The sequence below is a fragment of the Molothrus aeneus genome, chromosome 23 (assembly GCF_037042795.1).
Source record: "Molothrus aeneus isolate 106 chromosome 23, BPBGC_Maene_1.0, whole genome shotgun sequence".
Classification (NCBI taxonomy): domain Eukaryota; kingdom Metazoa; phylum Chordata; class Aves; order Passeriformes; family Icteridae; genus Molothrus; species Molothrus aeneus.
In genome coordinates, this window is record NC_089668.1 from 7,360,715 (window position 1) to 7,430,778 (window position 70,064).

A 70,064-nucleotide genomic window follows, 5' to 3' on the forward strand; every position below is an offset into this window, starting at 1 on the left:
GAAATCCAGCAAAGATTTCAAATTTCTTGCTGGGCACCACCCGGTTGGTCAGGGTGAGAGGCCAGAAATGGAGGCCATTTTCCGTGGGGAAAATGAATCTGATACCCAGACCCTGGGCCAATTTCTCACTGGCACTGCCCTGTTGGCCAAGGTACATGGCTGCAAATGAAATTGGCCGAGGTTCTCGGTATCAGATGAAAGGTGGCATCTGGGGCTCTAAGGACTTGCAGCGTCCTAGTTGCGGGCAGCTTTTGTTTTTGAAGAATCCAGTACAGTTTGTAAATTTCTCGCTTGGCACTGCCCTGCCTGCCAGGCCAAGTGGCCAGAAATGAAGGCCATTTTGCATGGGAAAAATGTCCTTTTCCCAGGGTCTCAGTAATATGTTCAAGGTGCCCTTTGAGGCTCTAAGTACTTCCAGGGTTCTAGTTGCTGCCAGCTTTTGTTTTGGAAAAATGCGGCAACGATTTGGTAATTCTCGCTTGGCTCCCAAATTTCTGCCAGGGCGAGTGGCTGCAAACGGAGGCCATTTCCCATGGGGAAAAAAAGTCCTTTCCCCAGGGTCTGGGTGTCAGATGAAAGGTGGCCTTTGGGGCTCTAAGGACTTGCAGGGTACTACTTACTGGCAGCTTTAGATTTGGAGAAATCCTGCAAAGATTGCAAATTTCTTGCTGGGCACCACGCTATTGGTCAGGGTGAGAGGCCAGAAATGGAGGCCATTTTCCATGGGGAAAATGAAGTCATTGGCCCAGGGTCTGGGTATCAGATGAAAGGTGGCATCTGGGGCTCTAAGGACTTGCAGCGTCCTAGTTGCGGGCAGCTTTCGTTTTTGAAGAATCCAGAACAGTTTGTAAATTTCTCGCTTGGCACTGCCCTGCCTGCCAGGCCAAGTGGCCAGAAATGAAGGCCATTTTGCATGGGAAAAATGTCCTTTACCCAGGGTCTCAGTAATATGTTCAAGGTGGCCTTTGAGGCTCTAAGTACTTCCAGGGTTCTAGATGCTGCCAGCTTTTGTTTTGGAAAAATGCGGCAAAGATTTGGTAATTCTCGCTTGGCTCCCCACTTTCTGCCAGGGCGAGTGGCTTCAAACTGACGCCATTTTCCATGGGGAAAATGAAGTGATGTCTCCCGGGTCTGGGTATTAATGACAGGTGGCTTTTGGGGCTCTAAGGACTTGCTAGCTCCTAGATGCTGGCAGCTTTAGTTGTGGAGGAATCCAGCAAAATTTACAAATTTCACAAGGGAACAATGCAGATGGCCAGGGCGAGTGTCCTCAAACTGACCCCATTTTCCATGGGGAAAATGAAGTCATTGGCCCAGGGTCTGGGTATCAGATGAAAGGTGGCATCTGGGGCTCTAAGGACTTGCAGGGTCCGAGTTGCTGCCAGCTTTCTCTTTTGAGGAGTCCAGCACACATTGTAAGTTTCTCGCTTGGCACTGCCCTGCCTGCCAGGCTAAGTGGCCAGAAATGGAGGCCATTTTGCATGGGAAAAATGTCCTTTACCCAGGGTCTCAGTAATATGTTTAAGGTGGCCTTTGAGGCTCTAAGTACCTCCAGGGTTCTAGTTGCTGCCAGCTTTTCTTTTGGAAAAATCCAGGAAAGATTTGGTAATTCTAGCTTGGCTCCCAAATTTCTGCCAGGGTGAGTGGCTGCAAACGGAGGCCATTTCCCATGGGGAAAAAAAGTCCTTTCCCCAGGGTCTGGGTGTCAGATGAAAGGTGGCCTTTGGGGCTCTAAGGACTTGCAGGGTACTACTTACTGGCAGCTTTAGATTTGGAGAAATCCAGCAAAGATTGCAAATTTCTTGCTGGGCACCACCCTATTGGTCAGGGTGAGAGGCCAGAAATGGAGGCCATTTTCCATGGGGAAAATGAAGTCTTTGGCCCAGGGTCTGGGTATCAGATGAAAGGTGGCATCTGGGGCTGTAAGGACTTGCACCGTCCTAGTTGCGGGCAGATTTCGATTTGAAGAATCCAGAACAGTTTGTAAATTTCTCGCTTGGCACTGCCCTGCCTGCCAGGCCAAGTGGCCAGAAATGAAGGCCATTTTGCATGGGAAAAATGTCCTTTTCCCAGGGTCTCAGTAATATGTTCAAGGTGGCCTTTGAGGCTCTAAGTACTTCCAGGGTTCTAGTTGCTGCCAGCTTTTGTTTTGGAAAAATGCGGCAAAGATTTGGTAATTCTCGCTTGGCTCCCCACTTTCTGCCAGGGCGAGTGGCTTCAAACTGACGCCATTTTCCATGGGGAAAATGAAGTGATGTCTCCCGGGTCTGGGTATTAATGACAGGTGGCTTTTGGGGCTCTAAGGACTTGCTAGCTCCTAGATGCTGGCAGCTTTAGTTGTGGAGGAATCCAGCAAAATTTACAAATTTCACAAGGGAACAATGCAGATGGCCAGGGCGAGTGTCCTCAAACTGACCCCATTTTCCATGGGGAAAATGAAGTCATTGGCCCAGGGTCTGGGTATCAGATGAAAGGTGGCATCTGGGGCTCTAAGGACTTGCAGGCTCCGAGTTGCTGCCAGCTTTCTCTTTTGAGGAGTCCAGCACACATTGTAAGTTTCTCGCTTGGCACTGCCCTGCCTGCCAGGCTAAGTGGCCAGAAATGGAGGCCATTTTGCATGGGAAAAATGTCCTTTACCCAGGGTCTCAGTAATATGTTTAAGGTGGCCTTTGAGGCTCTAAGTACCTCCAGGGTTCTAGTTGCTGCCAGCTTTTCTTTTGGAAAAATCCAGGAAAGATTTGGTAATTCTAGCTTGGCTCCCAAATTTCTGCCAGGGTGAGTGGGTACAAACGGAGGCCATTTCCCTTGGGGGAAAAGAAGTCCTTTCTCCAGGGTCTGGGTGTCAGATGAAAGGTGGCCTTTGGGGCTCTAAGGACTTGCAGGGTACTACTTACTGGCAGCTTTAGATTTGGAGAAATCCAGCAAAGATTGCAAATTTCTTGCTGGGCACCACCCTATTGGTCAGGGTGAGAGGCCAGAAATGGAGGCCATTTTCCATGGGGAAAATGAAGTCATTGGCCCAGGGTCTGGGTATCAGATGAAAGGTGGCATCTGGGGCTCTAAGTACTTGCAGCGTCCTAGTTGCGGGCAGCTTTCGTTTTTGAAGAATCCAGAACAGTTTGTAAATGTCTCGCTTGGCACTGCCTTGCCTGCCAGGCCAAGTGGCCAGAAATGGAGGCCATTTTGCATGGGAAAAATGTCCCTTAGCTAGGGTCTCAGTAATATGTTCAAGGTGGCCTTTGAGGCTCTAAGTACTTCCAGGGTTCTAGTTGCTGCCAGCTTTTCTTTTGGAAAAATGCAGCAAAGATTTGGTAATTCTCGCTTGGCTCCCCACTTTCTGCCAGGGCGAGTGGCTTCAAACTGACGCCATTTTCCATGGGGAAAATGAAGTGATGTCTCCCGGGTCTGGGTATTAATGACAGGTGGCTTTTGGGGCTCTAAGGACTTGCTAGCTCCTAGATGGTGGCAGCTTTAGTTGTGGAGGAATCCAGCAAAATTTACAAATTTCACAAGGGAACAATGCAGATGGCCAGGGCGAGTGGCCTCAAACTGACCCCATATTCCATGGGGAAAAGAAGTCATGTCCCCAGGGTCTGGCTATCAATTATAGGTGACCTTTGGGGCTCTAAGGACTTGCAAGCTCCTAGTCGCCGGCATCTTTAGTTGTGGAAGAATCCAGCAACGCTTAAAAATTTCTGATTGGGCACTGCCCTGTTAGCAAGGGCAAATGGCTGCAAAGAGAAGCCATTTTCCATGGGAAAAGAAGTCCTTTCCCCAGGCTCTGGGTGTCAGAAGAAAGGTGACTTTTGGGGCACCAAGGACTTGCAGGGTACTTCTTACTGGCAGCTTTAGATTTGGAGAAATCCAGCAAAGATTTCAAATTTCTTGCTGGGCACCACCCGGTTGGTCAGGGTGAGAGGCCAGAAATGGAGGCCATTTTCCGTGGGGAAAATGAATCTGATACCCAGACCCTGGGCCAATTTCTCACTGGCACTGCCCTGTTGGCCAAGGTACATGGCTGCAAATGAAATTGGCCGAGGTTCTCGGTATCAGATGAAAGGTGGCATCTGGGGCTCTAAGGACTTGCAGCGTCCTAGTTGCGGGCAGCTTTTGTTTTTGAAGAATCCAGTACAGTTTGTAAATTTCTCGCTTGGCACTGCCCTGCCTGCCAGGCCAAGTGGCCAGAAATGAAGGCCATTTTGCATGGGAAAAATGTCCTTTTCCCAGGGTCTCAGTAATATGTTCAAGGTGCCCTTTGAGGCTCTAAGTACTTCCAGGGTTCTAGTTGCTGCCAGCTTTTGTTTTGGAAAAATGCGGCAACGATTTGGTAATTCTCGCTTGGCTCCCAAATTTCTGCCAGGGCGAGTGGCTGCAAACGGAGGCCATTTCCCATGGGGAAAAAAAGTCCTTTCCCCAGGGTCTGGGTGTCAGATGAAAGGTGGCCTTTGGGGCTCTAAGGACTTGCAGGGTACTACTTACTGGCAGCTTTAGATTTGGAGAAATCCTGCAAAGATTGCAAATTTCTTGCTGGGCACCACGCTATTGGTCAGGGTGAGAGGCCAGAAATGGAGGCCATTTTCCATGGGGAAAATGAAGTCATTGGCCCAGGGTCTGGGTATCAGATGAAAGGTGGCATCTGGGGCTCTAAGGACTTGCAGCGTCCTAGTTGCGGGCAGCTTTCGTTTTTGAAGAATCCAGAACAGTTTGTAAATTTCTCGCTTGGCACTGCCCTGCCTGCCAGGCCAAGTGGCCAGAAATGAAGGCCATTTTGCATGGGAAAAATGTCCTTTACCCAGGGTCTCAGTAATATGTTCAAGGTGGCCTTTGAGGCTCTAAGTACTTCCAGGGTTCTAGATGCTGCCAGCTTTTGTTTTGGAAAAATGCGGCAAAGATTTGGTAATTCTCGCTTGGCTCCCCACTTTCTGCCAGGGCGAGTGGCTTCAAACTGACGCCATTTTCCATGGGGAAAATGAAGTGATGTCTCCCGGGTCTGGGTATTAATGACAGGTGGCTTTTGGGGCTCTAAGGACTTGCTAGCTCCTAGATGCTGGCAGCTTTAGTTGTGGAGGAATCCAGCAAAATTTACAAATTTCACAAGGGAACAATGCAGATGGCCAGGGCGAGTGTCCTCAAACTGACCCCATTTTCCATGGGGAAAATGAAGTCATTGGCCCAGGGTCTGGGTATCAGATGAAAGGTGGCATCTGGGGCTCTAAGGACTTGCAGGGTCCGAGTTGCTGCCAGCTTTCTCTTTTGAGGAGTCCAGCACACATTGTAAGTTTCTCGCTTGGCACTGCCCTGCCTGCCAGGCTAAGTGGCCAGAAATGGAGGCCATTTTGCATGGGAAAAATGTCCTTTACCCAGGGTCTCAGTAATATGTTTAAGGTGGCCTTTGAGGCTCTAAGTACCTCCAGGGTTCTAGTTGCTGCCAGCTTTTCTTTTGGAAAAATCCAGGAAAGATTTGGTAATTCTAGCTTGGCTCCCAAATTTCTGCCAGGGTGAGTGGCTGCAAACGGAGGCCATTTCCCATGGGGAAAAAAAGTCCTTTCCCCAGGGTCTGGGTGTCAGATGAAAGGTGGCCTTTGGGGCTCTAAGGACTTGCAGGGTACTACTTACTGGCAGCTTTAGATTTGGAGAAATCCAGCAAAGATTGCAAATTTCTTGCTGGGCACCACCCTATTGGTCAGGGTGAGAGGCCAGAAATGGAGGCCATTTTCCATGGGGAAAATGAAGTCTTTGGCCCAGGGTCTGGGTATCAGATGAAAGGTGGCATCTGGGGCTGTAAGGACTTGCACCGTCCTAGTTGCGGGCAGATTTCGATTTGAAGAATCCAGAACAGTTTGTAAATTTCTCGCTTGGCACTGCCCTGCCTGCCAGGCCAAGTGGCCAGAAATGAAGGCCATTTTGCATGGGAAAAATGTCCTTTTCCCAGGGTCTCAGTAATATGTTCAAGGTGGCCTTTGAGGCTCTAAGTACTTCCAGGGTTCTAGTTGCTGCCAGCTTTTGTTTTGGAAAAATGCGGCAAAGATTTGGTAATTCTCGCTTGGCTCCCCACTTTCTGCCAGGGCGAGTGGCTTCAAACTGACGCCATTTTCCATGGGGAAAATGAAGTGATGTCTCCCGGGTCTGGGTATTAATGACAGGTGGCTTTTGGGGCTCTAAGGACTTGCTAGCTCCTAGATGCTGGCAGCTTTAGTTGTGGAGGAATCCAGCAAAATTTACAAATTTCACAAGGGAACAATGCAGATGGCCAGGGCGAGTGTCCTCAAACTGACCCCATTTTCCATGGGGAAAATGAAGTCATTGGCCCAGGGTCTGGGTATCAGATGAAAGGTGGCATCTGGGGCTCTAAGGACTTGCAGGGTCCGAGTTGCTGCCAGCTTTCTCTTTTGAGGAGTCCAGCACACATTGTAAGTTTCTCGCTTGGCACTGCCCTGCCTGCCAGGCTAAGTGGCCAGAAATGGAGGCCATTTTGCATGGGAAAAATGTCCTTTACCCAGGGTCTCAGTAATATGTTTAAGGTGGCCTTTGAGGCTCTAAGTACCTCCAGGGTTCTAGTTGCTGCCAGCTTTTCTTTTGGAAAAATCCAGGAAAGATTTGGTAATTCTAGCTTGGCTCCCAAATTTCTGCCAGGGTGAGTGGGTACAAACGGAGGCCATTTCCCTTGGGGAAAAGAAGTCCTTTCCCCAGGGTCTGGGTGTCAGATGAAAGGTGGCCTTTGGGGCTCTAAGGACTTGCAGGGTACTACTTACTGGCAGCTTTAGATTTGGAGAAATCCAGCAAAGATTGCAAATTTCTTGCTGGGCACCACCCTATTGGTCAGGGTGAGAGGCCAGAAATGGAGGCCATTTTCCATGGGGAAAATGAAGTCATTGGCCAAGGGTCTGGGTATCAGATGAAAGGTGGCATCTGGGGCTCTAAGGACTTGCAGGGTCCGAGTTGATGGCAGCTTTCGTTTTTGAGGAGTCCAGCACAGTTTGTAAATTTCTCGCTTGGCACTGCCTTGCCTGCCAGGCCAAGTGGCCAGAAATGGAGGCCATTTTGCATGGGAAAAATGTCCCTTAGCTAGGGTCTCAGTAATATGTTCAAGGTGGCCTTTGAGGCTCTAAGTACTTCCAGGGTTCTAGTTGCTGCCAGCTTTTCTTTTGGAAAAATGCAGCAAAGATTTGGTAATTCTCGCTTGGCTCCCCACTTTCTGCCAGGGCGAGTGGCTTCAAACTGACGCCATTTTCCATGGGGAAAATGAAGTGATGTCTCCCGGGTCTGGGTATTAATGACAGGTGGCTTTTGGGGCTCTAAGGACTTGCTAGCTCCTAGATGCTGGCAGCTTTAGTTGTGGAGGAATCCAGCAAAATTTACAAATTTCACAAGGGAACAATGCAGATGGCCAGGGCGAGTGTCCTCAAACTGACCCCATATTCCATGGGGAAAAGAAGTCATGTCCCCAGGGTCTGGCTATCAATTATAGGTGACCTTTGGGGCTCTAAGGACTTGCAAGCTCCTAGTCGCCGGCATCTTTAGTTGTGGAAGAATCCAGCAACGCTTAAAAATTTCTGATTCGGCACTGCCCTGTTAGCAAGGGCAAATGGCTGCAAAGAGAAGCCTTTTTCCATGGGAAAAAAAGTCCTTTCCCCAGGCTCTGGGTGTCAGATGAAAGGTGACTTTTGGGGCTCTAAGGACATGCAGGGTACTTCTTACTGGCAGCTTTAGATTTGGAGAAATCCAGCAAAGATTTCAAATTTCTTGCTGGGCACCACCCTATTGGTCAGGGTGAGAGGCCAGAAATGGAGGCCATTTTCCGTGGGGAAAATGAATCTGATACCCAGACCCTGGGCCAATTTCTCACTGGCACTGCCCTGTTGGCCAAGGTACATGGCTGCAAATGAAATTGGCCGAGGTTCTCGGTATCAGATGAAAGGTGGCATCTGGGGCTCTAAGGACTTGCAGCGTCCTAGTTGCGGGCAGCTTTTGTTTTTGAAGAATCCAGTACAGTTTGTAAATTTCTCGCTTGGCACTGCCCTGCCTGCCAGGCCAAGTGGCCAGAAATGAAGGCCATTTTGCATGGGAAAAATGTCCTTTTCCCAGGGTCTCAGTAATATGTTCAAGGTGCCCTTTGAGGCTCTAAGTACTTCCAGGGTTCTAGTTGCTGCCAGCTTTTGTTTTGGAAAAATGCGGCAACGATTTGGTAATTCTCGCTTGGCTCCCAAATTTCTGCCAGGGCGAGTGGCTGCAAACGGAGGCCATTTCCCATGGGGAAAAAAAGTCCTTTCCCCAGGGTCTGGGTGTCAGATGAAAGGTGGCCTTTGGGGCTCTAAGGACTTGCAGGGTACTACTTACTGGCAGCTTTAGATTTGGAGAAATCCTGCAAAGATTGCAAATTTCTTGCTGGGCACCACGCTATTGGTCAGGGTGAGAGGCCAGAAATGGAGGCCATTTTCCATGGGGAAAATGAAGTCATTGGCCCAGGGTCTGGGTATCAGATGAAAGGTGGCATCTGGGGCTCTAAGGACTTGCAGCGTCCTAGTTGCGGGCAGCTTTCGTTTTTGAAGAATCCAGAACAGTTTGTAAATTTCTCGCTTGGCACTGCCCTGCCTGCCAGGCCAAGTGGCCAGAAATGAAGGCCATTTTGCATGGGAAAAATGTCCCTTAGCTAGGGTCTCAGTAATATGTTCAAGGTGGCCTTTGAGGCTCTAAGTACTTCCAGGGTTCTAGATGCTGCCAGCTTTTGTTTTGGAAAAATGCGGCAAAGATTTGGTAATTCTCGCTTGGCTCCCCACTTTCTGCCAGGGCGAGTGGCTTCAAACTGACGCCATTTTCCATGGGGAAAATGAAGTGATGTCTCCCGGGTCTGGGTATTAATGACAGGTGGCTTTTGGGGCTCTAAGGACTTGCTAGCTCCTAGATGGTGGCAGCTTTAGTTGTGGAGGAATCCAGCAAAATTTACAAATTTCACAAGGGAACAATGCAGATGGCCAGGGCGAGTGTCCTCAAACTGACCCCATTTTCCATGGGGAAAATGAAGTCATTGGCCCAGGGTCTGGGTATCAGATGAAAGGTGGCATCTGGGGCTCTAAGGACTTGCAGGGTCCGAGTTGCTGCCAGCTTTCTCTTTTGAGGAGTCCAGCACACATTGTAAGTTTCTCGCTTGGCACTGCCCTGCCTGCCAGGCTAAGTGGCCAGAAATGGAGGCCATTTTGCATGGGAAAAATGTCCTTTACCCAGGGTCTCAGTAATATGTTTAAGGTGGCCTTTGAGGCTCTAAGTACCTCCAGGGTTCTAGTTGCTGCCAGCTTTTCTTTTGGAAAAATCCAGGAAAGATTTGGTAATTCTAGCTTGGCTCCCAAATTTCTGCCAGGGTGAGTGGCTGCAAACGGAGGCCATTTCCCATGGGGAAAAAAAGTCCTTTCCCCAGGGTCTGGGTGTCAGATGAAAGGTGGCCTTTGGGGCTCTAAGGACTTGCAGGGTACTACTTACTGGCAGCTTTAGATTTGGAGAAATCCAGCAAAGATTGCAAATTTCTTGCTGGGCACCACCCTATTGGTCAGGGTGAGAGGCCAGAAATGGAGGCCATTTTCCATGGGGAAAATGAAGTCTTTGGCCCAGGGTCTGGGTATCAGATGAAAGGTGGCATCTGGGGCTGTAAGGACTTGCACCGTCCTAGTTGCGGGCAGATTTCGATTTGAAGAATCCAGAACAGTTTGTAAATTTCTCGCTTGGCACTGCCCTGCCTGCCAGGCCAAGTGGCCAGAAATGAAGGCCATTTTGCATGGGAAAAATGTCCTTTTCCCAGGGTCTCAGTAATATGTTCAAGGTGGCCTTTGAGGCTCTAAGTACTTCCAGGGTTCTAGTTGCTGCCAGCTTTTGTTTTGGAAAAATGCGGCAAAGATTTGGTAATTCTCGCTTGGCTCCCCACTTTCTGCCAGGGCGAGTGGCTTCAAACTGACGCCATTTTCCATGGGGAAAATGAAGTGATGTCTCCCGGGTCTGGGTATTAATGACAGGTGGCTTTTGGGGCTCTAAGGACTTGCTAGCTCCTAGATGCTGGCAGCTTTAGTTGTGGAGGAATCCAGCAAAATTTACAAATTTCACAAGGGAACAATGCAGATGGCCAGGGCGAGTGTCCTCAAACTGACCCCATTTTCCATGGGGAAAATGAAGTCATTGGCCCAGGGTCTGGGTATCAGATGAAAGGTGGCATCTGGGGCTCTAAGGACTTGCAGGGTCCGAGTTGCTGCCAGCTTTCTCTTTTGAGGAGTCCAGCACACATTGTAAGTTTCTCGCTTGGCACTGCCCTGCCTGCCAGGCTAAGTGGCCAGAAATGGAGGCCATTTTGCATGGGAAAAATGTCCTTTACCCAGGGTCTCAGTAATATGTTTAAGGTGGCCTTTGAGGCTCTAAGTACCTCCAGGGTTCTAGTTGCTGCCAGCTTTTCTTTTGGAAAAATCCAGGAAAGATTTGGTAATTCTAGCTTGGCTCCCAAATTTCTGCCAGGGTGAGTGGGTACAAACGGAGGCCATTTCCCTTGGGGAAAAAGAAGACCTTTCCCCAGGGTCTGGGTGTCAGATGAAAGGTGGCCTTTGGGGCTCTAAGGACTTGCAGGGTACTACTTACTGGCAGCTTTAGATTTGGAGAAATCCTGCAAAGATTGCAAATTTCTTGCTGAGCAGCACCCTATTGGTCAGGGTGAGAGGCCAGAAATGGAGGCCATTTTCCATGGGGAAAATGAAGTCATTGGCCAAGGGTCTGGGTATCAGATGAAAGGTGGCATCTGGGGCTCTAAGGACTTGCAGGGTCCGAGTTGATGGCAGCTTTCGTTTTTGAGGAGTCCAGCACAGTTTGTAAATTTCTCGCTTGGCACTCTCCTGCCTGCCAGGCCAAGTGGCCAGAAATGGAGGCCATTTTGCATGGGAAAAATGTCCTTTACCCAGGGTCTCAGTAATATGTTCAAGGTGGCCTTGACTCTCTAAGTACTTCCAGGGTTACAGATGCTGCCAGCTTTTCTTTTGGAAAAATGTAGTAAAGATTTGGTAATTCTCGCTTGGCTCCCCACTTTCTGCCAGGGCGAGTGGCTTCAAACTGACGCCATTTTCCATGGGGAAAATGAAGTGATGTCTCCCGGGTCTGGGTATTAATGACAGGTGGCTTTTGGGGCTCTAAGGACTTGCTAGCTCCTAGATGCTGGCAGCTTTAGTTGTGGAGGAATCCAGCAAAATTTACAAATTTCACAAGGGAACAATGCAGATGGCCAGGGCGAGTGTCCTCAAACTGACCCCATTTTCCATGGGGAAAAGAAGTCATGTCCCCAGGGTCTGGCTATCAATTATAGGTGACCTTTGGGGCTCTAAGGACTTGCAAGCTCCTAGTTGCCGGCATCTTTAGTTGTGGAAGAATCCAGCAACGCTTAAAAATTTCTGATTGGGCACTGCCCTGTTAGCCAGGGCAAATGGCTGCAAAGAGAAGCCATTTTCCATGGGAAAAGAAGTCCTTTCCCCAGGGTCTGGGTGTCAGATGAAAGGTGACTTTTGGGGCTCCAAGGACTTGCAGGGTACGTCTTACTGGCAGCTTTAGATTTGGAGAAATCCAGCAAAGATTGCAAATTTCTTGCTGGGCACCACCCTATTGGTCAGGGTGAGAGGCCAGAAATGGAGGCCATTTTCCGTGGGGAAAATGAATCTGATACCCAGACCCTGGGCCAATTTCTCACTGGCACTGCCCTGTTGGCCAAGGTACATGGCTGCAAATGAAATTGGCCGAGGTTCTCGGTATCAGATGAAAGGTGGCATCTGGGGCTCTAAGGACTTGCAGCGTCCTAGTTGCGGGCAGCTTTTGTTTTTGAAGAATCCAGTACAGTTTGTAAATTTCTCGCTTGGCACTGCCCTGCCTGCCAGGCCAAGTGGCCAGAAATGAAGGCCATTTTGCATGGGAAAAATGTCCTTTTCCCAGGGTCTCAGTAATATGTTCAAGGTGGCCTTTGAGGCTCTAAGTACTTCCAGGGTTCTAGTTGCTGCCAGCTTTTCTTTTGGAAAAATGCGGCAACGATTTGGTAATTCTCGCTTGGCTCCCCACTTTCTGCCAGGGCGAGTGGCTGCAAACGGAGGCCATTTCCCATGGGGAAAAAAAGTCCTTTCCCCAGGGTCTGGGTGTCAGATGAAAGGTGGCCTTTGGGGCTCTAAGGACTTGCAGGGTACTACTTACTGGCAGCTTTAGATTTGGAGAAATCCTGCAAAGATTGCAAATTTCTTGCTGGGCACCACCCTATTGGTCAGGGTGAGAGGCCAGTAATGGAGGCCATTTTCCATGGGGAAAATGAAGTCTTTGGCCCAGGGTCTGGGTATCAGATGAAAGGTGGCATCTGGGGCTCTAAGGACTAGCAGCGTCCTAGTTGCGGGCAGCTTTCGTTTTTGAAGAATCCAGAACACTTTGTAAATTTCTCGCTTGGCACTGCCCTGCCTGCCAGGCCAAGTGGCCAGAAATGAAGGCCATTTTGCATGGGAAAAATGTCCTTTACCCAGGGTCTCAGTAATATGTTCAAGGTGGCCTTTGAGGCTCTAAGTACTTCCAGGGTTCTAGATGCTGCCAGCTTTTGTTTTGGAAAAATGCGGCAAAGATTTGGTAATTCTCGCTTGGCTCCCCACTTTCTGCCAGGGCGAGTGGCTTCAAACTGACGCCATTTTCCATGGGGAAAATGAAGTGATGTCTCCCGGGTCTGGGTATTAATGACAGGTGGCTTTTGGGGCTCTAAGGACTTGCTAGCTCCTAGATGGTGGCAGCTTTAGTTGTGGAGGAATCCAGCAAAATTTACAAATTTCACAAGGGAACAATGCAGATGGCCAGGGCGAGTGTCCTCAAACTGATCCCATTTTCCATGGGGAAAATGAAGTCATTGGCCCAGGGTCTGGGTATCAGATGAAAGGTGGCATCTGGGGCTCTAAGGACTTGCAGGGTCCGAGTTGCTGCCAGCTTTCTCTTTTGAGGAGTCCAGCACACATTGTAAGTTTCTCGCGTGGCACTGCCCTGCCTGCCAGGCCAAGTGGCCAGAAATGGAGGCCATTTTGCATGGGAAAAATGTCCTTTACCCAGGGTCTCAGTAATATGTTTAAGGTGGCCTTTGAGGCTCTAAGTACCTCCAGGGTTCTAGTTGCTGCCAGCTTTTCTTTTGGAAAAATCCAGGAAAGATTTGGTAATTCTAGCTTGGCTCCCAAATTTCTGCCAGGATGAGTGGGTACAAACGGAGGCCATTTCCCTTGGGGAAAAAGAAGTCCTTTCCCCAGGGTCTGGGTGTCAGATGAAAGGTGGCCTTTGGGGCTCTAAGGACTTGCAGGGTACTACTTACTGGCAGCTTTAGATTTGGAGAAATCCAGCAAAGATTGCAAATTTCTTGCTGGGCACCACCCTATTGGTCAGGGTGAGAGGCCAGAAATGGAGGCCATTTTCCATGGGGAAAATGAAGTCATTGGCCAAGGGTCTGGGTATCAGATGAAAGGTGGCATCTGGGGCTCTAAGGACTTGCAGGGTCCGAGTTGATGGCAGCTTTCGTTTTTGAGGAGTCCAGCACAGTTTGTAAATTTCTCGCTTGGCACTGCCTTGCCTGCCAGGCCAAGTGGCCAGAAATGGAGGCCATTTTGCATGGGAAAAATGTCCCTTAGCTAGGGTCTCAGTAATATGTTCAAGGTGGCCTTTGAGGCTCTAAGTACTTCCAGGGTTACAGTTGCTGCCAGCTTTTCTTTTGGAAAAATGCAGCAAAGATTTGGTAATTCTCGCTTGGCTCCCCACTTTCTGCCAGGGCGAGTGGCTTCAAACTGACGCCATTTTCCATGGGGAAAATGAAGTGATGTCTCCCGGGTCTGGGTATTAATGACAGGTGGCTTTTGGGGCTCTAAGGACTTGCTAGCTCCTAGATGCTGGCAGCTTTAGTTGTGGAGGAATCCAGCAAAATTTACAAATTTCACAAGGGAACAATGCAGATGGCCAGGGCGAGTGGCCTCAAACTGACCCCATTTTCCATGGGGAAAAGAAGTCATGTCCCCAGGGTCTGGCTATCAATTATAGGTGACCTTTGGGGCTCTAAGGACTTGCAAGCTCCTAGTTGCCGGCATCTTTAGTTGTGGAAGAATCCAGCAACGCTTAAAAATTTCTGATTGGGCACTGCCCTGTTAGCCAGGGCAAATGGCTGCAAAGAGAAGCCATTTTCCATGGGAAAAGAAGTCCTTTCCCCAGGGTCTGGGTGTCAGATGAAAGGTGACTTTTGGGGCTCCAAGGACTTGCAGGGTACGTCTTACTGGCAGCTTTAGATTTGGAGAAATCCAGCAAAGATTTCAAATTTCTTGCTGGGCACCACCCGGTTGGTCAGGGTGAGAGGCCAGAAATGGAGGCCATTTTCCGTGGGGAAAATGAATCTGATACCCAGACCCTGGGCCAATTTCTCACTGGCACTGCCCTGTTGGCCAAGGTACATGGCTGCACATGAAATTGGCCAAGGGTCTCGGTATCAGATGAAAGGTGGCATCTGGGGCTCTAAGGACTTGCAGCGTCCTAGTTGCGGGCAGCTTTTGTTTTTGAAGAATCCAGCACAGTTTGTAAATTTCTCGCTTGGCACTGCCCTGCCTGCCAGGCCAAGTGGCCAGAAATGAAGGCCATTTTGCATGGGAAAAATGTCCTTTTCCCAGGGTCTCAGTAATATGTTCAAGGTGCCCTTTGAGGCTCTAAGTACTTCCAGGGTTCTAGTTGCTGCCAGCTTTTCTTTTGGAAAAATGCGGCAACGATTTGGTAATTCTCGCTTGGCTCCCCACTTTCTGCCAGGGCGAGTGGCTGCAAACGGAGGCCATTTCCCATGGGGAAAAAAAGTCCTTTCCCCAGGGTCTGGGTGTCAGATGAAAGGTGGCCTTTGGGGCTCTAAGGACTTGCAGGGTACTACTTACTGGCAGCTTTAGATTTGGAGAAATCCTGCAAAGATTGCAAATTTCTTGCTGGGCACCACGCTATTGGTTAGGGTGAGAGGCCAGAAATGGAGGCCATTTTCCATGGGGAAAATGAAGTCTTTGGCCCAGGGTCTGGGTATCAGATGAAAGGTGGCATCTGGGGCTCTAAGGACTTGCAGCGTCCTAGTTGCGGGCAGCTTTCGTTTTTGAAGAATCCAGAACACTTTGTAAATTTCTCGCTTGGCACTGCCCTGCCTGCCAGGCCAAGTGGCCAGAAATGAAGGCCATTTTGCATGGGAAAAATGTCCTTTACCCAGGGTCTCAGTAATATGTTCAAGGTGGCCTTTGAGGCTCTAAGTACTTCCAGGGTTCTAGATGCTGCCAGCTTTTGTTTTGGAAAAATGCGGCAAAGATTTGGTAATTCTCGCTTGGCTCCCCACTTTCTGCCAGGGCGAGTGGCTTCAAACTGACGCCATTTTCCATGGGGAAAATGAAGTGATGTCTCCCGGGTCTGGGTATTAATGACAGGTGGCTTTTGGGGCTCTAAGGACTTGCTAGCTCCTAGATGCTGGCAGCTTTAGTTGTGGAGGAATCCAGCAAAATTTACAAATTTCACAAGGGAACAATGCAGATGGCCAGGGCGAGTGTCCTCAAACTGACCCCATTTTCCATGGGGAAAATGAAGTCATTGGCCCAGGGTCTGGGTATCAGATGAAAGGTGGCATCTGGGGCTCTAAGGACTTGCAGGGTCCGAGTTGCTGCCAGCTTTCTCTTTTGAGGAGTCCAGCACACATTGTAAGTTTCTCGCGTGGCACTGCCCTGCCTGCCAGGCTAAGTGGCCAGAAATGGAGGCCATTTTGCATGGGAAAAATGTCCTTTACCCAGGGTCTCAGTAATATGTTTAAGGTGGCCTTTGAGGCTCTAAGTACCTCCAGGGTTCTAGTTGCTGCCAGCTTTTCTTTTGGAAAAATCCAGGAAAGATTTGGTAATTCTAGCTTGGCTCCCAAATTTCTGCCAGGGTGAGTGGGTACAAACGGAGGCCATTTCCCTTGGGGAAAAAGAAGTCCTTTCCCCAGGGTCTGGGTGTCAGATGAAAGGTGGCCTTTGGGGCTCTAAGGACTTGCAGGGTACTACTTACTGGCAGCTTTAGATTTGGAGAAATCCAGCAAAGATTGCAATTTTCTTGCTGAGCAGCACCCTATTGGTCAGGGTGAGAGGCCAGAAATGGAGGCCATTTTCCATGGGGAAAATGAAGTCATTGGCCAAGGTTCTGGGTATCAGATGAAAGGTGGCATCTGGGGGTCTAAGGACTTGCAGGGTCCGAGTTGATGGCAGCTTTTGTTTTTGAGGAGTCCAGCACAGTTTGTAAATTTCTCGCTTGGCACTGCCTTGCCTGCCAGGCCAAGTGGCCAGAAATGGAGGCCATTTTGCATGGGAAAAATGTCCCTTAGCTAGGGTCTCAGTAATATGTTCAAGGTGGCCTTTGAGGCTCTAAGTACTTCCAGGGTTACAGTTGCTGCCAGCTTTTCTTTTGGAAAAATGCAGTAAAGATTTGGTAATTCTCGCTTGGCTCCCCACTTTCTGCCAGGGCGAGTGGCTTCAAACTGACGCCATTTTCCATGGGGAAAATGAAGTGATGTCTCCCGGGTCTGGGTATTAATGACAGGTGGCTTTTGGGGCTCTAAGGACTTGCTAGCTCCTAGATGCTGGCAGCTTTAGTTGTGGAGGAATCCAGCAAAATTTACAAATTTCACAAGGGAACAATGCAGATGGCCAGGGCGAGTGGCCTCAAACTGACCCCATTTTCCATGGGGAAAAGAAGTCATGTCCCCAGGGTCTGGCTATCAATTATAGGTGACCTTTGGGGCTCTAAGGACTTGCAAGCTCCTAGTTGCCGGCATCTTTAGTTGTGGAAGAATCCAGCAACGCTTAAAAATTTCTGATTGGGCACTGCCCTGTTAGCCAGGGCAAATGGCTGCAAAGAGAAGCCATTTTCCATGGGAAAAGAAGTCCTTTCCCCAGGGTCTGGGTGTCAGATGAAAGGTGACTTTTGGGGCTCCAAGGACTTGCAGGGTACGTCTTACTGGCAGCTTTAGATTTGGAGAAATCCAGCAAAGATTGCAAATTTCTTGCTGGGCACCACCTGGTTGGTCAGGGTGAGAGGCCAGAAATGGAGGCCATTTTCCGTGGGGAAAATGAATCTGATACCCAGACCCTGGGCCAATTTCTCACTGGCACTGCCCTGTTGGCCAAGGTACATGGCTGCAAATGAAATTGGCCGAGGGTCTGGGTATCAGATGAAAGGTGGCATCTGGGGCTCTAAGGACTTGCAGCGTCCTAGTTGCGGGCAGCTTTTGTTTTTGAAGAATCCAGTACAGTTTGTAAATTTCTCGCTTGGCACTGCCCTGCCTGCCAGGCCAAGTGGCCAGAAATGAAGGCCATTTTGCATGGGAAAAATGTCCTTTTCCCAGGGTCTCAGTAATATGTTCAAGGTGCCCTTTGAGGCTCTAAGTACTTCCAGGGTTCTAGTTGCTGCCAGCTTTTCTTTTGGAAAAATGCGGCAACGATTTGGTAATTCTCGCTTGGCTCCCCACTTTCTGCCAGGGTGAGTGGCTGCAAACGGAGGCCATTTCCCATGGGGAAAAAAAGTCCTTTCCCCAGGGTCTGGGTGTCAGATGAAAGGTGGCCTTTGGGGCTCTAAGGACTTGCAGGGTACTACTTACTGGCAGCTTTAGATTTGGAGAAATCCTGCAAAGATTGCAAATTTCTTGCTGGGCACCACGCTATTGGTCAGGGTGAGAGGCCAGAAATGGAGGCCATTTTCCATGGGGAAAATGAAGTCATTGGCCCAGGGTCTGGGTATCAGATGAAAGGTGGCATCTGGGGCTCTAAGGACTAGCAGCGTCCTAGTTGCGGGCAGCTTTCGTTTTTGAAGAATCCAGAACATTTTGTAAATTTCTCGCTTGGTACTTCCCTGCCTGCCAGGCCAAGTGGCCAGAAATGAAGGCCATTTTGCATGGGAAAAATGTCCTTTACCCAGGGTCTCAGTAATATGTTCAAGGTGGCCTTTGAGGCTCTAAGTACTTCCAGGGTTCTAGATGCTGCCAGCTTTTGTTTTGGAAAAATGCGGCAAAGATTTGGTAATTCTCGCTTGGCTCCCCACTTTCTGCCAGGGCGAGTGGCTTCAAACTGACGCCATTTTCCATGGGGAAAATGAAGTGATGTCTCCCGGGTCTGGGTATTAATGACAGGTGGCTTTTGGGGCTCTAAGGACTTGCTAGCTCCTAGATGCTGGCAGCTTTAGTTGTGGAGGAATCCAGCAAAATTTACAAATTTCACAAGGGAACAATGCAGATGGCCAGGGCGAGTGTCCTCAAACTGACCCCATTTTCCATGGGGAAAATGAAGTCATTGGCCCAGGGTCTGGGTATCAGATGAAAGGTGGCATCTGGGGCTCTAAGGACTTGCAGGGTCCGAGTTGCTGCCAGCTTTCTCTTTTGAGGAGTCCAGCACACATTGTAAGTTTCTCGCGTGGCACTGCCCTGCCTGCCAGGCTAAGTGGCCAGAAATGGAGGCCATTTTGCATGGGAAAAATGTCCTTTACCCAGGATCTCAGTAATATGTTTAAGGTGGCCTTTGAGGCTCTAAGTACCTCCAGGGTTCTAGTTGCTGCCAGCTTTTCTTTTGGAAAAATCCAGGAAAGATTTGGTAATTCTAGCTTGGCTCCCAAATTTCTGCCAGGGTGAGTGGGTACAAACGGAGGCCATTTCCCTTGGGGAAAAAGAAGTCCTTTCCCCAGGGTCTGGGTGTCAGATGAAAGGTGTCCTTTGGGGCTCTAAGGACTTGCAGGGTACTACTTACTGGCAGCTTTAGATTTGGAGAAATCCAGCAAAGATTGCAAATTTCTTGCTGGGCACCACCCTATTGGTCAGGGTGAGAGGCCAGAAATGGAGGCCATTTTCCATGGGGAAAATGAAGTCATTGGCCAAGGGTCTGGGTATCAGATGAAAGGTGGCATCTGGGGCTCTAAGGACTTGCAGGGTCCGAGTTGATGGCAGCTTTCGTTTTTGAGGAGTCCAGCACAGTTTGTAAATTTCTCGCTTGGCACTGCCTTGCCTGCCAGGCCAAGTGGCCAGAAATGGAGGCCATTTTGCATGGGAAAAATGTCCCTTAGCTAGGGTCTCAGTAATATGTTCAAGGTGGCCTTTGAGGCTCTAAGTACTTCCAGGGTTACAGTTGCTGCCAGCTTTTCTTTTGGAAAAATGCAGTAAAGATTTGGTAATTCTCGCTTGGCTCCCCACTTTCTGCCAGGGTGAGTGGCTTCAAACTGACGCCATTTTCCATGGGGAAAATGAAGTGATGTCTCCCGGGTCTGGGTATTAATGACAGGTGGCTTTTGGGGCTCTAAGGACTTGCTAGCTCCTAGATGCTGGCAGCTTTAGTTGTGGAGGAATCCAGCAAAATTTACAAATTTCACAAGGGAACAATGCAGATGGCCAGGGCGAGTGGCCTCAAACTGACCCCATTTTCCATGGGGAAAAGAAGTCATGTCCCCAGGGTCTGGCTATCAATTATAGGTGACCTTTGGGGCTCTAAGGACTTGCAAGCTCCTAGTTGCCGGCATCTTTAGTTGTGGAAGAATCCAGCAACGCTTAAAAATTTCTGATTGGGCACTGCCCTGTTAGCCAGGGCAAATGGCTGCAAAGAGAAGCCATTTTCCATGGGAAAAGAAGTCCTTTCCCCAGGGTCTGGGTGTCAGATGAAAGGTGACTTTTGGGGCTCCAAGGACTTGCAGGGTACGTCTTACTGGCAGCTTTAGATTTGGAGAAATCCAGCAAAGATTGCAAATTTCTTGCTGGGCACCACCCTCATGGTCAGGGTGAGAGGCCAGAAATGGAGGCCATTTTCCGTGGGGAAAATGAATCTGATACCCAGACCCTGGGCCAATTTCTCACTGGCACTGCCCTGTTGGCCAAGGTACATGGCTGCACATGAAATTGGCCAAGGGTCTCGGTATCAGATGAAAGGTGGCATCTGGGGCTCTAAGGACTTGCAGCGTCCTAGTTGCGGGCAGCTTTTGTTTTTGAAGAATCCAGCACAGTTTGTAAATTTCTCGATTGGCACTGCCCTGCCTGCCAGGCCAAGTGGCCAGAAATGAAGGCCATTTTGCATGGGAAAAATGTCCTTTTCCCAGGGTCTCAGTAATATGTTCAAGGTGCCCTTTGAGGCTCTAAGTACTTCCAGGGTTCTAGTTGCTGCCAGCTTTTCTTTTGGAAAAATGCGGCAAAGATTTGGTAATTCTCGCTTGGCTCCCCACTTTCTGCCAGGGCGAGTGGCTGCAAACGGAGGCCATTTCCCATGGGGAAAAAAAGTCCTTTCCCCAGGGTCTGGGTGTCAGATGAAAGGTGGCCTTTGGGGCTCTAAGGACTTGCAGGGTACTACTTACTGGCAGCTTTAGATTTGGAGAAATCCTGCAAAGATTGCAAATTTCTTGCTGGGCACCACGCTATTGGTTAGGGTGAGAGGCCAGAAATGGAGGCCATTTTCCATGGGGAAAATGAAGTCTTTGGCCCAGGGTCTGGGTATCAGATGAAAGGTGGCATCTGGGGCTCTAAGGACTTGCAGCGTCCTAGTTGCGGGCAGCTTTCGTTTTTGAAGAATCCAGAACACTTTGTAAATTTCTCGCTTGGCACTGCCCTGCCTGCCAGGCCAAGTGGCCAGAAATGAAGGCCATTTTGCATGGGAAAAATGTCCTTTACCCAGGGTCTCAGTAATATGTTCAAGGTGGCCTTTGAGGCTCTAAGTACTTCCAGGGTTCTAGATGCTGCCAGCTTTTGTTTTGGAAAAATGCGGCAACGATTTGGTAATTCTCGCTTGGCTCCCCACTTTCTGCCAGGGCGAGTGGCTTCAAACTGACGCCATTTTCCATGGGGAAAATGAAGTGATGTCTCCCGGGTCTGGGTATTAATGACAGGTGGCTTTTGGGGCTCTAAGGACTTGCTAGCTCCTAGATGCTGGCAGCTTTAGTTGTGGAGGAATCCAGCAAAATTTACAAATTTCACAAGGGAACAATGCAGATGGCCAGGGCGAGTGTCCTCAAACTGACCCCATTTTCCATGGGGAAAATGAAGTCATTGGCCCAGGGTCTGGGTATCAGATGAAAGGTGGCATCTGGGGCTCTAAGGACTTGCAGGGTCCGAGTTGCTGCCAGCTTTCTCTTTTGAGGAGTCCAGCACACATTGTAAGTTTCTCGCGTGGCACTGCCCTGCCTGCCAGGCTAAGTGGCCAGAAATGGAGGCCATTTTGCATGGGAAAAATGTCCTTTACCCAGGGTCTCAGTAATATGTTTAAGGTGGCCTTTGAGGCTCTAAGTACCTCCAGGGTTCTAGTTGCTGCCAGCTTTTCTTTTGGAAAAATCCAGGAAAGATTTGGTAATTCTAGCTTGGCTCCCAAATTTCTGCCAGGGTGAGTGGGTACAAACGGAGGCCATTTCCCTTGGGGAAAAAGAAGTCCTTTCCCCAGGGTCTGGGTGTCAGATGAAAGGTGGCCTTTGGGGCTCTAAGGACTTGCAGGGTACTACTTACTGGCAGCTTTAGATTTGGAGAAATCCAGCAAAGATTGCAATTTTCTTGCTGAGCACCACCCTATTGGTCAGGGTGAGAGGCCAGAAATGGAGGCCATTTTCCATGGGGAAAATGAAGTCATTGGCCAAGGGTCTGGGTATCAGATGAAAGGTGGCATCTGGGGGTCTAAGGACTTGCAGGGTCCGAGTTGATGGCAGCTTTTGTTTTTGAGGAGTCCAGCACAGTTTGTAAATTTCTCGCTTGGCACTGCCTTGCCTGCCAGGCCAAGTGGCCAGAAATGGAGGCCATTTTGCATGGGAAAAATGTCCCTTAGCTAGGGTCTCAGTAATATGTTCAAGGTGGCCTTTGAGGCTCTAAGTACTTCCAGGGTTACAGTTGCTGCCAGCTTTTCTTTTGGAAAAATGCAGTAAAGATTTGGTAATTCTCGCTTGGCTCCCCACTTTCTGCCAGGGCGAGTGGCTTCAAACTGACGCCATTTTCCATGGGGAAAATGAAGTGATGTCTCCCGGGTCTGGGTATTAATGACAGGTGGCTTTTGGGGCTCTAAGGACTTGCTAGCTCCTAGATGCTGGCAGCTTTAGTTGTGGAGGAATCCAGCAAAATTTACAAATTTCACAAGGGAACAATGCAGATGGCCAGGGCGAGTGGCCTCAAACTGACCCCATTTTCCATGGGGAAAAGAAGTCATGTCCCCAGGGTCTGGCTATCAATTATAGGTGACCTTTGGGGCTCTAAGGACTTGCAAGCTCCTAGTTGCCGGCATCTTTAGTTGTGGAAGAATCCAGCAACGCTTAAAAATTTCTGATTGGGCACTGCCCTGTTAGCCAGGGCAAATGGCTGCAAAGAGAAGCCATTTTCCATGGGAAAAGAAGTCCTTTCCCCAGGGTCTGGGTGTCAGATGAAAGGTGACTTTTGGGGCTCCAAGGACTTGCAGGGTACGTCTTACTGGCAGCTTTAGATTTGGAGAAATCCAGCAAAGATTGCAAATTTCTTGCTGGGCACCACCCTATTGGTCAGGGTGAGAGGCCAGAAATGGAGGCCATTTTCCGTGGGGAAAATGAATCTGATACCCAGACCCTGGGCCAATTTCTCACTGGCACTGCCCTGTTGGCCAAGGTACATGGCTGCAAATGAAATTGGCCGAGGGTCTGGGTATCAGATGAAAGGTGGCATCTGGGGCTCTAAGGACTTGCAGCGTCCTAGTTGCGGGCAGCTTTTGTTTTTGAAGAATCCAGTACAGTTTGTAAATTTCTCGCTTGGCACTGCCCTGCCTGCCAGGCCAAGTGGCCAGAAATGAAGGCCATTTTGCATGGGAAAAATGTCCTTTTCCCAGGGTCTCAGTAATATGTTCAAGGTGCCCTTTGAGGCTCTAAGTACTTCCAGGGTTCTAGTTGCTGCCAGCTTTTCTTTTGGAAAAATGCGGCAACGATTTGGTAATTCTCGCTTGGCTCCCCACTTTCTGCCAGGGTGAGTGGCTGCAAACGGAGGCCATTTCCCATGGGGAAAAAAAGTCCTTTCCCCAGGGTCTGGGTGTCAGATGAAAGGTGGCCTTTGGGGCTCTAAGGACTTGCAGGGTACTACTTACTGGCAGCTTTAGATTTGGAGAAATCCTGCAAAGATTGCAAATTTCTTGCTGGGCACCACGCTATTGGTCAGGGTGAGAGGCCAGAAATGGAGGCCATTTTCCATGGGGAAAATGAAGTCATTGGCCCAGGGTCTGGGTATCAGATGAAAGGTGGCATCTGGGGCTCTAAGGACTTGCAGCGTCCTAGTTGCGGGCAGCTTTCGTTTTTGAAGAATCCAGAACACTTTGTAAATTTCTCGCTTGGCACTGCCCTGCCTGCCAGGCCAAGTGGCCAGAAATGAAGGCCATTTTGCATGGGAAAAATGTCCTTTACCCAGGGTCTCAGTAATATGTTCAAGGTGGCCTTTGAGGCTCTAAGTACTTCCAGGGTTCTAGATGCTGCCAGCTTTTGTTTTGGAAAAATGCGGCAAAGATTTGGTAATTCTCGCTTGGCTCCCCACTTTCTGCCAGGGCGAGTGGCTTCAAACTGACGCCATTTTCCATGGGGAAAATGAAGTGATGTCTCCCGGGTCTGGGTACTAATGACAGGTGGCTTTTGGGGCTCTAAGGACTTGCTAGCTCCTCGATGCTGGCAGCTTTAGTTGTGGAGGAATCCAGCAAAATTTACAAATTTCACAAGGGAACAATGCAGATGGCCAGGGCGAGTGTCCTCAAACTGACCCCATTTTCCATGGGGAAAATGAAGTCATTGGCCCAGGGTCTGGGTATCAGATGAAAGGTGGCATCTGGGGCTCTAAGGACTTGCAGGGTCCGAGTTGCTGCCAGCTTTCTCTTTTGAGGAGTCCAGCACACATTGTAAGTTTCTCGCGTGGCACTGCCCTGCCTGCCAGGCTAAGTGGCCAGAAATGGAGGCCATTTTGCATGGGAAAAATGTCCTTTACCCAGGGTCTCAGTAATATGTTTAAGGTGGCCTTTGAGGCTCTAAGTACTTCCAGGGTTCTAGTTGCTGCCAGCTTTTCTTTTGGAAAAATCCAGGAAAGATTTGGTAATTCTAGCTTGGCTCCCAAATTTCTGCCAGGGTGAGTGGGTACAAACGGAGGCCATTTCCCTTGGGGAAAAAGAAGACCTTTCCCCAGGGTCTGGGTGTCAGATGAAAGGTGGCCTTTGGGTCTCTAAGGACTTGCAGGGTACTACTTACTGGCAGCTTTAGATTTGGAGAAATCCAGCAAAGATTGCAATTTTCTTGCTGAGCAGCACCCTATTGGTCAGGGTGAGAGGCCAGAAATGGAGGCCATTTTCCATGGGGAAAATGAAGTCATTGGCCAAGGGTCTGGGTATCAGATGAAAGGTGGCATCTGGGGCTCTAAGGACTTGCAGGGTCCGAGTTGATGGCAGCTTTCGTTTTTGAGGAGTCCAGCACAGTTTGTAAATTTCTCGCTTGGCACTGCCTTGCCTGCCAGGCCAAGTGGCCAGAAATGAAGGCCATTTTGCATGGGAAAAATGTCCCTTAGCTAGGGTCTCAGTAATATGTTCAAGGTGGCCTTTGAGGCTCTAAGTACTTCCAGGGTTACAGTTGCTGCCAGCTTTTCTTTTGGAAAAATGCAGCAAAGATTTGGTAATTCTCGCTTGGCTCCCCACTTTCTGCCAGGGCGAGTGGCTTCAAACTGACGCCATTTTCCATGGGGAAAATGAAGTGATGTCTCCCGGGTCTGGGTATTAATGACAGGTGGCTTTTGGGGCTCTAAGGACTTGCTAGCTCCTAGATGCTGGCAGCTTTAGTTGTGGAGGAATCCAGCAAAATTTACAAATTTCACAAGGGAACAATGCAGATGGCCAGGGCGAGTGTCCTCAAACTGACCCCATTTTCCATGGGGAAAAGAAGTCATGTCCCCAGGGTCTGGCTATCAATTATAGGTGACCTTTGGGGCTCTAAGGACTTGCAAGCTCCTAGTTGCCGGCATCTTTAGTTGTGGAAGAATCCAGCAACGCTTAAAAATTTCTGATTGGGCACTGCCCTGTTAGCCAGGGCAAATGGCTGCAAAGAGAAGCCATTTTCCATGGGAAAAGAAGTCCTTTCCCCAGGCTCTGGGTGTCAGATGAAAGGTGACTTTTGGGGCTCCAAGGACTTGCAGGGTACTTCTTACTGGCAGCTTTAGATTTGGAGAAATCCAGCAAAGATTGCAAATTTCTTGCTGGGCACCACCCTATTGGTCAGGGTGAGTGTCGCAGACATATTTCATGAAAAATCCTTTCTTAGGATTTTTCCTTGTGACAAGCTGCAGTTCAGCAACCAAAAGTAAACAATGGTTATCTGCTGATGTGGAATGTAACAGGTGATTGGTCTCCTGTGGGTGTTTGGATTTCTTGACCTCTCATGGCAGAGCTGGCTCTTGCTCTGTCTGAGACACAGATCCTTGTTATTCATTCTTTTCTATTCTTAGCTTAGCTAGCTGCTCAAGAAACCTTTTCCTTTCTATTGCTTTTTAGTATAGTCTAATGTAACATATATCATAAAATAATAAATCAAGCCTTCTGATCATGGAGCCAACATTCTCGTCTCTTCTTCATCCTGAAAACCCTTGTGACCACAGTCACAATTGGTGACCCCCGACTGAGGAGGACAATCATCACTTGGTGAGACCACCAGAGGAGCATTGCTGCACTGGGTAAACCCTGAATGTGTGGCATTGATGGTTGCTTCACAAGTGACCACAGAAGTGGATTCTAGCCAGGAGCTGAAGAACTGAAGATCCGAATTTGGACAGAGTTCACAGCAAGGCTGAGCACAAAGAGAACCTTCTGAAAAGCCTCCGGGAAGATGTTCGGAAAGCTCAGCAGAACAATGCAGATAGCCAGAGAGTCCTGGACACTGTCACAAGGTACTGTTGGTTTTTCCTCTCCTAAAGATGAGGTCATTCGCAGTTTGTGGCTGCTCATCTGGAGGACTCCTCCCCTAGAGGATGAGGTTCCATTCTCCCCTTCAGAGGAGAAACTTATTGCCCTCTGGCAAAAATGGGGTGAAGAGGACAGAATTCTCCTGTTGGAGGCAGATCTCTATGAGTTTTTTCGATGGGCGAAGCTCTTTGGGTTTTTTACGAATGTGCTATATGCCCTCGATGTGTTTGTCTGGGAGTGTATGGGCTCCATTTTCCAATTCTTTTTATACCGGGGGTTCGGATGCCCCTCGATTTATCCAACCTTTTTGAAGCTCTTTCTAGTCTTGAAACGGAGAGCAGCTGTTTTTCCCTGGATTGCTAACTGCAAGGGGAAAGCCCCGTTCCCCCCAATTCCGGGGGAAGACCCTTTGGAGGGGGACGCTCTGCTGCTTTCCAGCCCCCCTGAACCACAGTGGGGGGGCGAAGTTTCGCCCGCAGCCGAAGTTTTTTTTACTGCGTCTTCGGAGCATGCTCAGACGGAGCCGTTTGTTCCCCCCTCCCGTTGCTCTCAGGGGGGATGGGAGTGGGCGGCGCCGCCCCGGCCAGCGCCGCGAGCACCGCCCCGGCCAGCGCCACGGGCACCGCCCCGGCCAGCGCCACGGGCACCGCCCCAACCCGCCCCGCGGGTGCGGGCGGTTCCCCCCGCGGCCCGTCCTGCGGCCGCCCCTCCGGGGGAGCCTGTGGGCGCTCCAGCCGCGGTTCCGCCGGCTTCCCTGCCTGCATCTATCTCAGAGACACCGCTTCCCGCGGCTGCGCCGATGTTGCTGGGCAACAGCGATCCACCGCTCCCCCCGGCCGTCCCGCCGCCTTCTGCGACTGTGGTTCCGCGGCCGATGTCAGAGTCCGGCGCAGAAGAAGCTGCCGACCCCGTGCCGCCCCCGCCGCCCCCGCCGCCTCCCCAGGCGGCCCCGCTGCCCGCCCCTGCGGGGACTCCGTTCTCCATGTCCGCGTCAGAGGCTGCCTTGGAGCCGGCGGCAGCTGCAGCGGTGCCTCCTGCATCCAGCGTGACTTCCTCCCCGAGTTTTTCGGGTTGTCCCTGGGCTGCCCCTACGGGGGGAGCTGGGACAGGGGAAGAGGGCGTCAGCCTGTCCTTCCGTGGAGGAGGCATGGCCCGACAGCTGGCTGTGGGCGCAGCGCGACTGCCTGTTTTCAAGATCAGCATTCTTGGCGGGTTTGGGGGTGTTTGGTCCGGGGTTTCCCCCTGGGGGATGCGAATCTCTCTGCCGCCCCTCGCGCGCCCCAGCGGCGAGGGGGAGGTGGGTCCCGAAAGTTCTGCCCCTGGTCCCCAGCCCAGAGGGGGTGGCGGTGGTGCCGTGAGGCAGATGGGAGGAACACCTGTTGCATTTGCATTGCAGAGGCAGAGGGCACAGCAGGAAGCGAGCATCGCTTGTCTGCTGTGGGGAAAGGACATCCCCAGACCCGAGACGAAGTTTCTCGGGACAGCTTCTGTCTTCCCATTGCCGGCATGCCTCGGTGATTTTGGGGAAAGGAAGCGTTTGGTCACCCCTTCTGCCATTGTACTGGCAGCAGGGTGCGGGTCTGTGCCAATGCAGAGCCTGCCTCGGGGGCTGGGCCTGGGCTGTCTGGCTTGGTTGCTTGGGCCAGGGCCACCTCCCAGCCTCCTGTTGAGTTTGGGGGCTTTGCTTCCCCCTTCTGGTCCTGGGCCACCTTTCAGTGGGCCAGGTCTGGGGTTCCTGATCCTTCCACATGGGCCAGGGCCCCCAAGGGCCTCTCTCTGGCTCCTCTGCTGCTGCTGCTGCTCTTTCCGACAAGACAAAAAAAAAAAAAAAAAAAAAAAAAAAAAAAATTTAAATTGAATAAAAAAGGGTGAAAGAGCTGGCAGCAGCTCAGAGGCATTGAGGAGCCAGGGATTGGCTTCAGCCCAAGTTGTTCAATGAAGGGCTGTGGCAAGACATTTCAGAAATTTTCTAATTTTCTCAAAATTGTTTGAAGACTGTCAATGGACTTTTGATAAATATTGATGGACCTTTTTCTGTAGCAAGCCTGTTTCAGGACCAAAAGAAACTTTCAGATATGGCAAAGAGGAACATCTTCAAGCCATGGACTTTTCCTGAAACTCAGCTGCTTGGACTTGAATTTTCTTTACATTGTTTTTGCATTTTCTTATATTATAGAATTGTTTTAGTAATATGATAGAATTTTATGTTCTATGGGTGAAGAAATTCCCAGTGCATTCCACAGGAGCACTTGAGTGGAGTTTGATTGGCAACAGATAACCTGTCAAGTGTTTGTCTTTTTCTTCGGCATGAGTACAGCAGACAAAATTACAAACACTTTTTCCTTTTAATTTAACTAAATAAAAAAAGGTGACATGTCGCAGACATATTTCATGAAAAATCCTTTCTTAGGATTTTTCCTTGTGACAAGCTGCAGTTCAGCAACCAAAAGTAAACAATGGTTATCTGCTGCTGTAGAATGTAACAGGTGATTGGTCTCCTGTGGGTGTTTGGATTTCTTGACCACTCATGGCAGAGCTGGCTCTTGCTCTGTCTGAGACACAGATCCTTGTTATTCATTCTTTTCTATTCTTAGCTTAGCTAGCTGCTCAAGAAACCTTTTCCTTTCTATTGCTTTTTAGTATAGTCTAATGTAACATATATCATAAAATAATAAATCAAGCCTTCTGATCATGGAGCCAACATTCTCGTCTCTTCTTCATCCTGAAAACCCTTGTGACCACAGTCACAGGTGAGAGGCCAGAAATGGAGGCCATTTTCCGTGGGGAAAATGAATCTGATACCCAGACCCTGGGCCAATTTCTCACTGGCACTGCCCTGTTGGCCAAGGTACATGGCTGCAAATGAAATTGGCCGAGGGTCTCGGTATCAGATGAAAGGTGGCATCTGGGGCTCTAAGGACTTGCAGCGTCCTAGTTGCTGGCAGCTTTCGTTTTTGAAGAATCCAGCACAGTTTGTAAATTTCTCGCTTGGCACTGCCCTGCCTGCCAGGCCAAGTGGCCAGAAATGAAGGCCATTTTGCATGGGAAAAATGTCCTTTTCCCAGGGTCTCAGTAATATGTTCAAGGTGCCCTTTGAGGCTCTAAGTACTTCCAGGGTTCTAGTTGCTGCCAGCTTTTCTTTTGGAAAAATGCGGCAACGATTTGGTAATTCTCGCTTGGCTCCCCACTTTCTGCCAGGGCGAGTGGCTGCAAACGGAGGCCATTTCCCATGGGGAAAAAAAGTCCTTTCCCCAGGGTCTGGGTGTCAGATGAAAGGTGGCATCTGGGGCTCTAAGGACTTGCAGGGTACTACTTACTGGCAGCTTTAGATTTGGAGAAATCCTGCAAAGATTGCAAATTTCTTGCTGGGCACCATGCTATTGGTCAGGGTGAGAGGCCAGAAATGGAGGCCATTTTCCATGGGGAAAATGAAGTCTTTGGCCCAGGGTCTGGGTATCAGATGAAAAGTGGCATCTGGGGCTCTAAGGACTTGCATGGTCCGAGTTGATGGCAGCTTTCATTTTTGAGGAGTCCAGCACAGTTTGTAAATTTCTCGCTTGGCACTGCCCTGCCTGCCAGGCCAAGTGGCCAGAAATGAAGGCCATTTTGCATGGGAAAAATGTCCTTTACCCAGGGTCTCAGTAATATGTTCAAGGTGGCCTTTGAGGCTCTAAGTACTTCCAGGGTTCTAGATGCTGCCAGCTTTTGTTTTGGAAAAATGCGGCAAAGATTTGGTAATTCTCGCTTGGCTCCCCACTTTCTGCCAGGGCGAGTGGCTTCAAACTGACGCCATTTTCCATGGGGAAAATGAAGTGATGTCTCCCGGGTCTGGGTACTAATGACAGGTGGCTTTTGGGGCTCTAAGGACTTGCTAGCTCCTCGATGCTGGCAGCTTTAGTTGTGGAGGAATCCAGCAAAATTTACAAATTTCATAAGGGAACAATGCAGATGGCCAGGGCGAGTGTCCTCAAACTGACACCATTTTATATGGGGATAATGAAGTCATTGGCCCAGGGTCTGGGTATCAGATGAAAGGTGGCATCTGGGGCTCTAAGGACTTGCAGGCTCCGAGTTGCTGCCAGCTTTCTCTTTTGACGAGTCCAGCACACATTGTAAGTTTCTCGCGTGGCACTGCCCTGCCTGCCAGGCCAAGTGGCCAGAAATGGAGGCCATTTTGCATGGGAAAAATGTCCTTTACCCAGGGTCTCAGTAATATGTTTAAGGTGGCCTTTGAGGCTCTAAGTACCTCCAGGGTTCTAGTTGCTGCCAGCTTTTGTTTTGGAAAAATCCAGGAAAGATTTGGTAATTCTAGCTTGGCTCCCAAATTTCTGCCAGGGTGAGTGGGTACAAACGGAGGCCATTTCCCTTGGGGAAAAAGAAGTCCTTTCCCCAGGGTCTGGGTGTCAGATGAAAGGTGGCCTTTGGGGCTCTAAGGACTTGCAGGGTACTACTTACTGGCAGCTTTAGATTTGGAGAAATCCAGCAAAGATTGCAATTTTCTTGCTGAGCACCACCCTATTGGTCAGGGTGAGAGGCCAGAAATGGAGGCCATTTTCCATGGGGAAAATGAAGTCATTGGCCAAGGGTCTGGGTATCAGATGAAAGGTGGCATCTGGGGGTCTAAGGACTTGCAGGGTCCGAGTTGATGGCAGCTTTTGTTTTTGAGGAGTCCAGCACAGTTCGTAAATTTCTCGCTCGGCACTGCCCTGCCTGCCAGGCCAAGTGGCCAGAAATGAAGGCCATTTTGCATGGGAAAAATGTCCTTTACCCAGGGTCTCAGTAATATGTTCAAGGTGGCCTTTGAGGCTCTAAGTACTTCCAGGGTTCTAGATGCTGCCAGCTTTTGTTTTGGAAAAATGCAGCAAAGATTTGGTAATTCTCGCTTGGCTCCCCACTTTCTGCCAGGGCGAGTGGCTTCAAACTGACGCCATTTTCCATGGGGAAAATGAAGTGATGTCTCCAGGGTCTGGGTATTAATGACAGGTGGCTTTTAGGGCTCTAAGGACTTGCTAGCTCCTAGATGCTGGCAGCTTTAGTTGTGGAGGAATCCAGCAAAATTTACAAATTTCACAAGGGAACAATGCAGATGGCCAGGGCGAGTGTCCTCAAACTGACCCCATTTTCCATGGGGAAAAGAAGGCATGTCCCCAGGGTCTGGCTATCAATTATAGGTGACCTTTGGGGCTCTAAGGACTTGCAAGCTCCTAGTCGCCGGCATCTTTAGTTGTGGAAGAATCCAGCAATGCTTAAAAATTTCTGATTGGGCACTGCCCTGTTAGCCAGGGCAAATGGCTGCAAAGAGAAGCCATTTTCCATGGGAAAAGAAGTCCTTTCCCCAGGCTCTGGGTGTCAGATGAAAGGTGACTTTTGGGGCTCTAAGGACTTGCAGGGTACTTCTTACTGGCAGCTTTAGATTTGGAGAAATCCAGCAAAGATTTCAAATTTCTTGCTGGGCACCACCCGGTTGGTCAGGGTGAGAGGCCAGAAATGGAGGCCATTTTCCGTGGGGAAAATGAATCTGATACCCAGACCCTGGGCCAATTTCTCACTGGCACTGCCCTGTTGGCCAAGGTACATGGCTGCAAATGAAATTGGCCGAGGGTCTCGGTATCAGATGAAAGGTGGCATCTGGGGCTCTAAGGACTTGCAGCGTCCTAGTTGCGGGCAGCTTTTGTTTTTGAAGAATCCAGCACAGTTTGTAAATTTCTCGCTTGGCACTGCCCTGCCTGCCAGGCCAAGTGGCCAGAAATGAAGGCCATTTTGCATGGGAAAAATGTCCTTTTCCCAGGGTCTCAGTAATATGTTCAAGGTGCCCTTTGAGGCTCTAAGTACTTCCAGGGTTCTAGTTGCTGCCAGCTTTTCTTTTGGAAAAATGCGGCAACGATTTGGTAATTCTCGCTTGGCTCCCCACTTTCTGCCAGGGCGAGTGGCTGCAAACGGAGGCCATTTCCCATGGGGAAAAAAAGTCCTTTCCCCAGGGTCTGGGTGTCAGATGAAAGGTGGCATCTGGGGCTCTAAGGACTTGCAGGGTACTACTTACTGGCAGCTTTAGATTTGGAGAAATCCTGCAAAGATTGCAAATTTCTTGCTGGGCACCACGCTATTGGTCAGGGTGAGAGGCCAGAAATGGAGGCCATTTTCCATGGGTAAAATGAAGTCTTTGGCCCAGGGTCTGGGTATCAGATGAAAAGTGGCATCTGGGGCTCTAAGGACTAGCAGCGTCCTAGTTGCGGGCAGCTTTCGTTTTTGAAGAATCCAGAACACTTTGTAAATTTCTCGCTTGGCACTGCCCTGCCTGCCAGGCCAAGTGGCCAGAAATGAAGGCCATTTTGCATGGGAAAAATGTCCTTTACCCAGGGTCTCAGTAATATGTTCAAGGTGGCCTTTGAGGCTCTAAGTACTTCCAGGGTTCTAGATGCTGCCAGCTTTTGTTTTGGAAAAATGCGGCAACGATTTGGTAATTCTCGCTTGGCTCCCCACTTTCTGCCAGGGCGAGTGGCTTCAAACTGACGCCATTTTCCATGGGGAAAATGAAGTGATGTCTCCCGGGTCTGGGTATTAATGACAGGTGGCTTTTGGGGCTCTAAGGACTTGCTAGCTCCTAGATGCTGGCAGCTTTAGTTGTGGAGGAATCCAGCAAAATTTACAAATTTCACAAGGGAACAATGCAGATGGCCAGGGCGAGTGTCCTCAAACTGACCCCATTTTCCATGGGGAAAAGAAGTCATGTCCCCAGGGTCTGGCTATCAATTATAGGTGACCTTTGGGGCTCTAAGGACTTGCAAGCTCCTAGTTGCCGGCATCTTTAGTTGTGGAAGAATCCAGCAACGCTTAAAAATTTCTGATTGGGCACTGCCCTGTTAGCCAGGGCAAATGGCTGCAAAGAGAAGCCATTTTCCATGGGAAAAGAAGTCCTTTCCCCAGGGTCTGGGTGTCAGATGAAAGGTGACTTTTGGGGCTCTAAGGACTTGCAGGGTACTTCTTACTGGCAGCTTTAGATTTGGAGAAATCCAGCAAAGATTGCAAATTTCTTGCTGGGCACCACCCTCATGGTCAGGGTGAGAGGCCAGAAATGGAGGCCATTTTCCGTGGGGAAAATGAATCTGATACCCAGACCCTGGGCCAATTTCTCACTGGCACTGCCCTGTTGGCCAAGGTACATGGCTGCAAATGAAATTGGCCGAGGGTCTTGGTATCAGATGAAAGGTGGCATCTGGGGCTCTAAGGACTTGCAGGGTACTACTTACTGGCAGCTTTAGATTTGGAGAAATCCAGCAAAGATTGCAATTTTCTTGCTGGGCACCACCCTATTGGTCAGGCTGAGAGGCCAGAAATGGAGGCCATTTTCCATGGGGAAAATGAAGTCATTGGCCAAGGGTCTGGGTATCAGATGAAAGGTGGCATCTGGGGCTCTAAGGACTAGCAGCGTCCTAGTTGCGGGCAGCTTTCGTTTTTGAAGAATCCAGAACAGTTTGTAAATTTCTCGCTCGGCACTGCCCTGCCTGCCAGGCCAAGTGGCCAGAAATGAAGGCCATTTTGCATGGGAAAAATGTCCTTTACCCAGGGTCTCAGTAATATGTTCAAGGTGGCCTTTGAGGCTCTAAGTACTTCCAGGGTTCTAGATGCTGCCAGCTTTTGTTTTGGAAAAATGCGGCAACGATTTGGTAATTCTCGCTTGGCTCCCCACTTTCTGCCAGGGCGAGTGGCTTCAAACTGACGCCATTTTCCATGGGGAAAATGAAGTGATGTCTCCCAGGTCTGGGTATTAATGACAGGTGGCTTTTGGGGCTCTAAGGACTTGCTAGCTCCTCGATGCTGGCAGCTTTAGTTGTGGAGGAATCCAGCAAAATTTACAAATTTCACAAGGGAACAATGCAGATGGCCAGGGCGAGTGTCCTCAAACTGACCCCATTTTCCATGGGGAAAATGAAGTCATTGGCCCAGGGTCTGGGTATCAGATGAAAGGTGGCATCTGGGGCTCTAAGGACTTGCAGGGTCCTAGTTGCTGCCAGCTTTCTCTTTTGAGGAGTCCAGCACACATTGTAAGTTTCTCACTTGGCACTGCCCTGCCTGCCAAGCTAAGTGGCCAGAAATGGAGGCCATTTTGCATGGGAAAAATGTCCTTTACCCAGGGTCTCAGTAATATGTTTAAGGTGGCCTTTGAGGCTCTAAGTACTTCCAGGGTTCTAGTTGCTGCCAGCTTTTCTTTTGGAAAAATCCAGGAAAGATTTGGTAATTCTAGCTTGGCTCCCAAATTTCTGCCAGGGTGAGTGGGTACAAACGGAGGCCATTTCCCTTGGGGAAAAAGAAGTCCTTTCCCCAGGGTCTGGGTGTCAGATGAAAGGTGGCCTTTGGGGCTCTAAGGACTTGCAGGGTACTACTTACTGGCAGCTTTAGATTTGGAGAAATCCAGCAAAGATTGCAATTTTCTTGCTGAGCAGCACCCTATTGGTCAGGGTGAGAGGCCAGAAATGGAGGCCATTTTCCATGGGGAAAATGAAGTCATTGGCCAAGGGTCTGGGTATCAGATGAAAGGTGGCATCTGGGGCTCTAAGGACTTGCAGGGTCCGAGTTGATGGCAGCTTTTGTTTTTGAGGAGTCCAGCACAGTTTGTAAATTTCTCGCTTGGCACTGCCTTGCCTGCCAGGCCAAGTGGCCAGAAATGGAGGCCATTTTGCATGGGAAAAATGTCCCTTAGCTAGGGTCTCAGTAATATGTTCAAGGTGGCCTTTGAGTCTCTAAGTACTTCCAGGGTTACAGTTGCTGCCAGCTTTTCTTTTGGAAAAATGCAGCAAAGATTTGGTAATTCTCGCTTGGCTCCCCACTTTCTGCCAGGGCGAGTGGCTTCAAACTGACGCCATTTTCCATGGGGAAAATGAAGTGATGTCTCCCGGGTCTGGGTATTAATGACAGGTGGCTTTTGGGGCTCTAAGGACTTGCTAGCTCCTCGATGCTGGCAGCTTTAGTTGTGGAGGAATCCAGCAAAATTTACAAATTTCACAAGGGAACAATGCAGATGGCCAGGGCGAGTGGCCTCAAACTGACCCCATTTTCCATGGGGAAAATGAAGTCATTGGCCCAGGGTCTGGGTATCAGATGAAAGGTGGCATCTGGGGCTCTAAGGACTTGCAGGGTCCGAGTTGCTGCCAGCTTTCTCTTTTGAGGAGTCCAGCACACATTGTAAGTTTCTCGCTTGGCACTGCCCTGCCTGCCAGGCTAAGTGGCCAGAAATGGAGGCCATTTTGCATGGGAAAAATGTCCTTTACCCAGGGTCTCAGTAATATGTTTAAGGTGGCCTTTGAGGCTCTAAGTACTTCCAGGGTTCTAGTTGCTGCCAGCTTTTCTTTTGGAAAAATCCAGGAAAAATTTGGTAATTCTAGCTTGGCTCCCAAATTTCTGCCCGGGTGAGTGGGTACAGACGGAGGCCATTTCCCTTGGGGAAAAAGAAGTCCTTTCCCCAGGGTCTGGGTGTCAGATGAAAGGTGGCCTTTGGGGCTCTAAGGACTTGCAGGGTACTACTTACTGGCAGCTTTAGATTTGGAGAAATCCAGCAAAGATTGCAATTTTCTTGCTGAGCAGCACCCTATTGGTCAGGGTGAGAGGCCAGAAATGGAGGCCATTTTCCATGGGGAAAATGAAGTCATTGGCCAAGGGTCTGGGTATCAGATGAAAGGTGGCATCTGGGGCTCTAAGGACTAGCAGCGTCCTAGTTGCGGGCAGCTTTCGTTTTTGAAGAATCCAGAACATTTTGTAAATTTCTCGCTTGGCACTGCCCTGCCTGCCAGGCCAAGTGGCCAGAAATGAAGGCCATTTTGCATGGGAAAAATGTCCTTTACCCAGGGTCTCAGTAATATGTTCAAGGTGGCCTTTGAGGCTCTAAGTACTTCCAGGGTTCTAGATGCTGCCAGCTTTTCTTTTGGAAAAATGCGGCAACGATTTGGTAATTCTCGCTTGGCTCCCCACTTTCTGCCAGGGCGAGTGGCTTCAAACTGACGCCATTTTCCATGGGGAAAATGAAGTGATGTCTCCCGGGTCTGGGTATTAATGACAGGTGGCTTTTGGGGCTCTAAGGACTTGCTAGCTCCTAGATGCTGGCAGCTTTAGTTGTGGAGGAATCCAGCAAAATTTACAAATTTCACAAGGGAACAATGCAGATGGCCAGGGCGAGTATCCTCAAACTGACCCCATTTTCCATGGGGAAAATGTAGTCATGTCCCCAGGGTCTGGCTATCAATTATAGGTGACCTTTGGGGCTCTAAGGACTTGCAAGCTCCTAGTTGCCGGCATCTTTAGTTGTGGAAGAATCCAGCAACGCTTAAAAATTTCTGATTGGGCACTGGCCTGTTAGCCAGGGCAAATGGCTGCAAAGAGAAGCCATTTTCCATGGGAAAAGAAGTCCTTTCCCCAGGGTCTGGGTGTCAGATGAAAGGTGACTTTTGGGGCTCTAAGGACTTGCAGGGTACTTCTTACTGGCAGCTTTAGATTTGGAGAAATCCAGCAAAGATTGCAAATTTCTTGCTGGGCACCACCCTCATGGTCAGGGTGAGAGGCCAGAAATGGAGGCCATTTTCCGTGGGGAAAATGAATCTGATACCCAGACCCTGGGCCAATTTCTCACTGGCACTGCCCTGTTGGCCAAGGTACATGGCTGCAAATGAAATTGGCCGAGGGTCTGGGTATCAGATGAAAGGTGGCATCTGGGGCTCTAAGGACTTGCAGGGTACTACTTACTGGCAGCTTTAGATTTGGAGAAATCCAGCAAAGATTGCAATTTTCTTGCTGGGCACCACCCTATTGGTCAGGCTGAGAGGCCAGAAATGGAGGCCATTTTCCATGGGGAAAATGAAGTCATTGGCCAAGGGTCTGGGTATCAGATGAAAGGTGGCATCTGGGGCTCTAAGGACTAGCAGCGTCCTAGTTGCGGGCAGCTTTCGTTTTTGAAGAATCCAGAACAGTTTGTAAATTTCTCGCTCGGCACTGCCCTGCCTGCCAGGCCAAGTGGCCAGAAATGAAGGCCATTTTGCATGGGAAAAATGTCCTTTACCCAGGGTCTCAGTAATATGTTCAAGGTGGCCTTTGAGGCTCTAAGTACTTCCAGGGTTCTAGATGCTGCCAGCTTTTGTTTTGGAAAAATGCGGCAACGATTTGGTAATTCTCGCTTGGCTCCCCACTTTCTGCCAGGGCGAGTGGCTTCAAACTGACGCCATTTTCCATGGGGAAAATGAAGTGATGTCTCCCGGGTCTGGGTATTAATGACAGGTGGCTTTTGGGGCTCTAAGGACTTGCTAGCTCCTCGATGCTGGCAGCTTTAGTTGTGGAGGAATCCAGCAAAATTTACAAATTTCACAAGGGAACAATGCAGATGGCCAGGGCGAGTGTCCTCAAACTGACCCCATTTTCCATGGGGAAAATGAAGTCATTGGCCCAGGGTCTGGGTATCAGATGAAAGGTGGCATCTGGGGCTCTAAGGACTTGCAGGGTCCTAGTTGCTGCCAGCTTTCTCTTTTGAGGAGTCCAGCACACATTGTAAGTTTCTCGCTTGGCACTGCCCTGCCTGCCAAGCTAAGTGGCCAGAAATGGAGGCCATTTTGCATGGGAAAAATGTCCTTTACCCAGGGTCTCAGTAATATGTTTAAGGTGGCCTTTGAGGCTCTAAGTACTTCCAGGGTTCTAGTTGCTGCCAGCTTTTCTTTTGGAAAAATCCAGGAAAGATTTGGTAATTCTAGCTTGGCTCCCAAATTTCTGCCAGGGTGAGTGGGTACAAACGGAGGCCATTTCCCTTGGGGAAAAAGAAGTCCTTTCCCCAGGGTCTGGGTGTCAGATGAAAGGTGGCCTTTGGGGCTCTAATTACTTGCAGGGTACTACTTACTGGCAGCTTTAGATTTGGAGAAATCCAGCAAAGATTGCAATTTTCTTGCTGAGCAGCACCCTATTGGTCAGGGTGAGAGGCCAGAAATGGAGGCCATTTTCCATGGGGAAAATGAAGTCATTGGCCAAGGGTCTGGGTATCAGATGAAAGGTGGCATCTGGGGCTCTAAGGACTTGCAGGGTCCGAGTTGATGGCAGCTTTTGTTTTTGAGGAGTCCAGCACAGTTTGTAAATTTCTCGCTTGGCACTGCCTTGCCTCCCCGGCCAAGTGGCCAGAAATGGAGGCCATTTTGCATGGGAAAAATGTCCCTTAGCTAGGGTCTCAGTAATATGTTCAAGGTGGCCTTTGAGGCTCTAAGTACTTCCAGAGTTACAGTTGCTGCCAGCTTTTCTTTTGGAAAAATCCAGGAAAGATTTGGTAATTCTCGCTTGGCTCCCCACTTTCTGCCAGGGCGAGTGGCTTCAAACTGACGCCATTTTCCATGGGGAAAATGAAGTGATGTCTCCCGGGTCTGGGTATTAATGACAGGTGGCTTTTGGGGCTCTAAGGACTTGCTAGCTCCTAGATGCTGGCAGCTTTAGTTGTGGAGGAATCCAGCAAAATTTACAAATTTCACAAGGGAGCAATGCAGATGGCCAGGGCGAGTGGCCTCAAACTGACCCCATTTTCCATGGGGAAAATGAAGTCATTGGCCCAGGGTCTGGGTATCAGATGAAAGGTGGCATCTGGGGCTCTAAGGACTTGCAGGCTCCGAGTTGCTGCCAGCTTTCTCTTTTGAGGAGTCCAGCACACATTGTAAGTTTCTCGCTTGGCACTGCCCTGCCTGCCAGGCTAAGTGGCCAGAAATGGAGGCCATTTTGCATGGGAAAAATGTCCTTTACCCAGGGTCTCAGTAATATGTTTAAGGTGGCCTTTGAGGCTCTAAGTACCTCCAGGGTTCTAGTTGCTGCCAGCTTTTCTTTTGGAAAAATCCAGGAAAGATTTGGTAATTCTAGCTTGGCTCCCAAATTTCTGCCAGGGTGAGTGGGTACAAACGGAGGCCATTTCCCTTGGGGAAAAAGAAGACCTTTCCCCAGGGTCTGGGTATCAGATGAAAGGTGGCTTTTGGGGCTCTAAGGACTTGCAGGGTACTACTTACTGGCAGCTTTAGATTTGGAGAAATCCAGCAAAGATTGCAATTTTCTTGCTGAGCAGCACCCTATTGGTCAGGGTGAGAGGCCAGAAATGGAGGCCATTTTCCATGGGGAAAATGAAGTCATTGGCCAAGGGTCTGGGTATCAGATGAAAGGTGGCATCTGGGGCTCTAAGGACTAGCAGCGTCCTAGTTGCGGGCAGCTTTCGTTTTTGAAGAATCCAGAACAGTTTGTAAATTTCTCGCTTGGCACTGCCCTGCCTGCCAGGCCAAGTGGCCAGAAATGAAGGCCATTTTGCATGGGAAAAATGTCCTTTACCCAGGGTCTCAGTAATATGTTCAAGGTGGCCTTTGAGGCTCTAAGTACTTCCAGGGTTCTAGATGCTGCCAGCTTTTGTTTTGGAAAAATGCGGCAACGATTTGGTAATTCTCGCTTGGCTCCCCACTTTCTGCCAGGGCGAGTGGCTTCAAACTGACGCCATTTTCCATGGGGAAAATGAAGTGATGTCTCCCGGGTCTGGGTATTAATGACAGGTGGCTTTTGGGGCTCTAAGGACTTGCTAGCTCCTAGATGCTGGCAGCTTTAGTTGTGGAGGAATCCAGCAAAATTTACAAATTTCACAAGGGAACAATGCAGATGGCCAGGGCGAGTGGCCTCAAACTGACCACATTTTCCATGGGGAAAAGAAGGCATGTCCCCAGGGTCTGGCTATCAATTATAGGTGACCTTTGGGGCTCTAAGGACTTGCAAGCTCCTAGTTGCCGGCATCTTTAGTTGTGGAAGAATCCAGCAACGCTTAAAAATTTCTGATTGGGCACTGCCCTGTTAGCCAGGGCAAATGGCTGCAAAGAGAAGCCATTTTCCATGGGAAAAGAAGTCCTTTCCCCAGGGTCTGGGTGTCAGATGAAAGGTGACTTTTGGGGCTCTAAGGACTTGCGGGGTACTTCTTACTGGCAGCTTTAGATTTGGAGAAATCCAGCAAAGATTGCAAATTTCTTGCTGGGCACCACCCTCATGGTCAGGGTGAGAGGCCAGAAATGGAGGCCATTTTCCGTGGGGAAAATGAATCTGATACCCAGACCCTGGGCCAATTTCTCACTGGCACTGCCCTGTTGGCCAAGGTACATGGCTGCAAATGAAATTGGCCGAGGGTCTCGGTATCAGATGAAAGGTGGCATCTGGGGCTCTAAGGACTTGCAGGGTACTACTTACTGGCAGCTTTAGATTTGGAGAAATCCAGCAAAGATTGCAATTTTCTTGCTGGGCACCACCCTATTGGTCAGGCTGAGAGGCCAGAAATGGAGGCCATTTTCCATGGGGAAAATGAAGTCATTGCCCAAGGGTCTGGGTATCAGATGAAAGGTGGCATCTGGGGCTCTAAGGACTAGCAGCGTCCTAGTTGCGGGCAGCTTTCGTTTTTGAAGAATCCAGAACAGTTTGTAAATTTCTCGCTTGGCACTGCCCTGCCTGCCAGGCCAAGTGGCCAGAAATGAAGGCCATTTTGCATGGGAAAAATGTCCTTTTCCCAGGGTCTCAGTAATATGTTCAAGGTGGCCTTTGAGGCTCTAAGTACTTCCAGGGTTCTAGTTGCTGCCAGCTTTTGTTTTGGAAAAATGCGGCAAAGATTTGGTAATTCTCGCTTGGCTCCCCACTTTCTGCCAGGGCGAGTGGCTTCAAACTGACGCCATTTTCCATGGGGAAAATGAAGTGATGTCTCCCGGGTCTGGGTATTAATGACAGGTGGCTTTTGGGGCTCTAAGGACTTGCTAGCTCCTAGATGCTGGCAGCTTTAGTTGTGGAGGAATCCAGCAAAATTTACAAATTTCACAAGGGAACAATGCAGATGGCCAGGGCGAGTGGCCTCAAACTGACCCCATTTTCCATGGGGAAAAGAAGTCATGTCCCCAGGGTCTGGCTATCAATTATAGGTGACCTTTGGGGCTCTAAGGACTTGCAAGCTCCTAGTCGCCGGCTTCTTTAGTTGTGGAAGAATCCAGCTACGCTTAAAAATTTCTGATTGGGCACTGCCCTGTTAGCCAGGGCAAATGGCTGCAAAGAGAAGCCATTTTCCATGGGAAAAGAAGTCCTTTCCCCAGGGTCTGGGTGTCAGATGAAAGGTGACTTTTGGGGCTCTAAGGACTTGCAGGGTACTTCTTACTGGCAGCTTTAGATTTGGAGAAATCCAGCAAAGATTGCAAATTTCTTGCTGGGCACCACCCTCATGGTTAGGGTGAGAGGCCAGAAATGGAGGCCATTTTCCGTGGGGAAAATGAATCTGATACCCAGATCCTGGGCCAATTTCTCACTGGCACTGCCCTGTTGGCCAAGGTACATGGCTGCAAATGAAATTGGCCGAGGGTGTCGGTATCAGATGAAAGGTGGCATCTGGGGCTCTAAGGACTTGCAGGGTACTACTTACTGGCAGCTTTAGATTTGGAGAAATCCAGCAAAGATTGCAATTTTCTTGCTGGGCACCACCCTATTGGTCAGGGTGAGAGGCCAGAAATGGAGGCCATTTTCCATGGGGAAAATGAAGTCTTTGGCCCAGGGTCTGGGTATCAGATGAAAGGTGGCATCTGGGGCTCTAAGGACTAGCAGCGTCCTAGTTGCGGGCAGCTTTTGTTTTTGAAGAGTCCAGCACAGTTTGTAAATTTCTTGCTTGGCACTGCCCTGCCTGCCAGGCCAAGTGGCCGGAAATGAAGGCCATTTTGCATGGGAAAAATGTCCTTTACCCAGGGTCTCAGTAATATGTTCAAGGTGGCCTTTGAGGCTCTAAGTACTTCCAGAGTTACAGTTGCTGCCAGCTTTTCTTTTGGAAAAATCCAGGAAAGATTTGGTAATTCTCGCTTGGCTCCCCACTTTCTGCCAGGGCGAGTGGCTTCAAACTGACGCCATTTTCCATGGGGAAAATGAAGTGATGTCTCCCGGGTCTGGGTATTAATGACAGGTGGCTTTTGGGGCTCTAAGGACTTGCTAGCTCCTAGATGCTGGCAGCTTTAGTTGTGGAGGAATCCAGCAAAATTTACAAATTTCACAAGGGAGCAATGCAGATGGCCAGGGCGAGTGGCCTCAAACTGACCCCATTTTCCATGGGGAAAATGAAGTCATTGGCCCAGGGTCTGGGTATCAGATGAAAGGTGGCATCTGGGGCTCTAAGGACTTGCAGGCTCCGAGTTGCTGCCAGCTTTCTCTTTTGAGGAGTCCAGCACACATTGTAAGTTTCTCGCTTGGCACTGCCCTGCCTGCCAGGCTAAGTGGCCAGAAATGGAGGCCATTTTGCATGGGAAAAATGTCCTTTACCCAGGGTCTCAGTAATATGTTTAAGGTGGCCTTTGAGGCTCTAAGTACCTCCAGGGTTCTAGTTGCTGCCAGCTTTTCTTTTGGAAAAATCCAGGAAAGATTTGGTAATTCTAGCTTGGCTCCCAAATTTCTGCCAGGGTGAGTGGGTACAAACGGAGGCCATTTCCCTTGGGGAAAAAGAAGACCTTTCCCCAGGGTCTGGGTATCAGATGAAAGGTGGCTTTTGGGGCTCTAAGGACTTGCAGGGTACTACTTACTGGCAGCTTTAGATTTGGAGAAATCCAGCAAAGATTGCAATTTTCTTGCTGAGCAGCACCCTATTGGTCAGGGTGAGAGGCCAGAAATGGAGGCCATTTTCCATGGGGAAAATGAAGTCATTGGCCAAGGGTCTGGGTATCAGATGAAAGGTGGCATCTGGGGCTCTAAGGACTTGCATGGTCCGAGTTGATGGCAGCTTTCATTTTTGAGGATTCCAGCACAGTTTGTAATTTTCTCGCTTGGCACTGCCTTGCCTGCCAGGCCAAGTGGCCAGAAATGGAGGCCACTTTGCATGGGAAAAATGTCCCTTAGCTAGGGTCTCAGTAATATGTTCAAGGTGGCCTTTGAGTCTCTAAGTACTTCCAGGGTTACAGTTGCTGCCAGCTTTTGTTTTGGAAAAATGCAGCAAAGATTTGGTAATTCTCGCTTGGCTCCCCACTTTCTGCCAGGGCGAGTGGCTTCAAACTGACGCCATTTTCCATGGGGAAAATGAAGTGATGTCTCCCGGGTCTGGGTATTAATGACAGGTGGCTTTTGGAGCTCTAAGGACTTGCTAGCTCCTAGATGCTGGCAGCTTTAGTTGTGGAGGAATCCAGCAAAATTTACAAATTTCACAAGGGAACAATGCAGATGGCCAGGGCGAGTGGCCTCAAACTGACCCCATTTTCCATGGGGAAAAGAAGTCATGTCCCCAGGGTCTGGCTATCAATTATAGGTGACCTTTGGGGCTCTAAGGACTTGCAAGCTCCTAGTTGCCGGCATCTTTAGTTGTGGAAGAATCCAGCAACGCTTAAAAATTTCTGATTGGGCACTGCCCTGTTAGCCAGGGCAAATGGCTGCAAAGAGAAGCCATTTTCCATGGGAAAAGAAGTCCTTTCCCCAGGGTCTGGGTGTCAGATGAAAGGTGGCCTTTGGGGCTCTAAGGACTTGCAGGGTACTTCTTACTGGCAGCTTTAGATTTGGAGAAATCCAGCAAAGATTGCAAATTTCTTGCTGGGCACCACCCTCATGGTCAGGGTGAGAGGCCAGAAATGGAGGCCATTTTCCGTGGGGAAAATGAATCTGATACCCAGACCCTGGGCCAATTTCTCACTGGCACTGCCCTGTTGGCCAAGGTACATGGCTGCAAATGAAATTGGCCGAGGGTCTCGGTATCAGATGAAAGGTGGCATCTGGGGCTCTAAGGACTTGCAGCGTCCTAGTTGCGGGCAGCCTTCGTTTTTGAAGAATCCAGTACAGTTTGTAAATTTCTTGCTTGGCACTGCCCTGCCTGCCAGGCCAAGTGGCCAGAAATGAAGGCCATTTTGCATGGGAAAAATGTCCTTTACCCAGGGTCTCAGTAATATGTTCAAGGTGGCCTTTGAGGCTCTAAGTACTTCCAGGGTTCTAGTTGCTGCCAGCTTTTGTTTTGGAAAAATGCGGCAACGATTTGGTAATTCTAGCTTGGCTCCCCACTTTCTGCCAGGGCGAGAGGCTGCAAACGGAGGCCATTTCCCATGGGGAAAAAAAGTCCTTTCCCCAGGGTCTGGGTGTCAGATGAAAGGTGGCCTTTGGGGCTCTAAGGACTTGCAGGGTACTACTTACTGGCAGCTTTAGATTTGGAGAAATCCAGCAAAGATTGCAAATTTCTTGCTGGGCACCACCCTATTGGTCAGGGTGAGAGGCCAGAAATGGAGGCCATTTTCCATGGGGAAAATGAAGTCTTTGGCCCAGGGTCTGGGTATCAGATGAAAGGTGGCATCTGGGGCTCTAAGGACTAGCAGCGTCCTAGTTGCGGGCAGCTTTCGTTTTTGAAGAATCCAGTACAGTATGTAAATTTCTTGCTTGGCACTGCGCTGCCTGCCAGGCCAAGTGGCCAGAAATGGAGGCCATTTTGCATGGGAAAAATGTCCTTTACCCAGGGTCGCAGTAATATGTTCAAGGTGGCCTTTGAGGCTCTAAGTACCTCCAGGGTTCTAGTTGCTGCCAGCTTTTCTTTTGGAAAAATCCAAGAAAGATTTGGTAATTCTCGCTTGGCTCCCCACTTTCTGCCAGGGCGAGTGGCTTCAAACTGACGCCATTTTCCATGGGGAAAATGAAGTGATGTCTCCCGGGTCTGGGTATTAATGACAGGTGGCTTTTGGGGCTCTAAGGACTTGCTAGCTCCTAGATGCTGGCAGCTTTAGTTGTGGAGGAATCCAGCAAAATTTACAAATTTCACAAGGGAACAATGCAGATGGCCAGGGCGAGTGTCCTCAAACTGACCCCATTTTCCATGGGGAAAATGAAGTCATTGGCCCAGGGTCTGGGTATCAGATGAAAGGTGGCATCTGGGGCTCTAAGGACTTGCAGGGTCCGAGTTGATGGCAGCTTTCTCTTTTGAGGAGTCCAGCACACATTGTAAGTTTCTCGCTTGGCACTGCCCTGCCTGCCAGGCTAAGTGGCCAGAAATGGAGGCCATTTTGCATGGGAAAAATGTCCTTTACCCAGGGTCTCAGTAATATGTTTAAGGTGGCCTTTGAGGCTCTAAGTACCTCCAGGGTTCTAGTTGCTGCCAGGCTTTCTTTTGGAAAAATCCAGGAAAGATTTGGTAATTCTAGCTTGGCTCCCAAATTTCTGCCAGGGTGAGTGGGTACAAACGGAGGCCATTTCGCTTGGGGAAAAAGAAGACCTTTCCCCAGGGTCTGGGTGTCAGATGAAAGGTGGCATCTGGGGCTCTAAGGACTTGCAGGGTCCGAGTTGATGGCAGCTTTCGTTTTTGAGGAGTCCAGCACAGTTTGTAAATTTCTCGCTTGGCACTGCCTTGCCTGCCAGGCCAAGTGGCCAGAAATGGAGGCCATTTTGCATGGGAAAAATGTCCCTTAGCTAGGGTCTCAGTAATATGTTCAAGGTGGCCTTTGAGGCTCTAAGTACTTCCAGGGTTACAGTTGCTACCAGCTTTTGTTTTGGAAAAATGCAGCAAAGATTTGGTAATTCTCGCTTGGCTCCCCACTTTCTGCCAGGGCGAGTGGCTTCAAACTGACACCATTTTCCATGGGGAAAATGAAGTGATGTCTCCCGGGTCTGGGTATTAATGACAGGTGGCTTTTGGAGCTCTAAGGACTTGCTAGCTCCTAGATGCTGGCAGCTTTAGTTGTGGAGGAATCCAGCAAAATTTACAAATTTCACAAGGGAACAATGCAGATGGCCAGGGCGAGTGTCCTCAAACTGACCCCATTTTCCATGGGGAAAAGAAGTCATGTCCCCAGGGTCTGGCTATCAATTATAGGTGACCTTTGGGGCTCTAAGGACTTGCAAGCTCCTAGTTGCCGGCATCTTTAGTTGTGGAAGAATCCAGCAACGCTTAAAAATTTCTGATTGGGTACTGCCCTGTTAGCCAGGGCAAATGGCTGCAAAGAGAAGCCATTTTCCATGGGAAAAAGAAGTCCTTTCCCCAGGGTCTGGGTGTCAGATGAAAGGTGACTTTTGGGGCTCTAAGGACTTGCAGGGTACTTCTTACTGGCAGCTTTAGATTTGGAGAAATCCAGCAAAGATTGCAAATTTCTTGCTGGGCACCACCCAGTTGGTCAGGGTGAGAGGCCAGAAATGGAGGCCATTTTCCGTGGGGAAAATGAATCTGATACCCAGACCCTGGGCCAATTTCTCACTGGCACTGCCCTGTTGGCCAAGGTACATGGCTGCAAATGAAATTGGCCGAGGGTGTCGGTATCAGATGAAAGGTGGCATCTGGGGCTCTAAGGACTTGCAGCGTCCTAGTTGCGGGCAGCTTTCGTTTTTGAAGAAACCAGTACAGTTTGTAAATTTCTTGCTTGGCACTGCCCTGCCTGCCAGGCCAAGTGGCCAGAAATGAAGGCCATTTTGCATGGGAAAAATGTCCTTTACCCAGGGTCTCAGTAATATGTTCAAGGTGACCTTTGAGGCTCTAAGTACTTCCAGGGTTCTAGATGCTGCCAGCTTTTGTTTTGGAAAAATGCGGCAACGACTTGGTAATTCTAGCGTGGCTCCCCACTTTCTGCCAGGGCGAGTGGCTGCAAACTGACGCCATTTCCCATGGGGGAAAAAAGTCCTTTCCCCAGGGTCTGGGTGTCAGATGAAAGGTGGCCTTTGGGGCTCTAAGGACTTGCAGGGTACTACTTACTGGCAGCTTTAGATTTGGAGAAATCCTGCAAAGATTGCAAATTCCTTGCTGGACACCACCCTATTGGTCAGGGTGAGAGGCTAGATATAGAGGCCATTTTCCATGGGGAAAATGAAGTCATTGGCCCAGGGTCTGGGTATCAGATGAAAGGTGGCTTTTGGGGCTCTAAGGACTAGCAGCGTCCTAGTTGCGGGCAGCTTTCGTTTTTGAAGAATCCAGTACAGTATGTAAATTTCTTGCTTGGCACTGCCCTGCCTGCCAGGCCATGTGGCCAGAAATGAAGGCCATTTTGCATGGGAAAAATGTCCTTTTCCCAGGGTCTCAGTAATATATTCAAGGTGGCCTTTGAGGCTCTAAGTACTTCCAGGGTTCTAGTTGCTGCCAGCTTTTCTTTTGGAAAAATCCAGGAAAGATTTGGTAATTCTAGCTTGGCTCCCAAATTTCTGCCAGGGTGAGTGGGTACAAACGGAGGCCATTTCCCTTGGGGAAAAAGAAGACCTTTCCCCAGGGTCTGGGTGTCAGAAGAAAGGTGTCCTTTGGGGCTCTAAGGACTTGCAGGGTACTACTTACTGGCAGCTTTAGATTTGGAGAAATCCAGGAAAGATTGCAATTTTCTTGCTGAGCACCACCCTATTGTTCAGGGTGAGAGGCCAGAAATGGAGGCCATTTTCCATGGGGAAAATGAAGTCATTGGCCAAGGGTCTGGGTATCAGATGAAAGGTGGCTTTTGGGGCCCTAAGGACTTGCAGGGTCCGAGTTGATGGCAGCTTTCGTTTTTGAGGAGTCCAGCACAGTTTGTAAATTTCTCGCTTGGCACTGCCTTGCCTGCCAGGCCAAGTGGCCAGAAATGGAGGCCATTTTGCATGGGAAAAATGTCCCTTAGCTAGGGTCTCAGTAATATGTTCAAGGTGGCCTTTGAGGCTCTAAGTACTTCCAGGGTTACAGTTGCTGCCAGCTTTTCTTTTGGAAAAATGCAGCAAAGATTTGGTAATTCTCGCTTGGCTCCCCACTTTCTGCCAGGGCGAGTGGCTTCAAACTGACGCCATTTTCCATGGGGAAAATGAAGTGATGTCTCCCGGGTCTGGGTATTAATGACAGGTGGCTTTTGGGGCTCTAAGGACTTGCTAGCTCCTAGATGCTGGCAGCTTTAGTTGTGGAGGAATCCAGCAAAATTTACAAATTTCACAAGGGAACAATGCAGATGGCCAGGGCGAGTGGCCTCAAACTGACCCCATTTTCCATGGGGAAAAGAAGTCATGTCCCCAGGGTCTGGCTATCAATTATAGGTGACCTTTGGGGCTCTAAGGACTTGCAAGCTCCTAGTTGCCGGCATCTTTAGTTGTGGAAGAATCCAGCAACGCTTAAAAATTTCTGATTGGGCACTGCCCTGTTAGCCAGGGCAAATGGCTGCAAAGAGAAGCCATTTTCCATGGGAAAAAGAAGTCCTTTCCCCAGGGTCTGGGTGTCAGATGAAAGGTGACTTTTGGGCCTCTAAGGACTTGCAGGGTACTTCTTACTGGCAGCTTTAGATTTGGAGAAATCCAGCAAAGATTGCAAATTTCTTGCTGGGCACCACCCGGTTGGTCAGGGTGAGAGGCCAGAAATGGAGGCCATTTTCCATGGGGAAAATGAATCTGATACCCAGACCCTGGGCCAATTTCTCACTGGCACTGCCCTGTTGGCCAAGGTACATGGCTGCAAATGAAATTGGCCGAGGGTGTCGGTATCAGATGAAAGGTGGCATCTGGGGCTCTAAGGACTTGCAGCGTCCTAGTTGCGGGCAGCTTTCGTTTTTGAAGAATCCAGTACAGTTTGTAAATTTCTTGCTCGGCACTGCCCTGCCTGCCAGGCCATGTGGCCAGAAATGAAGGCCATTTTGCATGGGAAAAATGTCCTTTACCCAGGGTCTCAGTAATATGTTCATGGTGGCCTTTGAGGCTCTAAGTACTTCCAGAGTTACAGTTGCTGCAAACTTTTCTTTTGGAAAAATCCAGGAAAGATTTGGTAATTCTAGCTTGGCTCCCAAATTTCTGCCAGAGTGAGTGGGTACAGACGGAGGCCATTTCCCTTGGGGAAAAAGAAGACCTTTCCCCAGGGTCTGGGTGTCAGATGAAAGGTGTCCTTTGGGGCTCTAAGGACTTGCAGGGTACTACTTACTGGCAGCTTTAGATTTGGAGAAATCCAGCAAAGATTGCAAATTTCTTGCTGGGCACCACCCTATTGGTCAGGGTGAGAGGCCAGAAATGGAGGCCATTTTCCATGGGGAAAATGAAGTCATTGGCCAAGGGTCTGGGTATCAGATGAAAGGTGGCTTTTGGGGCCCTAAGGACTTGCAGGGTCCGAGTTGATGGCAGCTTTCAGTTTGAGGAGTCCAGCACCGTTTGTAAATTTCTCGCTTGGCACTGCCCTGCCTGCCAGGCCAAGTGGCAAGAAAGGAAGGCCATTTTGCATGGGAAAAATGTCCTTTAGCTAGGGTCTCAGTAATATGTTCAAGGTGGCCTTTGAGGCTCTAAGTACTTCCAGTGTTACAGTTGCTGCCAGCTTTTCTTTTGGAAAAATCCAAGAAAGATTTGGTAATTCTCGCTTGGCTCCCCACTTTCTGCCAGGGCGAGTGGCTTCAAACTGACGCCATTTTCCATGGGGAAAATGAAGTGATGTCTCCCGGGTCTGGGTATTAATGACAGGTGGCTTTTGGGGCTCTAAGGACTTGCTAGCTCCTAGATGCTGGCAGCTTTAGTTGTGGAGGAATCCAGCAAAATTTACAAATTTCACAAGGGAACAATGCAGATGGCCAGGGCGAGTGGCCTAAAACTTACCCCATTTTCCATGGGGAAAAGAAGTCATTTCCCCAGGGTCTGGCTATCAATTATAGGTGACCTTTGGGGCTCTAAGGACTTGCAAGCTCCAAGTTGCAGGCATCTTTAGTTGTGGAAGAATCCAGCAACGCTTAAAAATTTCTGATTGGTCACTGCCCTGTTAGCCAGGGCAAATGGCTGCAAAGAGAAGTCATTTTCCATGGGAAAAAGAAGTCCTTTCCCCAGGGTCTGGGTGTCAGATGAAAGGTGACTTTTGGGGCTCTAAGGACTTGCAGGGTACTTCTTACTGGCAGCTTTAGATTTGGAGAAATCCAGCAAAGATTTCAAATTTCTTGCTGGGCACCACCCGGTTGGTCAGGGTGAGAGGCCAGAAATGGAGGCCATTTTCCATGGGGAAAATGAATCTGATACCCAGACCCTGGGCCAATTTCTCACTGGCACTGCCCTGTTGGCCAAGGTACATGGCTGCAAATGAAATTGGCCGAGGGTGTCGGTATCAGATGAAAGGTGGCTTTTGGGGCTCTAAGGACTAGCAGCGTCCTAGTTGCGGGCAGCTTTCATTTTTGAAGAATCCAGTACAGTTTATAAATTTCTTGCTTGGGACAGCCCTGCCTGCCAGGCCATGTGGCCAGAAATGAAGGCCATTTTGCATGGGAAAAATGTCCTTTACCCAGGGTCTCAGTAATATGTTCAAGGTGGCCTTTGAGGCTCTAAGTACTTCCAGGGTTCTAGATGCTGCCAGCTTTTCTTTTGGAAAAATCCAGGAAAGATTTGGTAATTCTAGCTTGGCTCCCCACTTTCTGCCAGGGCGAGTGGCCTCAAACTGACGCCATTTTCCATGGGGAAAATGAAGTGATGTCTCCAGGCTCTGGGTATCAATGACAGGTGGCTTTTGGGGCTCTAAGGACTTGCTAGCTCCTAGATGCTGGCAGCTTTAGTTGTGGAGGAATCCAGCAAAATTTATAAATTTCACAAGGGAACAATCCAGATGGCCTGGGCGAGTGGCCTCAAACTGACCCCATTTCCTTGGGGAAAGAAGTCATGTCCCCAGGGTCTGGCTATCAATTATAGGTGGCCTTTGGGTTCTAAGGACTTACAAGCTCCTAGTTGCCGGCAGCTTTAGTTGTGGAAAAATCCAGCAACGCTTAAAAATCTCTCATTGGGTACTGCCCTGTTAGCCAGGGCAAATGGTTGCAAAGATTGGCCATTTTGCATGGGAAAAAGAAGTCCTTTCCACAGGTTCTGGGTATCAGATGAAAGGTGGCATCTGGGGCTCTCAGGACTTGCACGGTCCAAGTTGATGGCAGCTTTCGTTTTTGAGGACTCCAGCACAGTTTGTAAATTTCTTGTTTGGCACTTCCCTGCCTGCCAGGCCAAGTGGCACAAATGAATGGGAAAAATGTCCTTTACCCAGGGTGTAAGTAAGATGCTCAAGGTGGCCTTTGAGGCTCTAAGTACTTCCAGGGTTCTAGTTGCTGCAAACTTTTCTCTTGGAAAAATCCAGGAAAGGTTTGGTAATTCTAGCTTGGGTCCCCACTTTCTGCCAGGGTGAGTGGCTGCAAACAGAGGCTATTTTTCATGGGAAAAGGAAGTCCGTTCCCCAGGGTCTGGGTGTCAGCTGAAAGGTGGCCTTTGGGGCTCTAAGGACTTGCAGGGTACTACTTACTGGCAGCTTTTGATTTGGTGAAATGCAGCAAAGATTGCAAATTTCTTGCTGGGCACCACCCAATTGGTCAGGGTGAGAGGCCAGAAATGAAGGCCATTTTCCGTAAGGAAAATGAAATCACTGGCCCACGGTGTGCGTATCAGATGAAAGGTGGCCTTTGGGGCTCTAAGGACTTGCAGGGTCCTAATTACCAGCAGCTTTCGTTTTGGAGGAAATCAGCCAAGTTTGCAAATTGCACAGAGGGAACCAATGCAGATGGGCAGGGCGAGTGGCCTCAAACTGACCCCATTTTCCATGGGGAAAATGAAGTCCTTTCTCCAGGGTCTGGGTATCAATGACAGGTGGCATCTGGGGCTCTAAGGACTTGCTAGCTCCTAGATGCTGGCAGCTTTAGTTGTGGAGGAATCCAGCAAAATTTACAAATTTCACAAGGGAACAATGCAGATGGCCAGGGCGTGTGGCCTCAAACTGACCCCATTTTCCATGGGGAAAATGAAGAGATGTCCCCAGGGTCTGGCTATCAATTATAGGTGACCTTTGGGCTCTAAGGACTTGCAAGCTCCTAGTTGCCGGCATCTTTAGTTGTGGAAGAATCCAGCAACGCTTAAAAATCTCTCATTGGGCACTGCCCTGTTAGCCAGGGCAAATAGCTGTAAAGAGAAGGCCATTTCCCATGGGGAAAAAGAAGTCCTTTCCCCAGGGTCTGGGTGTCAGATGAAAGCTGGCCTTTGGTTCTCTCAGGACTTGCAGGGTCCTCGTTACTGTCAGCTTTAGATTTGGAGAAATGCAGCAAAGATTGGAAATGTCTTGCTCGGCACCACCCTATTGGTCAGGGTGAGAGGCCTGAAATGGAGGCCATTTTCATGGGGAAAATGAAATCATTGGCCCAGGGTCTGGGCTTCAGATGAAAGGTGGCATCTGGGGCTCTAATGACTTGCAGCGTACTCGTTGCTGGCAGCCTTCGTTTTTGAAGAATCCAGTACAGTTTGTAAATTTCATGCTTGGCACAGCCCTTCCTGCCAGGCCAAGTGGCCAGAAATGAAGGCCATTTTGCATGGGAAAAATGTGCTGTACCCAGGGTCTCAGTAATATGTTCAAGGTGCCCTTTGAGGCTCTAAGTACTTACAGGGTTCTAGCTGCTGCCAGGTTTTCTTTTGGAAAAATCCAGGAAAGATTTGGTAATTCTAGCTTGGCTCCCCACTTTCTGCCAGGGTGAGTGGCTGCAAACGGAGGCCATTTCCCTTGGGGAAAAAGAAGACCTTTCCCCAGGGTCTGGGTGTTAGATGAAAGGTGGCCTTTGGGGCTCTCAGGACTTGCAGGGTACTACTTACTGGCAGATTTAGATTTGGAGAAATCCAGCAAAGATTGTACATTTCTTGCTAGGATCCACCCTATTGGTCAGGGTGAGAGGCCATAAATGGTGGTCATTTTCCATGGGGAAAATGAAGTCATTGGCCAAGGGTCTGGGTATCAGATGAAAGGTGGCTTTTGGGGCTCTAAGGACTTTCAGGGTCCGAGTTGATGGCAGCTTTCGTTTTTGAGGAGTCCAGCACAGTTTGTAAATTTCTCGCTTGGCACTGCCCTGCCTGCCAGGCCAAGTGGCCAGAAATGAAGGCCATTTTGCATGGGAAAAATGTCCCTTAGCTAGGGTCTCAGTAATATGTTCAAGGTGGCCTTTGAGGCTCTAAGTACTTCCAGGGTTACAGTTGCTGCCAGCTTTTCTTTTGGAAAAATGCAGCAAAGATTTGGTAATTCTCGCTTGGCTCCCCACTTTCTGCCAGGGCGAGTGGCTTCAAACTGACGCCATTTTCCATGGGGAAAATGAAGTGATGTCTCCCGGGTCTGGGTATTAATGACAGGTGGCTTTTGGGGCTCTAAGGACTTGCTAGCTCCTAGATGCTGGCAGCTTTAGTTGTGGAGGAATCCAGCAAAATTTACAAATTTCACAAGGGAACAATGCAGATGGCCAGGGCGAGTGGCCTCAAACTGACCCCATTTTCCATGGGGAAAAGAAGTCATGTCCCCAGGGTCTGGCTGTCAATTATAGGTGACCTTTGGGGCTCTAAGGACTTGCAAGCTCCTAGTTGCCGGCATCTTTAGTTGTGGAAGAATCCAGCAACGCTTAAAAATTTCTGATTGGGCACTGCCCTGTTAGCCAGGGCAAATGGTTGCAAAGAGAAGCTATTTTCCATGGGAAAAAGAAGTCCTTTCCCCAGGGTCTGGGTGTCAGATGAAAGGTGACTTTTGGGGCTCTAAGGACTTGCAGGGTACTTCTTACTGGCAGCTTTAGATTTGGAGAAATCCTGCAAAGATTGCAAATTTCTTGCTGGGCACCACCCGGTTGGTCAGGGTGAGAGGCCAGAAATGGAGGCCATTTTCCATGGGGAAAATGAATCTGATACCCAGACCCTGGGCCAATATCTCACTGGCACTGCCCTGTTGGCCAAGGTACATGGCTGCAAATGAAATTGGCCGAGGGTCTCGGTATCAGATGAAAGGTGGCATCTGGGGCTCTAAGGACTTGCAGCGTCCTAGTTGCTGGCAGCTTTCGTTTTTGAAGAATCCAGTACAGTTTGTAAATTTCTTGCTTGGCACTGCCCTGCCTGCCAGGCCATGTGGCCAGAAATGAAGGCCATTTTGCATGGGAAAAATGTCCTTTTCCCAGGGTCTCAGTAATATGTTCAAGGTGGCCTTTGAGGCTCTAATTACTTCCAGGGTTCTAGTTGCTGCAAACTTTTCTTTTGGAAAAATCCAGGAAAGATTTGGTAATTCTAGCTTGGCTCCCAAATTTCTGCCAGGGCGAGTGGGTACAAACGGAGGCCATTTCCCTTGGGGAAAAAGAAGACCTTTCCCCAGGGTCTGGGTGTCAGATGAAAGGGGGCCTTTGGGGCTCTAAGGACTTGCAGGGTACTACTTACTGGCAGCTTTAGATTTGGAGAAATCCAGCAAAGATTGCAATTTTCTTGCTGAGCACCACCCTATTGGTCAGGGTGAGAGGCCAGAAATGGAGGCCATTTTCCATGGGGAAAATGAAGTCATTGGCCAAGGGTCTGGGTATCAGATGAAAGGTGGCTTTTGGGGCCCTAAGGACTTGCAGGGTCCGAGTTGATGGCAGCTTTCGTTTTTGAGGAGTCCAGCACAGTTTGTAAATTTCTCGCTTGGCACTGCCTCTCCTGCCAGGCCAAGTGGCCAGAAATGGAGCCCATTTTGCATGGGAAAAATGTCCCTTAGCTAGGGTCTCAGTAATATGTTCAAGGCGGCCTTTGAGGCTCTAATTACTTCCAGTGTTACAGTTGCTGCCAGCTTTTCTTTTGGAAAAATGCAGCAAAGATTTGGTAATTCTCGCTTGGCTCCCCACTTTCTGCCAGGGCGAGTGGCTTCAAACTGACGCCATTTTCCATGGGGAAAATGAAGTGATGTCTCCCGGGTCTGGGTATTAATGACAGGTGGCTTTTGGGGCTCTAAGGACTTGCTAGCTCCTAGATGCTGGCAGCTTTAGTTGTGGAGGAATCCAGCAAAATTTACAAATTTCACAAGGGAACAATGCAGATGGCCAGGGCGAGTGTCCTCAAACTGACCCCATTTTCCATGGGGAAAATGAAGTCATTGGCCCAGGGTCTGGGTATCAGATGAAAGGTGGCATCTGGGGCCCTAAGGACTTGCAGGGTCCGAGTTCATGGCAGCTTTTGTCTTTATGAGTCCAGCACAGTTTGTAAATTTCTCGCTTGGCACTGCCTCTCCTGCCAGGCCAAGTGGCCAGAAATGGAGGCCATTTTGCATGGGAAAAATGTCCCTTAGCTAGGGTCTCAGTAATATGTTCAAGGTGGCCTTTGAGGCTCTAAGTACTTCCAGTGTTACAGTTGCTGCCAGCTTTTCTTTTGGAAAAATGCGGCAAAGATTTGGTAATTCTCGCTTGGCTCCCCACTTTCTGCCAGGGCGAGTGGCTTCAAACTGACGCCATTTTCCATGGGGAAAATGAAGTGATGTCTCCCGGGTCTGGGTATTAATGACAGGTGGCTTTTGGAGCTCTAAGGACTTGCTAGCTCCTAGATGCTGGCATCTTTAGTTGTGGAGGAATCCAGCAAAATTTACAAATTTCACAAGGGAACAATGCAGATGGCCAGGGCGAGTGGCCTCAAACTGACCCCATTTTCCATGGGGAAAAGAAGTCATGTCCCCAGGGTCTGGCTGTCAATTATAGGTGACCTTTGGGGCTCTAAGGACTTGCAAGCTCCTAGTTGCCGGCATCTTTAGTTGTGGAAGAATCCAGCAACGCTTAAAAATTTCTGATTGGGCACTGCCCTGTTAGCCAGGGCAAATGGCTGCAAAGAGAAGCCATTTTCCATGGGAAAAGAAGTCCTTTCCCCAGGGTCTGGGTGTCAGATGAAAGGTGACTTTTGGGGCTCTAAGGACTTGCAGGGTACTTCTTACTGGCAGCTTTAGATTTGGAGAAATCCAGCAAAGATTGCAAATTTCTTGCTGGGCACCACCTGGTTGGTCAGGGTGAGAGGCCAGAAATGGAGGCCATTTTCCATGGGGAAAATGAAGTCATTGGCCCACTGTGTGGGTATCACACGAAAGGTGGCATCTGGGGCCCTAAGGACTTGCAGGCTCCTCGTTGCCAGCAGCTCTAGTTTTGGAGAAAATCAGCCAAGTTTGCAAATTTCACAGAGGGCAACAATGCAGAGAGCCAGGGCGCGTGGCCTCAAACTGACCCCATTTTCCATGGGGAAAATGAAGTCATTGGCCCAGGGTCTGGGTATCAGTTGAAAGGTGGCATCTGGGGCTCTAAGGACTTGCAGGCTCCGAGTTGCTGCCAGCTTTCTCTTTTGAGGAGTCCAGCACATATTTTAAGTTTCTCGCTTGGCACTGCCCTGCCTGCCAGGCTAAGTGGCCAGAAATGGAGGCCATTTTGCATGGGAAAAATGTCCTTTACCCAGGGTATCAGTAATATGTTCAAGGTGGCCTTTGACGCTCTAAGTACCTCCAGGGTTCTAGTTGCTGCCAGTTTTCTTTTGGAAAAATCCAAGAAAGATTTGGTAATTCTAGCTTGGCTCCCAAATTTCTGCCAGGGTGAGTGGGTACAAACGGAGGCCATTTCTCTTGGGGAAAAAGAAGACCTTTCCCCAGGGTCTGGGTGTCAGATGAAAGGTGGCCTTTGGGCTCTAAGGACTTGCAGGGTAATACTTACTGGCAGCTTTAGATTTGGAGAAATCCAGGAAAGATTGCAATTTTCTTGCTGAGCAGCACCCTATTGGTCAGGGTGAGAGGCCAGAAATGGAGGCCATTTTCCATGGGGAAAATGAAGTCATTGGCCAAGGGTCTGGGTATCAGATGAAAGGTGGCTTTTGGGGCCCTAAGGACTTGCAGGGTCCGAGTTGATGGCAGCTTTCATTTTTGAAGAATCCAGTACAGTTTATAAATTTCTTGCTTGGCACACCCCTGCCTGCCAGGCCATGTGGCCAGAAATGAAGGCCATTTTGCATGGGAAAAATGTCCTTTTCCCAGGGTCTCAGTAATATGTTCAAGGTGGCCTTTGAGGCTCTAAGTACTTCCAGGGTTCTAGTTGCTGCCAGCTTTTCTTTTGGAAAAATCCAGGAAAGATTTGGTAATTCTAGCTTGGCTCCCCACTTTCTGCCAGGGTGAGTGGGTACAAACGGAGGCCATTTCCCTTGGGGAAAAAGAAGACCTTTCCCCAGGGTCTGGGTGTCAGAAGAAAGGTGTCCTTTGGGGCTCTAAGGACTTGCAGGGTACTACTTACTGGCAGCTTTAGATTTGGAGAAATCCAGCAAAGATTGCAATTTTCTTGCTGAGCAGCACCCTATTGGTCAGGGTGAGAGGCCAGAAATGGAGGCCATTTTCCATGGGGAAAATGAAGTCATTGGCCAAGGGTCTGGGTATCAGATGAAAGGTGGCTTTTGGGGCCCTAAGGACTTGCAGGGTCCGAGTTGATGGCAGCTTTCATTTTTGAGGAGTCCAGCACAGTTTGTAAATTTCTCGCTTGGCACTGCCTCTCCTGCCAGGCCAAGTGGCCAGAAATGGAGGCCATTTTGCATGGGAAAAATGTCCCTTAGCTAGGGTCTCAGTAATATGTTCAAGGTGGCCTTTGAGTCTCTAAGTACTTCCAGTGTTACAGTTGCTGCCAGCTTTTCTTTTGGAAAAATCCAAGAAAGATTTGGTAATTCTCGCTTGGCTCCCCACTTTCTGCCAGGGCGAGTGGCTTCAAACTGACGCCATTTTCCATGGGGAAAATGAAGTGATGTCTCCCGGGTCTGGGTATTAATGACAGGTGGCTTTTGGGGCTCTAAGGACTTGCTAGCTCCTAGATGCTGGCAGCTTTAGTTGTGGAGGAATCCAGCAAAATTTACAAATTTCACAAGGGAACAATGCAGATGGCCAGGGCGAGTGGCCTCAAACTGACCCCATTTTCCATGGGGAAAATTAAGTCATGTCCCCAGGGTCTGGCTATCAATTATAGGTGACCTTTGGGGCTATAAGGACTTGCAAGCTCCTAGTTGCCGGCATCTTTAGTTGTGGAAGAATCCAGCAACGCTTAAAAATTTCTGATTGGGCACTGCCCTGTTAGCCAGGGCAAATGGCTGCAAAGAGAAGCCATTTTCCATGGGAAAAGAAGTCCTTTCCCCAGGGTCTGGGTGTCAGATGAAAGGTGACTTTTGGGGCTCTAAGGACTTGCAGGGTACTTCTTACTGGCAGCTTTAGATTTGGAGAAATCCAGCAAAGATTTCAAATTTCTTGCTGGGCACCACCTGGTTGGTCAGGGTGAGAGGCCAGAAATGGAGGCCATTTTCCGTGGGGAAAATGAATCTGATACCCAGACCCTGGGCCAATTTCTCACTGGCACTGCCCTGTTGGCCAAGGTACATGGCTGCAAATGAAATTGGCCGAGGGTCTCGGTATCAGATGAAAGGTGGCATCTGGGGCTCTAAGGACTAGCAGCGTCCTAGTTGCGGGCAGCTTTCGTTTTTGAAGAATCCAGTACAGTTTGTAAATTTCTTGCTTGGCACTGCCCTGCCTGCCAGGCCATGTGGCCAGAAATGAAGGCCATTTTGCATGGGAAAAATGTCCTTTACCCAGGGTCTCAGTAATATGTTCAAGGTGGCCTTTGAGGCTCTAAGTACTTCCAGTGTTACAGTTGCTGCCCGCTTTTCTTTTGGAAAAATCCGGAAAGATTTGGTAATTCTAGGTTGGCTCCCAAATTTCTGCCAGAGTGAGTGGGTACAGACGGAGGCCATTTCCCTTGGGGAAAAAGAAGACCTTTCCCCAGGGTCTGGGTGTCAGATGAAAGGGGGCCTTTGGGGCTCTAAGGACTTGCAGGGTACTACTTACTGGCAGCTTTAGATTTGGAGAAATCCAGCAAAGATTGCAATTTTCTTGCTGAGCACCACCCTATTGGTCAGGGTGAGAGGCCAGAAATGGAGGCCATTTTCCATGGGGAAAATGAAGTCATTGGCCAAGGGTCTGGGTATCAGATGAAAGGTGGCTTTTGGGGCCCTAAGGACTTGCAGGGTCCGAGTTGATGGCAGCTTTCGTTTTTGAGGAGTCCAGCACAGTTTGTAAATTTCTCGCTTGGCACTGCCTCTCCTGCCAGGCCAAGTGGCCAGAAATGGAGGCCATTTTGCATGGGAAAAATGTCCCTTAGCTAGGGTCTCAGTAATATGTTCAAGGTGGCCTTTGAGGCTCTAAGTACTTCCAGGGTTACACTTGCTGCCAGCTTTTCTTTTGGAAAAATGCAGCAAAGATTTGGTAATTCTCGCTTGGCTCCCCACTTTCTGCCAGGGCGAGTGGCTTCAAACTGACGCCATTTTCCATGGGGAAAATGAAGTGATGTCTCCCGGGTCTGGGTATTAATGACAGGTGGCTTTTGGGGCTCTAAGGACTTGCTAGCTCCTAGATGCTGGCAGCTTTAGTTGTGGAGGAATCCAGCAAAATTTACAAATTTCACAAGGGAACAATGCAGATGGCCAGGGCGAGTGGCCTCAAACTGACCCCATTTTCCATGGGGAAAATGAAGTGATGTCTCCAGGGTCTGGCTATCAATTATAGGTGACCTTTGGGGCTCTAAGGACTTGCAAGCTCCTAGTTGCCGGCATCTTTAGTTGTGGAAGAATCCAGCAACGCTTAAAAATTTCTGATTGGGCACTGCCCTGTTAGCCAGGGCAAATGGCTGCAAAGAGAAGCCATTTTCCATGGGAAAAAGAAGTCCTTTCCCCAGGGTCTGGGTGTCAGATGAAAGGTGACTTTTGGGCCTCTAAGGACTTGCAGGGTACTTCTTACTGGCAGCTTTAGATTTGGAGAAATCCAGCAAAGATTTCAAATTTCTTGCTGGGCACCACCTGGTTGGTCAGGGTGAGAGGCCAGAAATGGAGGCCATTTTCCGTGGGGAAAATGAATCTGATACCCAGACCCTGGGCCAATTTCTCACTGGCACTGCCCTGTTGGCCAAGGTACATGGCTGCAAATGAAATTGGCCGAGGGTCTGGGTATCAGATGAAAGGTGGCATCTGGGGCTCTAAGGACTAGCAGCGTCCTAGTTGCGGGCAGCTTTCGTTTTTGAAGAATCCAGTACAGTTTGTAAATTTCTTGCTTGGCACTGCCCTGCCTGCCAGGCCATGTGGCCAGAAATGGAGGCCATTTTGCATGGGAAAAATGTCCTTTACCCAGGGTCTCAGTAATATGTTCAAGGTGGCCTTTGAGGCTCTAAGTACTTCCAGAGTTACAGTTGCTGCCAGCTTTTCTTTTGGAAAAATCCAGGAAAGATTTGGTAATTCTAGCTTGGCTCCCAAATTTCTGCCAGAGTGAGTGGGTACAGACGGAGGCCATTTCCCTTGGGGAAAAAGAAGACCTTTCCCCAGGGTCTGGGTGTCAGATGAAAGGTGTCCTTTGGGGCTCTAAGGACTTGCAGGGTACTACTTACTGGCAGCTTTAGATTTGGAGAAATCCAGCAAAGATTGCAAATTTCTTGCTGGGCACCACCCTATTGGTCAGGGTGAGAGGCCAGAAATGGAGGCCATTTTCCATGGGGAAAATGAAGTCATTGGCCAAGGGTCTGGGTATCAGATGAAAGGTGGCTTTTGGGGCCCTAAGGACTTGCAGGGTCCGAGTTGATGGCAGCTTTCAGTTTGAGGAGTCCAGCACCGTTTGTAAATTTCTCGCTTGGCACTGCCCTGCCTGCCAGGCCAAGTGGCAAGAAAGGAAGGCCATTTTGCATGGGAAAAATGTCCTTTAGCTAGGGTCTCAGTAATATGTTCAAGGTGGCCTTTGAGGCTCTAAGTACTTCCAGTGTTACAGTTGCTGCCAGCTTTTCTTTTGGAAAAATCCAAGAAAGATTTGGTAATTCTCGCTTGGCTCCCCACTTTCTGCCAGGGCGAGTGGCTTCAAACTGACGCCATTTTCCATGGGGAAAATGAAGTGATGTCTCCCGGGTCTGGGTATTAATGACAGGTGGCTTTTGGGGCTCTAAGGACTTGCTAGCTCCTAGATGCTGGCAGCTTTAGTTGTGGAGGAATCCAGCAAAATTTACAAATTTCACAAGGGAACAATGCAGATGGCCAGGGCGAGTGGCCTAAAACTTACCCCATTTTCCATGGGGAAAAGAAGTCATGTCCCCAGGGTCTGGCTATCAATTATAGGTGACCTTTGGGGCTCTAAGGACTTGCAAGCTCCAAGTTGCAGGCATCTTTAGTTGTGGAAGAATCCAGCAACGCTTAAAAATTTCTGATTGGTCACTGCCCTGTTAGCCAGGGCAAATGGCTGCAAAGAGAAGTCATTTTCCATGGGAAAAAGAAGTCCTTTCCCCAGGGTCTGGGTGTCAGATGAAAGGTGACTTTTGGGGCTCTAAGGACTTGCAGGGTACTTCTTACTGGCAGCTTTAGATTTGGAGAAATCCTGCAAAGATTGCAAATTTCTTGCTGGGCACCACCCGGTTGGTCAGGGTGAGAGGCCAGAAATGGAGGCCATTTTCCATGGGGAAAATGAATCTGATACCCAGACCCTGGGCCAATTTCTCACTGGCACTGCCCTGTTGGCCAAGGTACATGGCTGCAAATGAAATTGGCCGAGGGTGTCGGTATCAGATGAAAGGTGGCTTTTGGGGCTCTAAGGACTAGCAGCGTCCTAGTTGCGGGCAGCTTTCATTTTTGAAGAATCCAGTACAGTTTATAAATTTCTTGCTTGGCACAGCCCTGCCTGCCAGGCCATGTGGCCAGAAATGAAGGCCATTTTGCATGGGAAAAATGTCCTTTACCCAGGGTCTCAGTAATATGTTCAAGGTGGCCTTTGAGGCTCTAAGTACTTCCAGGGTTCTAGATGCTGCCAGCTTTTCTTTTGGAAAAATCCAGGAAAGATTTGGTAATTCTAGCTTGGCTCCCCACTTTCTGCCAGGGCGAGTGGCCTCAAACTGACGCCATTTTCCATGGGGAAAATGAAGTGATGTCTCCAGGCTCTGGGTATCAATGACAGGTGGCTTTTGGGGCTCTAAGGACTTGCTAGCTCCTAGATGCTGGCAGCTTTAGTTGTGGAGGAATCCAGCAAAATTTATAAATTTCACAAGGGAACAATCCAGATGGCCTGGGCGAGTGGCCTCAAACTGACCCCATTTCCTTGGGGAAAGAAGTCATGTCCCCAGGGTCTGGCTATCAATTATAGGTGGCCTTTGGGTTCTAAGGACTTACAAGCTCCTAGTTGCCGGCAGCTTTAGTTGTGGAAAAATCCAGCAACGCTTAAAAATCTCTCATTGGGTACTGCCCTGTTAGCCAGGGCAAATGGTTGCAAAGATTGGCCATTTTGCATGGGAAAAAGAAGTCCTTTCCACAGGTTCTGGGTATCAGATGAAAGGTGGCATCTGGGGCTCTCAGGACTTGCACGGTCCAAGTTGATGGCAGCTTTCGTTTTTGAGGACTCCAGCACAGTTTGTAAATTTCTTGTTTGGCACTTCCCTGCCTGCCAGGCCAAGTGGCACAAATGAATGGGAAAAATGTCCTTTACCCAGGGTGTAAGTAAGATGCTCAAGGTGGCCTTTGAGGCTCTAAGTACTTCCAGGGTTCTAGTTGCTGCAAACTTTTCTCTTGGAAAAATCCAGGAAAGGTTTGGTAATTCTAGCTTGGGTCCCCACTTTCTGCCAGGGTGAGTGGCTGCAAACAGAGGCTATTTTTCATGGGAAAAGGAAGTCCGTTCCCCAGGGTCTGGGTGTCAGCTGAAAGGTGGCCTTTGGGGCTCTAAGGACTTGCAGGGTACTACTTACTGGCAGCTTTTGATTTGGTGAAATGCAGCAAAGATTGCAAATTTCTTGCTGGGCACCACCCAATTGGTCAGGGTGAGAGGCCAGAAATGAAGGCCATTTTCCGTAAGGAAAATGAAATCACTGGCCCACGGTGTGCGTATCAGATGAAAGGTGGCCTTTGGGGCTCTAAGGACTTGCAGGGTCCTAATTACCAGCAGCTTTCGTTTTGGAGGAAATCAGCCAAGTTTGCAAATTGCACAGAGGGAACCAATGCAGATGGGCAGGGCGAGTGGCCTCAAACTGACCCCATTTTCCATGGGGAAAATGAAGTCCTTTCTCCAGGGTCTGGGTATCAATGACAGGTGGCATCTGGGGCTCTAAGGACTTGCTAGCTCCTAGATGCTGGCAGCTTTAGTTGTGGAGGAATCCAGCAAAATTTACAAATTTCACAAGGGAACAATGCAGATGGCCAGGGCGTGTGGCCTCAAACTGACCCCATTTTCCATGGGGAAAATGAAGAGATGTCCCCAGGGTCTGGCTATCAATTATAGGTGACCTTTGGGCTCTAAGGACTTGCAAGCTCCTAGTTGCCGGCATCTTTAGTTGTGGAAGAATCCAGCAACGCTTAAAAATCTCTCATTGGGCACTGCCCTGTTAGCCAGGGCAAATAGCTGTAAAGAGAAGGCCATTTCCCATGGGGAAAAAGAAGTCCTTTCCCCAGGGTCTGGGTGTCAGATGAAAGCTGGCCTTTGGTTCTCTCAGGACTTGCAGGGTCCTCGTTACTGTCAGCTTTAGATTTGGAGAAATGCAGCAAAGATTGGAAATGTCTTGCTCGGCACCACCCTATTGGTGAGGGTGAGAGGCCTGAAATGGAGGCCATTTTCATGGGGAAAATGAAATCATTGGCCCAGGGTCTGGGCTTCAGATGAAAGGTGGCATCTGGGGCTCTAATGACTTGCAGCGTACTCGTTGCTGGCAGCCTTCGTTTTTGAAGAATCCAGTACAGTTTGTAAATTTCATGCTTGGCACAGCCCTTCCTGCCAGGCCAAGTGGCCAGAAATGAAGGCCATTTTGCATGGGAAAAATGTGCTGTACCCAGGGTCTCAGTAATATGTTCAAGGTGCCCTTTGAGGCTCTAAGTACTTACAGGGTTCTAGCTGCTGCCAGGTTTTCTTTTGGAAAAATCCAGGAAAGATTTGGTAATTCTAGCTTGGCTCCCCACTTTCTGCCAGGGTGAGTGGCTGCAAACGGAGGCCATTTCCCTTGGGGAAAAAGAAGACCTTTCCCCAGGGTCTGGGTGTTAGATGAAAGGTGGCCTTTGGGGCTCTCAGGACTTGCAGGGTACTACTTACTGGCAGATTTAGATTTGGAGAAATCCAGCAAAGATTGTACATTTCTTGCTAGGATCCACCCTATTGGTCAGGGTGAGAGGCCATAAATGGTGGTCATTTTCCATGGGGAAAATGAAGTCATTGGCCAAGGGTCTGGGTATCAGATGAAAGGTGGCTTTTGGGGCTCTAAGGACTTTCAGGGTCCGAGTTGATGGCAGCTTTCGTTTTTGAGGAGTCCAGCACAGTTTGTAAATTTCTCGCTTGGCACTGCCCTGCCTGCCAGGCCAAGTGGCCAGAAATGAAGGCCATTTTGCATGGGAAAAATGTCCCTTAGCTAGGGTCTCAGTAATATGTTCAAGGTGGCCTTTGAGGCTCTAAGTACTTCCAGGGTTACAGTTGCTGCCAGCTTTTCTTTTGGAAAAATGCAGCAAAGATTTGGTAATTCTCGCTTGGCTCCCCACTTTCTGCCAGGGCGAGTGGCTTCAAACTGACGCCATTTTCCATGGGGAAAATGAAGTGATGTCTCCCGGCTCTGGGTATTAATGACAGGTGGCTTTTGGGGCTCTAAGGACTTGCTAGCTCCTAGATGCTGGCAGCTTTAGTTGTGGAGGAATCCAGCAAAATTTACAAATTTCACAAGGGAACAATGCAGATGGCCAGGGCGAGTGGCCTCAAACTGACCCCATTTTCCATGGGGAAAAGAAGTCATGTCCCCAGGGTCTGGCTGTCAATTATAGGTGACCTTTGGGGCTCTAAGGACTTGCAAGCTCCTAGTTGCCGGCATCTTTAGTTGTGGAAGAATCCAGCAACGCTTAAAAATTTCTGATTGGGCACTGCCCTGTTAGCCAGGGCAAATGGTTGCAAAGAGAAGCTATTTTCCATGGGAAAAAGAAGTCCTTTCCCCAGGGTCTGGGTGTCTGATGAAAGGTGACTTTTGGGGCTCTAAGGACTTGCAGGGTACTTCTTACTGGCAGCTTTAGATTTGGAGAAATCCTGCAAAGATTGCAAATTTCTTGCTGGGCACCACCCGGTTGGTCAGGGTGAGAGGCCAGAAATGGAGGCCATTTTCCATGGGGAAAATGAATCTGATACCCAGACCCTGGGCCAATATCTCACTGGCACTGCCCTGTTGGCCAAGGTACATGGCTGCAAATGAAATTGGCCGAGGGTCTCGGTATCAGATGAAAGGTGGCATCTGGGGCTCTAAGGACTTGCAGCGTCCTAGTTGCTGGCAGCTTTCGTTTTTGAAGAATCCAGTACAGTTTGTAAATTTCTTGCTTGGCACTGCCCTGCCTGCCAGGCCATGTGGCCAGAAATGAAGGCCATTTTGCATGGGAAAAATGTCCTTTTCCCAGGGTCTCAGTAATATGTTCAAGGTGGCCTTTGAGGCTCTAATTACTTCCAGGGTTCTAGTTGCTGCAAACTTTTCTTTTGGAAAAATCCAGGAAAGATTTGGTAATTCTAGCTTGGCTCCCAAATTTCTGCCAGGTTGAGTGGGTACAAACGGAGGCCATTTCCCTTGGGGAAAAAGAAGACCTTTCCCCAGGGTCTGGGTGTCAGATGAAAGGGGGCCTTTGGGGCTCTAAGGACTTGCAGGGTACTACTTACTGGCAGCTTTAGATTTGGAGAAATCCAGCAAAGATTGCAATTTTCTTGCTGAGCACCACCCTATTGGTCAGGGTGAGAGGCCAGAAATGGAGGCCATTTTCCATGGGGAAAATGAAGTCATTGGCCAAGGGTCTGGGTATCAGATGAAAGGTGGCTTTTGGGGCCCTAAGGACTTGCAGGGTCCGAGTTGATGGCAGCTTTCGTTTTTGAGGAGTCCAGCACAGTTTGTAAATTTCTCGCTTGGCACTGCCTCTCCTGCCAGGCCAAGTGGCCAGAAATGGAGCCCATTTTGCATGGGAAAAATGTCCCTTAGCTAGGGTCTCAGTAATATGTTCAAGGTGGCCTTTGAGGCTCTAATTACTTCCAGTGTTACAGTTGCTGCCAGCTTTTCTTTTGGAAAAATGCAGCAAAGATTTGGTAATTCTCGCTTGGCTCCCCACTTTCTGCCAGGGCGAGTGGCTTCAAACTGACGCCATTTTCCATGGGGAAAATGAAGTGATGTCTCCCGGGTCTGGGTATTAATGACAGGTGGCTTTTGGGGCTCTAAGGACATGCTAGCTCCTAGATGCTGGCAGCTTTAGTTGTGGAGGAATCCAGCAAAATTTACAAATTTCACAAGGGAACAATGCAGATGGCCAGGGCGAGTGTCCTCAAACTGACCCCATTTTCCATGGGGAAAATGAAGTCATTGGCCCAGGGTCTGGGTATCAGATGAAAGGTGGCATCTGGGGCCCTAAGGACTTGCAGGGTCCGAGTTCATGGCAGCTTTTGTCTTTATGAGTCCAGCACAGTTTGTAAATTTCTCGCTTGGCACTGCCTCTCCTGCCAGGCCAAGTGGCCAGAAATGGAGGCCATTTTGCATGGGAAAAATGTCCCTTAGCTAGGGTCTCAGTAATATGTTCAAGGTGGCCTATGAGGCTCTAATTACTTCCAGTGTTACAGTTGCTGCCAGCTTTTCTTTTGGAAAAATGCGGCAAAGATTTGGTAATTCTCGCTTGGCTCCCCACTTTCTGCCAGGGCGAGTGGCTTCAAACTGACGCCATTTTCCATGGGGAAAATGAAGTGATGTCTCCCGGGTCTGGGTATTAATGACAGGTGGCTTTTGGAGCTCTAAGGACTTGCTAGCTCCTAGATGCTGGCATCTTTAGTTGTGGAGGAATCCAGCAAAATTTACAAATTTCACAAGGGAACAATGCAGATGGCCAGGGCGAGTGGCCTCAAACTGACCCCATTTTCCATGGGGAAAAGAAGTCATGTCCCCAGGGTCTGGCTATCAATTATAGGTGACCTTTGGGGCTCTAAGGACTTGCAAGCTCCTAGTTGCCGGCATCTTTAGTTGTGGAAGAATCCAGCAACGCTTAAAAATTTCTGATTGGGCACTGCCCTGTTAGCCAGGGCAAATGGCTGCAAAGAGAAGCCATTTTCCATGGGAAAAGAAGTCCTTTCCCCAGGGTCTGGGTGTCAGATGAAAGGTGACTTTTGGGGCTCTAAGGACTTGCAGGGTACTTCTTACTGGCAGCTTTAGATTTGGAGAAATCCAGCAAAGATTGCAAATTTCTTGCTGGGCACCACCTGGTTGGTCAGGGTGAGAGGCCAGAAATGGAGGCCATTTTCCATGGGGAAAATGAAGTCATTGGCCTACTGTGTGGGTATCACACGAAAGGTGGCATCTGGGGCCCTAAGGACTTGCAGGCTCCTCGTTGCCAGCAGCTCTAGTTTTGGAGAAAATCAGCCAAGTTTGCAAATTTCACAGAGGGCAACAATGCAGAGAGCCAGGGCGCGTGGCCTCAAACTGACCCCATTTTCCATGGGGAAAATGAAGTCATTGGCCCAGGGTCTGGGTATCAGTTGAAAGGTGGCATCTGGGGCTCTAAGGACTTGCAGGCTCCGAGTTGCTGCCAGCTTTCTCTTTTGAGGAGTCCAGGACATATTTTAAGTTTCTCGCTTGGCACTGCCCTGCCTGCCAGGCTAAGTGGCCAGAAATGGAGGCCATTTTGCATGGGAAATATGTCCTTTACCCAGGGTATCAGTAATATGTTCAAGGTGGCCTTTGAGGCTCTAAGTACCTCCAGGGTTCTAGTTGCTGCCAGTTTTCTTTTGGAAAAATCCAAGAAAGATTTGGTAATTCTAGCTTGGCTCCCAAATTTCTGCCAGGGTGAGTGGGTACAAACGGAGGCCATTTCTCTTGGGGAAAAAGAAGACCTTTCCCCAGGGTCTGGGTGTCAGATGAAAGGTGGCCTTTGGGCTCTAAGGACTTGCAGGGTAATACTTACTGGCAGCTTTAGATTTGGAGAAATCCAGCAAAGATTGCAATTTTCTTGCTGAGCAGCACCCTATTGGTCAGGGTGAGAGGCCAGAAATGGAGGCCATTTTCCATGGGGAAAATGAAGTCATTGGCCAAGGGTCTGGGTATCAGATGAAAGGTGGCTTTTGGGGCCCTAAGGACTTGCAGGGTCCGAGTTGATGGCAGCTTTCATTTTTGAAGAATCCAGTACAGTTTATAAATTTCTTGCTTGGCACACCCCTGCCTGCCAGGCCATGTGGCCAGAAATGAAGGCCATTTTGCATGGGAAAAATGTCCTTTTCCCAGGGTCTCAGTAATATGTTCAAGGTGGCCTTTGAGGCTCTAAGTACTTCCAGGGTTCTAGTTGCTGCCAGCTTTTCTTTTGGAAAAATCCAGGAAAGATTTGGTAATTCTAGCTTGGCTCCCAAATTTCTGCCAGGGTGAGTGGGTACAAACGGAGGCCATTTCCCTTGGGGAAAAAGAAGACCTTTCCCCAGGGTCTGGGTGTCAGAAGAAAGGTGTCCTTTGGGGCTCTAAGGACTTGCAGGGTACTACTTACTGGCAGCTTTAGATTTGGAGAAATCCAGCAAAGATTGCAATTTTCTTGCTGAGCAGCACCCTATTGGTCAGCGTGAGAGGCCAGAAATGGAGGCCATTTTCCATGGGGAAAATGAAGTCATTGGCCAAGGGTCTGGGTATCAGATGAAAGGTGGCTTTTGGGGCCCTAAGGACTTGCAGGGTCCGAGTTGATGGCAGCTTTCATTTTTGAGGAGTCCAGCACAGTTTGTAAATTTCTCGCTTGGCACTGCCTCTCCTGCCAGGCCAAGTGGCCAGAAATGGAGGCCATTTTGCATGGGAAAAATGTCCCTTAGCTAGGGTCTCAGTAATATGTTCAAGGTGGCCTTTGAGTCTCTAAGTACTTCCAGTGTTACAGTTGCTGCCAGCTTTTCTTTTGGAAAAATCCAAGAAAGATTTGGTAATTCTCGCTTGGCTCCCCACTTTCTGCCAGGGCGAGTGGCTTCAAACTGACGCCATTTTCCATGGGGAAAATGAAGTGATGTCTCCCGGCTCTGGGTATTAATGACAGGTGGCTTTTGGGGCTCTAAGGACTTGCTAGCTCCTAGATGCTGGCAGCTTTAGTTGTGGAGGAATCCAGCAAAATTTACAAATTTCACAAGGGAACAATGCAGATGGCCAGGGCGAGTGGCCTCAAACTGACCCCATTTTCCATGGGGAAAATTAAGTCATGTCCCCAGGGTCTGGCTATCAATTATAGGTGACCTTTGGGGCTATAAGGACTTGCAAGCTCCTAGTTGCCGGCATCTTTAGTTGTGGAAGAATCCAGCAACGCTTAAAAATTTCTGATTGGGCACTGCCCTGTTAGCCAGGGCAAATGGCTGCAAAGAGAAGCCATTTTCCATGGGAAAAGAAGTCCTTTCCCCAGGGTCTGGGTGTCAGATGAAAGGTGACTTTTGGGGCTCTAAGGACTTGCAGGGTACTTCTTACTGGCAGCTTTAGATTTGGAGAAATCCAGCAAAGATTTCAAATTTCTTGCTGGGCACCACCTGGTTGGTCAGGGTGAGAGGCCAGAAATGGAGGCCATTTTCCGTGGGGAAAATGAATCTGATACCCAGACCCTGGGCCAATTTCTCACTGGCACTGCCCTGTTGGCCAAGGTACATGGCTGCAAATGAAATTGGCCGAGGGTCTCGGTATCAGATGAAAGGTGGCATCTGGGGCTCTAAGGACTAGCAGCGTCCTAGTTGCGGGCAGCTTTCGTTTTTGAAGAATCCAGTACAGTTTGTAAATTTCTTGCTTGGCACTGCCCTGCCTGCCAGGCCATGTGGCCAGAAATGAAGGCCATTTTGCATGGGAAAAATGTCCTTTACCCAGGGTCTCAGTAATATGTTCAAGGTGGCCGTTGAGGCTCTAAGTACTTCCAGTGTTACAGTTGCTGCCCGCTTTTCTTTTGGAAAAATCCGGAAAGATTTGGTAATTCTAGCTTGGCTCCCAAATTTCTGCCAGAGTGAGTGGGTACAGACGGAGGCCATTTCCCTTGGGGAAAAAGAAGACCTTTCCCCAGGATCTGGGTGTCAGATGAAAGGGGGCCTTTGGGGCTCTAAGGACTTGCAGGGTACTACTTACTGGCAGCTTTAGATTTGGAGAAATCCAGCAAAGATTGCAATTTTCTTGCTGAGCACCACCCTATTGGTCAGGGTGAGAGGCCAGAAATGGAGGCCATTTTCCATGGGGAAAATGAAGTCATTGGCCAAGGGTCTGGGTATCAGATGAAAGGTGGCTTTTGGGGCCCTAAGGACTTGCAGGGTCCGAGTTGATGGCAGCTTTCGTTTTTGAGGAGTCCAGCACAGTTTGTAAATTTCTCGCTTGGCACTGCCTCTCCTGCCAGGCCAAGTGGCCAGAAATGGAGGCCATTTTGCATGGGAAAAATGTCCCTTAGCTAGGGTCTCAGTAATATGTTCAAGGTGGCCTTTGAGGCTCTAAGTACTTCCAGGGTTACAGT